Source organism: Dermochelys coriacea, chromosome 2, assembly GCF_009764565.3.
Source record: "Dermochelys coriacea isolate rDerCor1 chromosome 2, rDerCor1.pri.v4, whole genome shotgun sequence".
In the NCBI taxonomy this organism is placed as follows: Eukaryota; Metazoa; Chordata; order Testudines; family Dermochelyidae; genus Dermochelys; species Dermochelys coriacea.
The window spans coordinates 78451085-78523173 of NC_050069.1; the positions used below are offsets into that span (position 1 = coordinate 78451085).

The following is a 72089-nucleotide window of genomic DNA, read 5'->3' on the forward strand; positions in this document are numbered from 1 at the left end:
TGTTGATGGGTTTCAGAATGATTTGGTGATTGGTGGATTTCAGCTTTATTCCACATTCCTCATGCTAGCAGTAGTTGGGAGCTTCATGTGGCTGATTCTGCATTCCAGAAACAGGGATTTAGATCAGAGAAACAGTACATTGAGGAGGAAGAAAATAGCACTCTGAAAAGAGCCTTAACTCTTATTGTGTAGAATGAGAATACCATGATGCTACAGAAGCCTTTAAGGGTATTGGAGGGGGGGGGGTCAGTGTGCCCTATGTAGCAGAACTTATTCTTAGTTGAATTGGATTAAATACAATAACAAATAAATCCTTTTAAGGATACATAAGGGAAAACCTAAATCACTCTGTATAGGGCCTGAAATCCATTATGTCTGATTCATCTACAGTTTATCTCACCAAAAAGGCCCAGTTGTTGAGAAGGAAAACTGGTGAGACGCTCAACAGCAACTGTATGGTTTGGAGATGCCATGCATTGGGGAAAAAGAGCCGTGCCCCATAAATAATCAACATTGCTACAGATTACAACATTATGCAACAAAATTTTGTTTTATTATGTAATGCATGACAGGAAAGCGAGAGGCCTGTCACACCCAGGCATTTTGCTGAATCTGTTGACGGTGATGCAATCCTTCGTGAATAGAATGCCTAATGAAGTCAAGGGGACTTTCAAGCTTGAAGGATTTACTGGGTCTTTACCATGATACTGCTAATCTGGTGGTATGGCATAGCCTGTGTCATAACACAGCTGAAAAGCATTTGTGTATAGAAGACTATATGCCATAAAATGCTCCAACCCCCATCTCGCACTGAGCCTGCTATTTTTGGTTAACATGGCTTTATCAAACTAGTAAAAAAACCCCTCATCCCAATTACTCTTCTCAGAGGTATGATATTTTAAAAGTTGATGCCAAATTAATTGTATGTATGTGTATAAATTCATATGTATACTTAGAAGTGTCATTTCCTTTTGAAATGTCACGTTACTGTACTGATGAAAATGGTTAGTTTTCTTTTACATACCATGAACAGTTTGAAGCAAGATAGTATCTGTCACAAGATGACAGTTCTGCCAGATATAACATGCCATGTATTTTTATGCTAGATTCCCTGTGTGGAATGATTACAGGATACATACTCTCACAATCTATTTATTGGTTTATGTAAATGCACAATAAATTCTGGTTTAAATGGCAATATAAAGAAAATAACACAACCCAAAACCAATAAACCGAAACGGCTCCCACTCTGTTCCCACTGAAGTTAGTGGCAAAGCTTTCAGTGCCTTCAGTGGGAACAGGATCAGAACCATGGACCATAGTCACTAGACTCTCAGAATTTCACAGCTTTGTATGCTGTAAAGTGCAAGCTATTCTGGTTAATATCAGTGATAACATCTACTTTGTTGCATATTTGTTATTTTATGATGTTTAAATATTTTGACAGTTTAGGTCCATAACTTCACTGGGAATTTTACCTAATTAAAGATGTTGGGGCTGGACTTTTTGTTCATATTTCAAGTTTCAATAAGTCATATTAGCAATGATAGTAACACACGTGGAATAATATATTAAATGAGTAAATAAATGTACTAAAATATATACCCCAAATAATGATATTGGCAGAACATTAATATCCAGTAATTTTTGGCACCATTATTTATCAATTAGTTCTGATTTTGCTTCATATAAATACTGAGGGTTCTTTTGTCTTACATCAGAACTGTAGTATTGGTAATGTTAACTGAACAATGTGAGGCAAACTTTCAACTCGACAGAAATAATTTAGAAGCTAGCTCAGTACTGTATTTCTGAGCTTGAAGTAGTGGAACTATCAAATACAAATTGAATGCAACAGAATTATTACAAAATGTGCTAGCAGCCCTCAACTTCTACTGGTTTTAATGGGTGCTGAAGGTAGAGTCTCAGCATTGAAGGTTGCAGCAGGTGTTCAGTAGCCTACAGTATCAGATGGTGAGAGATACATGGTTGGAAAATCTATCTAGGTACTTATACGATGCCCAGCACCATAGTACCTGAATACCATACAAACATTAATGCATTTATCCTCACAACACCTTAAGGGTATGTCTATACTGCAAAGAAAATCCATAGTGCTGAGTCTCAGAGCCCAGGTCAATTGACTCAGGCTTTCGGGGCTCAGGCTGCTGGACTATAAATAGCAATATAGACATTTGGGCTTGGGCTTCAGCCCAGGCTTTGAGACCTTCCCCTCTTGCTGGGCTTCAGCCTGAGCCCAAATGTCTACACTGCTATTTTTTAGCCTTGCAGCATGAGCACCACAAGCCTGAGTCAAGTGCCCTGGGCTCTGAGACTCAGTGTCACAGGTCTTTTACTGCAGTGTAGACATAACCTAAGATAATTAATTATCATCCCCATTTTACAGACAAGGTACTGAGAGATCTGAGAAATTAAGTGATTTGCCAAGGTCCCACAAGAAGTCTAATGCATAGCCAAGTCTCTTGAGTCCCAGTCCAGGGTCACAAGACGACCCTTTCTTCCTAAAGCACTGATCCGGCCATGAACTCCATGCAGACAGATCCATGCACCTGTGCAGAACTCCACTGAAACCAAGAGGGCTCCATACACATGGACTCATTATGGGATTGTGAACTATGGGAGTAAAATTACCATCTGTTACACCCAGAGTTTGAATGACTTTAAATAAACCTTTAATGAACAAGCTGAAAAGAACTCTGCAACAAAAACAGTGTGTATTTAATATCACTTTATTAGGGCTTTTGAGAAACTACAAAACTATAGCCAATCAATACACAATACATATAAAATCAGCTAAACAAACTTACTTGCAAATAAATCTGCTAATGCATAATCAATATCAAAAGTCAGTCTACGTGGTAAATGTCAGTTAAACAGCTTCTGAGTACTTATTTAGCTTTTTAGATAAAATATTTCATTTTATACTTTATTTAACTGCATCTTGAATTACATGTTCCTTTCCAAAGAATACCTCTGATGGCCTTTTAAATATCAACGGCAAGAAGAAAGTGACTTTTTTATGGTCAGATGATTGTTTTTTGAAAATATCACAAGTATATTTTTGTCATTGTTTCCTTTAACATAAATTTTCAGTGCAATTGGAATATGGTGTTATTATTTAGGGCCATAGACTATCTATAACTCCCATAGATTTCCATGGGGGTTGCTTGTGCAGAAAAGGGGCATAGCTGATCCTTTATTATGCCTTTGTTTTGCTTCCACACTGAAAAGTAATGGGAACTTCTCAGTACACTGAAAATGAAGGGGAAATGTTGCCAGTTCCAGTACTTCTCTTTGTATTATATTGCAGTTTTCCCAGGCAAGTCACTATATTATCAATATATATTTGAAAATGATCAGTGACTAATAAAAGATAGAACTTGATGCCCAGATATTTAAATAAATTGTTTGCAATGTTGTATAAAATACTCAAGGAAAGAATGTCAAGATTTAACAGCAAAATATAGTGATAAGTTAGATTTTTAAAAATTAAAATATGTACTTTTCTAAAAAAAAAAATTACCATACTACTTTCAAATAGAACATTTTAAAAGTAGTGCTAGTTGAAATTCAGAATTTGTGTCCCATGGGAAATTCCAATGTTTCAAAATTTGTTTTTGTCACAACTTGAGTAGAAAAGTTGAAATATAAACATTTTTCATAGAATGGAAATTTCAGAAAATGATTGATTCAGAAATGTCAGAATGTTTTGTTTCCATTTGTTGAACTGTTTTATTTTATTTTGACTTGATTCAACACTAAACTGTGTCTTTCTGAGTTGCTGCAGTGTCTCATGGGAGTTGTAGTGTAGGTGCCTCATGCCCCTATTCTTTTGTATGGGCTGGCCTACATGGCTGGCCTATATCTCCCAAGATGCACTCCAATGGTTCAGCTAGAAGGGAGACTGTGGGGCATCATAGAAAATATCATCCTGAAAGGGAGCTTGGCTCATAAAATCAAATGAGGGCATGTGAGGTACTGTATCAACACAGACATACACAGATTGATTGTTGAACTGACACAAACCAAAATGTTTTGATTCAGGCTGATCTGACTGCAAATAAAATATGTCATTTCAATTTTTCTGACTGAAAATCCAAACATTTTGGCATAATTGAAATTTTCTTGCAGAAAATTTTGCAGATACTGTGTTTTTTGTCAAAAGACATTTTGGCCAAAAATTCCTGACCAGCACTTCTTAAAAAAGCATGACATATTGTAAATAGATATTTGTCTCTATCTTATTATTTCTGTGCCATTAACTGACTATTACAAGTAAAATTTAGTTTAAACATATAAGAGAAATTATGCTGTTTGGGAATTCATTAGCAGAAAGTATTTCAAGAATATGGTTATACTATCTCAGACGAAACAGGAAGACTCTCTAATGATATGCTTCATTTTTAAACTGTAAACATGAGTCTTCTTGAGTTACAAATAATCGGCCTGATCCTATTCCCAATTTTAAAAATTCTATTTATTCCAAAAGAAGCAGGAATGAGACCAAAGAGTTAAATCCTGCAGTTCCAAGGCAGGTAGTGCTCCAATCGAAGTAACCAGGCCAGATCCTCTGCTGGTGTAAATTTGCATAGCTCCAGTGACTTTAATGGCATAACATTGTTTATACCAGTTGAGCGCATCCTGTGTAAAATTGCAGGATCAGGCTCAAATATAAAAGCTGTGGACCTGCTTCTCCAAGCCCTTCACACTTTAGTGGGAATACTTTGTGGGAAAGGCTTCCAGCAGGATTGAAATCTATAAATTTGCATTCAGTTTTGCCCTTCTAACTTGAACACTCCTTTTGTTGCATTATAAAACAACATTATTAAACAACTGAGGCTGAAACCACACTTTTATACAATAATTGAAGGAAAGCAAAATTAAACTAAGTATCTCTTAATGAGGATTAAACTATATGCTATTTCCAGCAATAATAAGTCTAGCAAAAGTGTTTGTACAGAATTTTTAATAAACTGAATAATTTCTTACATTTCCAAATACATTTTTGTTCAACAATTTGTAGTAAGCTAAAAATTTCCATATCTTACTAACAAAACTTTTTTTAAAAGCTGAAATTACACAGCAAGAGAAATTAATATTCAGAAATGCATTGGTAGTGCAGTTTGAAAGAGAAAAATGTTGTTGCTGCTTGATCCATGGGAAATCAAGTGTTAAAAAACTACACTAGCATGTTCTTTCATGACACTTCACTAAACATCAAACTACTGTTCTTTAAAAAGAGTTAACAGAAATTATTACTAACAAAGAAAGGCAACTACTGTATAATCAAACAGATCCAGGTTTTTTAACATTTTTTCCTTTTTTTAAAACCATTTCTATTCCTAGACATGCAAGAGACTATAGCTAGTTCAAACACTGATACATCATACAACATTCCTGTTCAACAGGGTAAAGAAAGAATACAGCAAGTGTTTCTGAAGCCTAATTTTACAACTAGTGAATATCATGGGGGAAAGAATATTTTTGATTTGCCTAAGATGATTAGAGAAATACTTACACAACACTGCTATTCTGGAAAAAATCCTTTTTTACATCAAAGTCATTTTTGTTAATAATAGCTTTTTGGTTAGTGAAAAAGGCAACATTTGATTTTTGTACTGAACTTTATAGTTTGCAATACTCAGTCATGAAACCATAAGCCTGTGTACAGTAGCAACCTGTTTTCCTTCTTCAATGAACAATCCTGCAATCCTTACTCACACTACATAGGACTTACTGTGGGGAGAAAATTTTCATTTAAGTCAATAAAACCTAAGTGATACCCAACTTGAGTGAGGACTGCAGAATCCTGTCATAAGAGACTTACACCAGCATTAATGTTGGTGTAGAATATGTAACACAACAAGTGGCTTTATAAGAGGATTGAAGCTGGATACAATACCATGGGAGAACCCTTTTGTGAGGCAGCCTTGGGCTTTATGATAAACTTCAGGAAGCCATTGGTATCCGTGGCTGTAATGTCACTGCAAAAGGCACTTCACGCTGTCTTTGACAGTGGGCCAATTTGCATTTCAGCAAGCATAATTTAGAAAAGCCTTTAAACGACATCAGGCTCAGAAACTCTTTGTCCAGATCTTATGAGATAAATCAATCTAGGTAGGTGACTAAGTCTCCTTCTCCCTTTTAACCCATGGGAAGTGATGTCAGAGATCAAGTGATTATCCTAATACAACTTTGGTAAACTCTTCAATAACTTACCCATCAGCATTGAAGGAGAAAATCAAGAGGGAAAAGAAATACAGATTTTATAGTTTAGTGACAAAACAAGCCCCATGAATAATTTTATTGTATTTACACTAAAGTATTGTTGTGTACACTAGTTACTATACATATGGTACAGAATTGACACAAGGTAGCTACTATATTTCAGTATTTTGTTCATTCAGCTTCATGTATTCTACGATGTATATATGCAATTAGTAAGCTATCCACAAGGCACTAAGGAATGGATAAAAGATTTCCAACTTTTTGTTAGTATCAGCTGAAATCTGAGGCCAAATTTTTACTGTTTGTATTTATTTAGTATCAAGCAAATTGAGATTTTGGCTGAGCTGGTGTCTTGTGGAAAAATAGGAACTAAACACCCAATTTAATTTAGATGATAAAACCCATAAGGATTTCCTGTAGTTTTCCCATTTAACACATTCAAATTCACTTTCGAAATACAATGCAAAGTACAGACATGATATGAAATATCTAGTCTCTGTACTGTGCGTTAGCAAAGCTATGTTTTCTCAAGTAATTTTTTCTTCTCCTGAAAGACTTCTACTGCCAAAATCAGAATTATAACACTTTGACTAAACTGCAGTTGTACCCACAGAACACGAAGCTAAGATGATATTTCCTTGTGATTTGTTAATGCAGAGAACTAATAAGATATAATATAATACTCAGAATATACCCAGAAACTGGAGACTATCTTCCGGTTAGTAGATGGCAACAAGCCTGACTAAGAACCTCTGAGTCACTGAGATAGCAGTCATGGCTGATTAGACTATGGTAGTAAGTTTAGTGGAGACACAGACATGACTAATAGTTTCATACCCTTACCAGATCAGATGGACTAGTTGTGGTGTGTTTTGAGTCAAACTCTTCAGGATGGAAGTCTTGATATTTACTGAGAGGAGTGGTGAGTAATGAGAATATACTGTATTTATATGCTTGTAACTATTTCTATACATTATATTATGTTAGTGGCAAGGGAATAACTTAGGATAAGTAACTTTTTGTAAAACGTATAGTGACAACATGCAATTTAAATCCAATGCAAATGAAAGTGATTAGTTACACATTGTGTTGACAAGTCACAACGATGACCCTTTCCCGACACAGCACTGCACTACTGCCACACCACATTTGGGAGCGGGAGGGGGCAATTAATCAGTCACAGGCCATTAATTCCAATTTAAACAAAGGCCAAAGATATCACGACAGGCCATAATATGATAAAATATCTCAGCATGGGCACGATATGAAATTCATGCATGTTAGTACTATACACATACAGTGATTCCTTCTCACTGACACATTCTGACACTAAGCACTTTCTCCTTGACCAATTTTAAGCTCATTTTACCTTAGCTGAGTAAGTATTGGAAATGGATATCCAATATGAAATTTTTGCTCTGGATAGATTCTGCATAAATCAGTTACTCCTGAACCAAATTAACTGTTCAAATTAGTCCTAAATATTTCAACACAGCTCCAGTGCTGTTCCATTTTCATATTGCCTGAGAAATATACTGGGGAAATAGAGAGCAAGCTGACTAATGTATATTAGGAGGGTGATTTTTAAATGAATGATATTCTCATTCTTAACACTGACAATATGCAAAAGCCATGCTATGGAAGAGGAAACACCATCTGTTTTTAGCACTGCATTTGTAATAATAAAAGAAAATATTGAAAGTTGCTTACCTGAACTTTCCCCCATTGACAATATTTCTGTGTTTCATTTTGAAACTGGATAGCTTTACGAGATTCTTACTGAGACAAGAATCACAGGAATTTTAGTACTATTTGCTAGTTATAAATAATAAAAATATACTTAGGTATATTTAGTAAGAGTTAAAAATTTCAATGTAAATTATGATCTCTGCAGAAAAATATACTAATAGAAGCCTTACTGATTAGCATACTGTACCGTGCTGTATTTTGTTACCCTTCTTCGAGATGTACCAGGGGAAACGGATCCAACTGTCTGGCTAAGATGAGTGTCAGCGCTAAGCATTTGACCAGTCGTGCTGCTCATGCCCCCCATTCCACTCAAGCCCACCATACCGCTCACGCCCCCCCATGCCACCCATGCCAGGGCCAGACACTACTCTCTCTGTAACAACCACATTATGTGCATTTGATAGCTCAGAAGGAATAGCTAAACTGCCTGGCAGACCAGACGCAGGTCTAATCACCCGTTCTGTCACCACTACATTTGATGCATCTGCTAGATCAGGGATACTCAAAGAAGGGGGTAACCTTGAGCCAGGTGCAATTACCCTTTCTGTGACTACAACATTTGCCCCATCTGTTAGATCAGGAATATCTAGAATGCCGCGCAAATCAGAGGTGGAGGCAGGAGCAAGCACCCTTTCTGTTACAACAACATTTGATGCACGGACAGGATCGACACTAAGTGTGGATGGTTGAAAAGTTGAGCCGGATGTGTAGGTCTCAGTCACCATTACATTACCGTGGAGTGAAGGATCAGGTATAGGCCTTGCAGGCTGTAGCGTAGAACCAGATGTGTAAGTGTTTTCGGTAACAATTGTACTACCGACTGTGGGAGGCATAGATGAAGATTCATTAACGATGATCGTAGTTCCAGGTGGTGGCAGCTTTAGATCACTTTCAATATTGGGAAAGGTAACACTAATACCTGGAATGGGTTCGATGACTTTGCCTAAACAGATTTCTGCCAAGGTCTTAAATTTTGGTCCTAATGTATCTAAATAGGTGTCATCGATATCTTCTCCAATAAAACTGCAGCAGCCAATGGAACCAACAGGAGTACCTATTCCTTCATGATCATATATTAGTAGACAATCATTTGCTGGTCGGCCTTCATCTTCATCTGCATAGGCAAATGCTTTCTAAAGGAGAAAAGAGGAAAACGGAATTAGACTGACTTTTTTCTTTAGATCAAATGAGATCAAATATTAGCAATCTTTATACTGGTGACTTTCACAAGGAATTGAATGACTTAGGGCTTGTCTACACTGCCAATTGAATGACAAAACTTTTGTCGTTCACAGCCCCCCCCCCCCCGAAAGACAAATGTTTTGCAATGGCAAGTAGCAGTGTAAATGGCTCGTTAGCAGGAGCACTCTCCTGTCAACAACGTGAACTCCGTTGGTAGGGGGTAGAAGTATTTGTCTGCAAAAGTGCCGACAAACAGCGTTTAAACAGCCCGACTTTTAGCATCATGGCCATGTGGACATGGCCACGTTGCTAAAAGCTGTGTAGTGTAGACAAAGGCTTAGTGTCAAAAACAGGAGGAAGAGATGTTGAATATCTGAGGCATAATGGAAGGGATCATTGCGATTTGCCTGTTATCAAGTAGGCCCCTGAACCTTTGTTCATGGTGCATTATCTTCCAGATATTGTGCCTCTTGCAGAAGAGCTGCAGAGCTATGCCTCTGTTATGTTTCAAGTGGGACCAGAACTGAGGCAGCTGATTTGTACCCAGTAGGTCATCTACAATTGTAGATTTCTGGCATGCATAAACTTCCAGGCAGAATGTGACCTACTGTAATAATACCGCAGAACACAGGTGACTACAACTACAAGTGGATAAAAGCAATGAGAAAATTTAGCCATTAATATTTGTGTGAATTTTTAATAAAATGTCTACTTCTCAGTATTTGTCACCCTTTTATGCTTGCTTTCTGAGAACATTTAACCTCTCAAGCTTTTGCTAGGGCAAGTACTTATGAATAATGAAATTTGAGTTCAAATATCCACCAGAAATGAATTTTGATAGCATATTTAGTTATAACATTTGAGACGCAAGGGTCATGTTGTTAGCTAACAACATAGTCCCATGATATTGTTTCTGTTCCATATTTAAATGACTCGTGTAACTAATCAACATTGTGCAAACTGAATTTTACATTTGAATACACAATTTGCATTTCACACCATGTTGGTTAGTTACCTTAGTCATCCATTCTGGGAACAGAGACAATAAGAAAAGAACAAGCCAGTGGAAGTGATAATATTCACAGTTAATGAACTATGCCCTAACCAAGCACTATTTGATGAAGAAATTCATGAGCAATTTTGAATAAAAAATATTTTCAAGAATTTCATGATCTATTCATAGATAATTCACAAACAGAAAAAAGATGACATTCATCAAACACATGAGTTGCTACAAGTTATTTGCCAGCTCTAATCCTAACCAAGGCAATGATAAATCATATTAATAACCAGTTTGACAATTAATGAAAAGTTCACTGTATCCCTCAACTGGGGATGGTATTGAGCATTCAGATGTACTATATCAACAACACATAAAGCAATTTCATTTATCATTACCTTTTTTTCTTATCAATGTACACAATGGGCTTGATTGTCCTTTCAGTTACATCATTTATACTATGTAACTCTTTTGATTTCATTGAAGTTACTTGTCAGGTACACAAGTGTAAATCCAATTAGAATCTGACATTATCTAGACAAATATATTAAAAATCAGGTAGATAAATTACCTCCGAAAAGTAGCTGTCTAAGAAAGCCATATTCACTCCTCCTTCTCTATACTCTCTTAATGTCCCTCCAATTGACTCTTTTTTCCCCATTGTTCCATAGGCGGTTGCTGCCCCATAGCTGTTAGTTGTTCCATAAGCTACAGCTGTTCCGAGCCCTGTAGTTTCTTCAAGTCCTGAAGTTACCGCTGCTCCTCCTCCATATGTATTTGTATAAATGTCTGAAAATAGAAAACAATATTATCCTAGAATACATTGTGAGGAAAACTTTCACTGAAATTACTTGCTCACCATTTGATTACTACAAACATTAAAAAAAACCTAGTAAGCCATCAATTAAGGGCAGTTTGGGCTAGTGTCAATTACAGATTCTGACAGGCATGTGCTATAGTGCTAAATAGTGGAATTGCAATAAAAATTAAATGCATGCAAATATACACTTACAATCTTCCTGATTTTCTGTAAGATTCTGGGCCTATATTTGCATACACAATACACAATGTTCTTGAAAAAATCCTTAATTTGCATATGCACATGATAGGTCCTATGTAGTCATGTGTGTGCATACATCAGGGACTTGCATGAGTATGTCTGATATTGTACTTTAAAATACGGAATACATAAGTGTGTACCTATAATCTTACTGAAAATCATTCCCTATGTTTACTGGATGTTAAGAACAGAAAGACCCGTCTGCCTTTGCTGTGCATAATTGTTCACAAGTAGTGTTTCTGGGGGGAAAATAAAAGGCAATAGCTAAAGTATGTAAATATAGTATTCCTAATGCAGAATGAAAAATTCCTTTTTTAAAGTTCTGTATGTTGTGTGGAATTTTCTTTTCTCCAGAAGTCTTTATATGAGATCAATCAATGAATTGGTCTCAAATGTCAACTTGTACTAAAACAATTAGTTGCTCAGTCACTATTGTCTTGACTATGACGGTGGTAAGTTACCCATAAACCAAATTTTACTCTCATTTATACCCAGTCACCTTTGTTGATTTTAACTGATGCTAGAGTTTGGCTCATAGGCTCTTGCAAGAGGACTGAAGAGAAGGATGGGAATGAAGTTGCAAATATCTTAATCCTGTAGTCATTATTCCGGCAAAGCTCCCCATGACATCAATGAATAAAAGTTCCCATTCTCAGAACCATAAGATTTCATCTTTTTATTTATCTCGAGGGTAACACATTTTTTGTCTATAAATGTCCATCATAGAATATGATTTGTGGAAGGGAATTCCTTGCTGGCATCAACCTAATGGAGGTGGCTGCTGTGTCCGCCATCCTCACCTCATGCTTTGGCATAGGGAGCGTATTGGAGGAAGGAAGAGCCATGGTTAAACTGATTCTCCACTGGCATAAGATCTCTAAGGGACCTTATAGCAGTGGTATAAATTAGAGCATCACAAAGGCTGCTCTAGCGGATGTTGTGTCTGGGCTGACAAAGGATCAGGGAGCAGAAACTAGCTCCCTGGTAGTCCCCGCCCTCCTCAATGTCAACCTTTGCTTAAAGTCAGGGAAGAACTGAACTCTTTAGCTATTTCTGAGAATTACATTATTCCAACACTGAAAATGATTTTTGCTTATATTTCTTACATTGTACCTGAAATAGTTAATTTTGATAAGGAAAAAATAATTTGCTAACCGGAATGTTAAAGCAAGATGTATTTTGGCTTGAAAGCACTGGCAAATATTTCAAAACAATTATTTCTTAAACACATAGCTAAGGCCCAAATCTACCGGTATCTAAGGCTCAAACCTTACTCACATGAGTAGCCCTTTACTCACATGACAAATCCCACTGACTTCAATGAGACTATTTGTATGAGTAAATGTTGTGGGATTGGGCCCTCGCTTGGAAAATGAAACCTTTTAAATCAGATAATGGCCTTTTATATAAAAAGGACATTCCATATTGAAAGATGACTCTCTGCTTTACAAAATTTAGAGAAATTCAGTGTCTACTTACCAGAGGAGTCAACAAAGTCACCTGCAGTGGCAACTGCTTTTGATGCACTGATACCTTTGATATCCTGGAAAATAATATTTCAGCTGTTTAAATATGCACTAAGATCACCATTTGGTTACCTGGCTCTTTTTTTAAAATTTGTGATTTACATAGAAGGAAAGGTCAGCTGTAACACTTTACAAAGTCTGGGCCTGATCCTGCACCTTTACTCAGGTTAAGGCCTATGTAAATCAATGAATAAACTTGCATGCGTAATAGTTTGCACTATCAATTCCTTTATTTAAAAAAAGATGCAGCACCGTAATCAGTGTCCCTATTCTAGGCATTCTGATAGAATTAATTCTACGTACAAATAACTGTGTTTTTACAAACTATGAACTGACCCTGTCTTCAGGATGTGCTCCTTCAATTCCCCATGAATGAATTGCTCCTTCTGTGCATTCAGGTACAGGCTCAAATCCAGCCCCAACGCCACCTACAGGTCTAGCTCCATAACCACAACAGTCACTCATTGCCATCAAAATTGGAAACACTAATGGAGAAAGAAACACAAAAGTAAATCAATTCTATTTTTAAAACGTATTGCCATCTCTGAGTATATATCTACATCGAGATCTAGTTCTTCAGATTTCTTTTTCCTCAGAGAGTTGGTGATCGGCACTTTCTGAAAATCTGACTCGCTTAAGATGGTTCAAGTTGGGAACTCAAAAACTGGGACACTGAGAATCACTAGTGACTTTTTGAAAATGCACATATTATTTTGTCATCAGGAGAACTTCTGCTTCCACTTGCAATGGAGTAAATCTGGAGCAGAGTGGAGTTACTAATCCAGATTTACTCCAGTATAACTGGGAACAGATTTTGGTCCATTCAGCTATATCAGTAACACTTTAAAACCAAACAGACTCAGGTTCAGGGAAACCTGAATCTACATATATGAGCAGACATTTTTCTCAGAAGTCATTGTCAGAGTCTAAGCAAAAAGAAATTAATGTTGCCCTGGCAATGTTAATTCAGCCCTCTTATGTATATGCATTATGAGACAATCTTTAATTACATGATCACATGCTATAGTTTCCAAAGGACCATGCCTCATTCACAGAACGGGCAGTTATCCAACATTTGTTTTTATCCTTCTCTTTCAATATGTGGTCCAAAGCCTTATTTGCTGTACACATGCAAACCCTGTACCAAATAATTAATTTTCTCATGTGCGCTTCTATGGTGCTCTTACTATATATCTGAATACACCACAAAGATTATGGAGAGGTGAAGCGGAAGTATTATCACTACTTTACAACTGGAAATACTAAGGCAGAGAGAATAAGGTCAAAATGTCCACTGCTTTTGGGTGCTCAACTTGAAGACCCCTCACGCCTGATTTTTTTAAGAGTACTTAAAAATTGTATATGTTCAAAGAATAGCTCCAATTGATCAGGATATAATCCACTTCTCCAGGGCAGCATTCAGCCATGAGGCCCTCTTTTCTCTTCTTGCAAGCTCCTGTGTCCTTCACTATATACCTTCCAACTTCTACAATGCACGAGGCAAGAGTTCTACAGATAAGAGACTCATTCATGACAGAACCTGACAATTCTGTGCACTGAATAAGGCAGAAGTCCTGTTGATAAAATAGTATGTGATCACGTAATTAAAGATTGTATCATAATGCATATGAACAAGAGGGCCAAATTAAATGTTCACAGGCAAACTTACTTCTGGCATTTCCTAAAGTCTGAGTTTGACTTTGCAACCTTAACGTTCTTTTAATGCAGTTTTTAAAATGTTATTGCCTAGGTTTTTAAAAAAGCAAACTGAAAAATTCCATCATCCATCCATCATATGGATCCCCACATGTGATACCAATAGGGTAGAGACCTCTACCACTTTAGACCACAGCACATACCTCTACCACTTGAGATAACAAAGTCAGTGGTTGCAGTGGTAGATTATCCTCTATGTGGACCAGCCACTAGAAGGGAATGACATACATACTTGCCAGTGGGTTTCACAGCTACTTGCTAGACACCATCTCGAGATTCAGGAATAATGGGTTCAGTTCCAGGTTCTGGAGGGGAGTGTGCTCTAGTAGTTATAAACCCTTCTGCCCCTGTGGCTCCAACTGTCCTGTCCAACCCTCTTGCTCCAATTCACTTGGCACGTGTCTCTGTCAATCTCTGCTCCTATATACTCCTGTCTCTCTCCTACTCTGTTCCTCTCCAGCTCCCTGGCTCCAGCCCCCTCCCTCTCTGTTCATCCCTACCTCCACGCCTCCCTCCATCAGCCCCTTCTGAACCTATCCATCTCCCCCCCTCAGCTCCTACCCCCATCTACTCCAGCTCCTTCCCCTCCCACTTTTCTCTTTCCCACTGCTCCTATTCTTCTTTTCTCCCCTCCATTGCATCTCACCCCTTCTACATTCCAGTCAGGTTGGTTCCTCCTTTTTCTCTTTGTTGCCTGAGCACTAGCATGGGATCACTGAGAGCAAAGGAGAATTCCTGTGAAGCTGAACATAGCGGACTTCAGCTACCAAGAAGTGCAACTGCAGGAAAAGTTCTGCTACAGCCTCTGCAGTCCTGGACTGAAACATGCCCAGCAGAGATGGAATCTGAAGAATTTAGCCACCAAACTCTTACAAGTCTCTACTGAGCATGTGAGAACTGTGATTTGGTCTGATTTTCATGGGGACAACAAAGCATGGAAATGCTAGAGCTTCTCAATCAAATAGTTATAAGAATATTTTAATATCTGCACAACAGTGTATTTCCCTTAACCTAATTCTCAGAAACAACTGAATTGTTTTAGCTGAAACTTTCAACGACAACAAAAATAAATCAGCCTAAGGCAGAAACCTGGCATGGAAAATTTCAGCCTGAACAGATTAAGTTTGGCAAAATTATAAGCATGGTCTTAAAATGGAAAGTGTCAGATTACCTTAACTATAGGTATTTCTATGGTGGTTCTTATAATTATAAATATCCTCTTCTGTGATTTGTATGTGAAATTTAGGCATTTGGGAACACACATGAAAATCTCAAAAGCTGGGGACCAAGATACATAAGACGTACTACTCTATTTGGACCCACATTTATGACCTTCTCTTCCATTTTTGGTTTCCATTGATTTCTCCTGTTGGCCTGATGTTTGAATAGGATAGTTTTCCACATGTTTTTATTGTGCTTTACTGAATTACTGTACCCCAAGAATCTTGGTGAGAGAACATTTTATAAATAAATTGATTATACTGAAAACCACAAAAAGGAAAATACATTTCCTGGTTGGGAAATTGAATGTTTAGAGCAAAGGAACAGACAAGTTAGGGATGAGGGATTTCTTTGGACATGATCTACAAATAAATAACCTGTCATTTCTGCTGACTTTAAGAGGAGTAGTAAAATGCAAGGGAGTGGGCTGTGGATTATACAAAGTGCCTTACAACAATGGGCCAATGCAGCAAGGTGATGCATGCAGATCTGCCCACACATATCACATTACAGGATTAAGGCCATGGTTTACCCTAGCAGCTATTGATTATAGAGATGGTTTCCAAAAGGCAAAAATGGGGCAGCTAGGTGCATAACTTTCACTGAAAGTCAATGGGTGCCTAACAATTACTTGTATCTTTGAAAATCTTTACCTATTTTTATTTGCCCAATTGTAATCAAAGATTTAAAAATAAAGTACTCAAATGGGAAACAAATTAGATTCCTACAGAAGATGTAACCAATATTTGTGAATCAGAACATTTCAAAATGTTGTTAGAAGGACATTCAGAATACTAGAGAGTTTTTAATGTGGTGAGAATAATTTCTTACACTAAAACAAAGAGTTTTTTTATGGTTAAAGCTCTTCATTTCTGACCAGCATGTTAAGAGGGGTCATACTGAAAATTGAAAAATTGTCACCATTTGTGATTCTGGCATTATGGGAGGTCATTTCTAAAGTTCATATACCACTTTTACTGCTGAAACATAACAGTGTGGATGGATTCATTCTTTTCCTCCCCAGACCACAACTTCCATTGTTTTAAAAATGAGGACATATTTAAATAAGTGATGTATTATAGTTGTTCTCACAGAAAATATTAATTTTCTTCAACATAATGATCACCAGCTCAGAAATTGACTTCAGCATTAGGGCCTTGATCTTGCTACCATTGAAGTTCATGACATTTTTTGTTCTGTCTTTACTGAAACCAGGATTGGGTTCGTATTTATTATTTTTTGGTTTATTTTCAGTTTAGCATGGACCACTCTTTTTAGAAATGTTTTGACATAAGGAGGCTCATTTATGTTACTGAGATAAATGCAAGTTGTGGTAAAGTTTTAGAGCCTACTTTTGCCCAGATTTTACTGACTCTTGATCCTAACCTCTACACTTCTTTCTGATCCCGCCTAAATTCCCATTGACTTCAGCGGGAGCAGCATAAGACGCTTATTATGATAAGGGTAGTGATCTAGGAAAAAGCGATATACAAAAGGAGAGAAATAATAATTTCTGAATAAACTACATGCAAAAATTCATATAATTTACAGGATGCTTCTTTTTTTCCCACAGAGATACTCTGTGCCTCTAAGTATTAATAAAAAAATAAAAAATGATTTTGGAAGAGTAAAACAGTACTCTTTGCATAGAGATATCATTAAATAGCATACCTTATTGAATACTTACACACAAATATTAAGCCTCCAAGAAACATCAGAGCAATAGCAGCACCACCAAGTGTAGTCATTCCAGGTGCGAAAGGCTGGACTGGTATACCAGGATTAGTATATACAATAATATCAGTATATCCGAAACTAGTATCAGGTGTAACAATACTACCACCAATAGTGACCTGGCTACTACCAATCGTCACAACATCCGTAGCTTTTTCGATAATTCTTTGTGTAGCACCACTAGTACACATCAGGCGGCTATCACAAAGACAGGCTTGCAAAGGAATTCTCTGTGGTCGTTCACATCTTCTGCCTTGGTTGTCTATCATATGGACATAGATGTCATAAATGAAAAACTCGATATTTTGAGTTCTCAGTTCTGCAGAGTAATCTTTTGAAAAAAAAAAGAATAATTTAAATTAAGAATTCTGCTTTAAATTTTCTCTTTTCTAGACCTTTTGTGGCAATTCATTATTATGGTGTTTACAGTACAGAATATAAAGATTGAGAATAAGATGATACTCTCATGCTGAACCTGCCTGGGTTTCTGCCCTGGCTCTGCTGCTGATCTGCTCTGTGATATTGGGCAAGTCACTTCACTTGTCTGAGTTTAAATAGACAAGACAGACAAAGGATAGAAGCGAAAGTAGACTAAGTTCTTTGGGATAATGATTACTCTTACTATGTATTTGTGTAATTCCTATTACATTGAACCAGTTGGGGTTCTGGGTGCTATTATAATATAAATAAAATAATGTATATTCAATTCAAAATTTACACTGTGTTGTTTGGTGTAACATGGTTCTCCTATGGACCCACCTTCTTGGCAGGTTTTGACTCTTTGGAAGATGCTTAGTGAACCTTCCCGACTATGTTGCGAGTGTGGTTTATTAACTCCACCCTGGAGATAAAGAAGATGGAGTTAATAACTCCACTGAATGAGAAATCTAGGGAGTTGGGCTGAGACATTCTATGAGAAGAAAAGCCAAGCCTGGAAAGTAAGCTTGGTGTGGAGATTATTTTGAAGTGACTTGTTTATAACCCCCCCATCCCAAAAGGGGGTGATTTGACCCTCTACAAAATATGTGGACTTGTATTTACAGCATGGTACAGCATGGTGTGTGAACACCACTTGCTCTCAGTCACTCTTTAAGTCAAGTGATATTGTTTCCAATCCCTGGTTGGATGTCTTATATAGCTAACTGAAAGAGTAATCTGTGACTATTACAATTTAAAATAGAATCTGAAAACCACACTATAATTTATGTAACTAATGTATTAAACTAATGTAGGGGACACTGCTTCCATTAAAGTCAGTGGCAAAAAACTTCAGTGAGTTCAGGATTGTAGATTGTAATACAAATTGTATTTGCAATTCTAATATACTCATTTCATAAATCAAGTATTCTGTTGAGCAAGAAATTCATGGATAACATCATATAATTAATACATTTGGGATTTTCAAAACAAAAGAATTACTAGATTAGCTTTAGACCCTCTTCAGCTATACATCCTATACACCATAATTAAAGTGCAGCAAAATAAAATCAAAAGCTTAGCTGTCCCATGGAATCTTCATATAGGTTTATATTTTAAAGCTAATACTTTTAAATAAAATGCTAATAATGAGCCTCTTTCTCATCTTACACAGTTGAAAATCAGGAGCAACTCCAGTTAGTCAATGAACTATACCAATATAAAAACTATTCAAGTGAGTTCAGAACGAGGCCCAATAACTGTATTGTTCATCTTAATTTCTGTTAGATGCTTGATTATCATTGTCATCAATCTTACAAATAAACAAGCAAGCAAAAAAACCTTAAATGAGTTTTTATTTCTATGACTTATTATGTTATAAAAATTTAACTTTACTCACCATCTATTGGGCTAATACTCCATGAACTTCTTGAAGGCTGATTAACTATGATATATGTAAAGGGAGGACTATATAGACCACCATTCAGATCTTTTGTTGTGATAACAACTGTTGGAGAACTCATACATACTTTTCTCATTTCAGTACTAAGAGTTGGACAGTTATAGTTGGAATCGTCAACTGTAAGCACAATGGTACCAGTGGAAGTTTTTGCAGGAACATCTGTCAACAATAATTGGTGTTAAAGAAGTATTCAAGGGGTTGTAAATTTTCTTAAAATTTCTTACAGTTACAATTCAAGAATCAAATTTCTAACTTAACCCAAGCCTAACTTTATTTGTTCACACATTGATGGTGTGCTAATTAAAGTGAAGGGGTCCAAATTTGCTCTCAGTTACTCAGGTATAAATCCAGAGTAACACCATTGACTTCAACTGATTTAGCACCCATTAAAGTCTCTATGAAATCAATGGGGCTAGTTGCACGAATAAGTAAAGATTTGAAGGAATGGACGTCACTTTGGACTTCCATGGATGTAAGTGAAAACAGAATTTGGCTTCACAACTAAAGATGGTTGAATAATAGAGAAAAAATTATGTGCATTTGTTTCTGATTATTTTTTTAATTATGGGAAATTTTCAAAATTTTTCCAACTCATTGTTCACAACTGAGAAACACAGGCCACATTAATATCCCAAATCAAACTTATTTTGCAACTATTTGCTCCAGAAGCTAGAGCTTTGGACTGTTCAGTAGTATATTTGGAAGACATATCCCCATTTTCGATGGCAATGCTTTGTAATTAGAATCCTTGCTGGTTCTAAATCTTAAAATGATGGTGATTATCATTTATTATTTCAGAGCTATCAAAACACTCAAATCCTCCATGTCTTCAAAGGTGGCAGCCATAAGAATAAATAGCACTCTAGTCTTTGGATGCAGTACTAGCTGAGTTTAGAAGGCCTGAGCTCAGGCCTACCTAAGGTTGATTGATGCATATGTGTTAGTCAAACCTGATCTTAACTAACACTGGAGGGAAGGAAACTAGTTACATAATTTTTAGAACATCCTACACCTGCTAATCTTACTCATGTGTGATCCCCTTGAAGATACTCTAGTGAATAATGGTTTGCAGAATCAGACCTATATTAGGGCTAGTCAAAAATTTTCCATCTAAACTGATTTTCAGTGGCTAATTGGGTTTTCAGCTAAAGAGTGGCTGTGCACAAATCTCAATTTTTCATTAAATATTTCAGCCAAAAACTGAAAACTTTTGGCTGAAAATGAGAATTGCAGTGCCTTCGGGTTTGTAGTTTGCTCCTCATGCCCCATTCTTCTCTATGGGAAGGAATACCCAGCTGGATGACATATCCCACAATACATCAGAGCCAGAGACTCCATGATGGTCAGCTTCTTCTCATCAACAAGGAAAGTATGATGCATTTTGGGAAATGTAGTCCAGCTGGGGATCCCAGCCCATACAGAGGAATAAGGGACATAAGGAACAAACCTCTTTTCCCATCAAATACGAAACCTCCCATTTTTGGCTGAATTATTTTGGCTTTCCCGTTTCTGTTGAAAAATCAAAATTTTTTTTGAAAATTTTTGATGAAAATTACAGTTCTTTTCATTTTTTTTGTTGAAGATTTCCATGTGAAAACACTTGACTTTGGACCAGCTCTATCTTATACTTTTTGTTCAGAGAAATAGCCTTAATAGGATAGGAGACCAGTATTATAGGGCCAGGACAATTCTATAAATAAATACAAAACGACAAAGGGTAAATCTATTTTCTTACCTCTTGTAATAGCCAGCAACTCTGCTCTGTACAACCCGTTGACTATATAGGATGACTCCTTATCAATAATTTTCTTCAAAGTGATTTCACCAGTTCTGGAGTTGACGCTGAACCAGGCAGCTGGATCACGTCCCATTACATATCTGTTTTTGGTTTACAAAAACTGCTCAGGATTCTGTTTAATGTAAAGTACTACAAACATGAAAGTAACAGACACTCAGCTGGTATAAATCAGCGTAGTTTCATTGGCTTCAATGGACATACAGCAATTTCCATCAGCTGAGGATGTGGCCTCAAATTTTGTTTTTAATGCGAAAATTATTAATTTAACAGTTATATTGAAATAAAGTTTAATGTGTTGGAGAAATACAAATATACTAACAGGTTTTATAAACTATGACATTGCATAGGAGTACAATGTTCATTACAGCTTTAAAATATATCTTACAGCAGGCTTCACACTACCTTTCCTTTATCCAGTATAATTAGCATGATAGAAAATTGGCCATATAATACAAGGATAATTCTATTCAGGAGATCTGGTGATATTTTAAACCTTGCAAGCAGACCTCATACAATTTGTCACCAGAATCCACTAGTATAAACTCATTACACTGTAATATACTGCTACATATTTGTTAATTTTAAAATAATATTTGTCACTTTAAGATTCTTCCATGTACGCTAAAGTCCAAGTTCTATAGTCCTTAATTAGGCAAATATACCATTGGCTTCAAAAGGAGATTTGCCCGAATAATACCTGAGTATGGATTGAAGGATTTGGCCCTATATTTCCCCATATCTATGCTGTTGTTAACATGATATCCCAGTCTAATAGTAACATAGGGCCTAATTCTGCAAACCTTTCCTAACACCAGTTAGTACCACTGAAATCCCATTGAACAGGCCTCTAGTAGTATGATATCACATCATATAGTTATATGACTTTGTATGTTAGCATCTGTTCTATGGAAAATTTCCAAACTCTCTCTTTCTTCCTATATATGTAAGTTTGTATGTATTTTGGTAAATATATAGGCACTAGGAACTAATCCTGCTCCTATGGAAATCATCTGCAAATTATCCTGTTGACAATCTCTATGTATAGACAGACACAAAGTGAAATAAATTGCAAAATTACTACTGATTTCAACAGGAATAAATTATAGGTAGGGTGACCAGATGTCCCAATTTTAAACTGACAGTCCCGTTTTTGGGGACTTTTTCTTATATAGGCACCTATTATCCCCCACCCCCTGTCCCATTTTTTCACAGTTGCTATCTGGTAACCCTAATTATAGGATGAGCTGGTAGTGTCTTCTATATTTAAGCTACTATTATTTTCTATTATAAAAAATTATTGTGATTTAAAAAAATTTCTTCTTATTATTGAGAAACTAACACCTACATTGTTTGCAGCAGACCTTTCAAATTTGGCAGGGAGAAAACCCCCAGCCTAGATCAGAGACTTTCGTTGTCTAATTCATTTCTATTCAGGGTCAGCTCAGTTATAAACTGTTAGGCACGAGCATTTCCCCCCCTCTTGCATTTAAGTCTCAGGAAAATTTGGACAGCTTCGCAAAATAACATGCAACTAAACAGGAAGGTTCTAAAGAGCTGGGCCCTTGCTGCCACCAAAGCACTTCACTGAAAATGCCTGGCAGCCGCCAAAGAACAGGGAAGTAGGGAGAACACCTGGCATGGGCTCCCCTCTTCCAAATTCCCCACTTCATGCTCCAGACCCAGTACATGTCCTAGCAGCCCTTCTCGTGGCACAGAAAAGGGAAGGTGCCCCTCACTTCCCAGGAAGTGTGAGAAAAATTTGGGCTGGGCTCCCCATTACCACCTCTTGGACCCAGGGCATATAATCAATAGTACATTCTTGGGACAAGTTTTTTCCTTCTGTAGTTTAAGTAGTAGAATTCTGTGCTGCAGAGATAAAAATCCAAGGTTCACCTGCTGATGATACTTGAGGGGACGTGGATAGTTGCAATTGTTCACATAATATAATTTATTTTTATATTTTTCTAAAAAGGAAATTACAAAAAAGCCTCTTTTTTAAAAGAGAGTTATTTAGATTGCAAAATCAAGCACACAAAAGTTAGGAGATGCCAGATTCATGGTTGCCTGTGCAAACTTATTTTGACCCCATTTGTACATATGTGTTATGATATAGTTTTTAAATACATGATCTCATACTATTTTTCCCATAAGACTGTAGCCTCCTTCAGTGAATAGACTGGATGCACAAGGTACTAGAATTAAGGATTCTTGGGTGATCACGACACCTACATTTTCTAACTTTCGAGTACTTGACTTCGCAGAATGTATGTTTTTTAATGTAGTTTTTTGAATGTAATATATTATAAATCCTCAAAGGACAAACAATTGGATCAGACCAGATAATCTCATGTGACTAAAACTGATTTAGCACCATTGCTTTCCTAGCAGCTAATATTCATTAGGACCAGCCAGCTAGACATTGGCTGGGGAAGGTCCCATACTCATGAAACTATTTGAATTGTCTTTGGCAATACAGGGATGTGATGAATACAAAACTGCCTCTTTGGAATACACATTGCTGTTTTAGAAATGAAGAGACAATACTGTTGCTGACTTTCCTATATGCTTCGTTTAAAATGTATCTGTTACCATTTAGGATGAAACATTTTCAAATTATTTAAATGGTTATTTATTGCTTTATTTATTTAGTTTTTGAAATCTTTTTTGTTTTGAAATGTGCATCCGTCTCAGGCTCTGATTCTGTTCCAGAGTTGGAATAGAGGATTCCTTCCTCTCCCTGGGTATTCAGGTGCTCACATTATTATTCAGGCTGGATGCTGGGAGAGGATGTTGCTCACAGAGAGTAAAGACAGTCTTACCTGACATTTGATGCAATTTTTCCAGTTTCCTCATCAGTGGCTGTATATACTCCAACAACGTAATTAGACATGGCAGCTGTTGATAAGCTTCTTGGCAGAAAAAAGCTCATTGAAGATGGCCTAAAGCTTGGTGGTTCAATCACATTTTTTACATTTATTATTAGGCGTGTTCCACTAACTTGATACTGAGAAACAACTGAATGGTGGAATGCAGCTTTGTTTCTAACACCAAAACTCAGTGGATAACTTTGCAAGTATTCATAATTCAGTGGCTAAAAATGTTAGAAACAAAGAAATAGGAACTTAGTCAAATCCATAAACTCTCAGTTCATTCATTAATTTTAGATGAACGAACACCCCTCTATTCCCAGTGGATACTCTCTCTTACTGTCGTTAGAAAGGGATGTCCTTTGACTGGACAACAGGGAATGAGAGAAGTCCAAAACACATGCATGACAAGGATGGGGGCTGCCCCCACCTTTGGTTCTTTGCAAAGGTGGTTGGGGCCAGCTAATTCACTGCTGTGTGGCCCCTTTTGTCTATTGAAGCAAGCCCAGGATTTTTGAAAGCCACTTACTCTCCAGCTGGGAAGGTATTTTGAGTCAGGGCTGTCTGGGGGAGACCTGCAAAAGGGTCTACAGCTAGGAAGCCGTTAAAGTTAAAGCTGAGCAGGATCCCAGGACCAGATGCCTGTCCTGCTGAACTCAAACTACACCAGAACACAACTAGTAAAGCTTAGGAATCCAACAGGGTAGACACAATCCCAGCTGCAGCACTCCAAAGATGTCAACAGGAGCAGCCAGGCTGCTTGCCTCATTGCTAACAGCTTGCCCCAGCTCCACTACAGTAGAACTCTTACACTGTGAAGGAGGGAGTTGGAGTATACCTGTCCTGTAAAGCTCCTAAATGTTATGAGGGGTTCTGATCCAGCAGACTTAGCAGGAGCAGGAACTCCTCTTCAAGTCTTTTTCTGCAGCTGATATTTTTCTTTGGCCTCCTTGCTATTCTAGTTCTTTCTATATTACTCCTCCAAGCCTCTGTCGGGTCTTTTATGTGCCACAAAAAAGAGATTTATGTAGCTGCTTTACAAAAGGGGAGGATTATGTGAGTATTTGCATAGTCACATAATCACATAGTACATGGGGCTTTGCTCAGAAAACTATTATTCTATGTATAGTCTAAATTTAGTTTTCTAATTCTAAAAACAAAATATTTATGCTCCTATAGAGCATAGATAAGTCATATGCTTTAAGACAAAGCACGTATAACTATTAATAGGGGGAACCTAAAGAAAAAATCCATATTCAAAATACTATGCTTAATCAAAGTTATATTAAGCTGAAAAAAGCCAAGACATATAAAGTTAAAATTGACATCTCTTTTTTACTCTTTGTTTTTGCCACAGTGGCAGGAAGGAATGTTAGCCTTAACTTTTATTTTCTTTGCTCTTGCCAATGTTTATTGCTATATGAATAGCATATAGTGGCTATGTAAACCACAGATCTGGTAAGGAACATGAATAGGGGCATCAAAAGCAAACTACCTGCACAGCGTAAAGACAAGGAGAATACAGTCATTGGCACTATAGGGAGTGTCCTGATGAGAGGCTCTCTCATGGAGGCATAACATGCGCATCCCTTGCCAAGGGTTGCCAGTCAGTGTGAGATAGTTGTGGGACCATAGCCCCTTCCCCGGTTAGGCTCTTTGAGGAATATCTATCCAGCTCCACTCTCAGCATAGGATTCTCTTGTATCTTATACAAAAGGAGTGCATGATTTGGGGTTCCCTTGCATTTAAATACACCCCAGAATCTGGCCCTTAATGATATAGAAATGTCATTTTAAAATCTGTGAATTATAATACTTATACATCCTTACCTTAATAACCCTCAGAATACCTTCATTAGTTGCTGGATCTGTTACAAATTCAAAGCAGTTGTCTTCATTGCCAGATATAAAGAAAAATTCTGCCAACCAGTTGTCCGAATACTGTTCATCAGCATCTATAGCTTGTATCCGTAGCAGTTCTGAACTGAGTGAATTTTCCACAATATTTGCTGAATACTAGAATGACAAATGCACACTCTGTTAACAAGCACTGAAAAGATATTTTGTAATGAAGAAGCACTATAGAGAAGCATATGTTGGTTTTACATTTCTGAAATATGTTATCTTCACAATCAACACTAGTTGTGAAAATATCATGTGCCCCACATAGGGTGTGGTTCTGATTGCTGATTCAAATGTGTGTATTGCCTCAGATGTCTGTGAAATCATCCTGGGTGAAGTCAATGGGGGTTTTCCATGAGTAAGGACTGAAACAATCCTGCAGATGGACCTAATTTGTCCCCCACTTCATATGTATGAACAACCACTGTAGCTGGTTTCATGAGATGCAAAAGGAACCTGTGTATTTGTCATCAGAATTGTGTGTGTAGACCAGAGGCACTGACTTTTGCCAGTGGGTGTTTTTGAAGAGGTGTGTGTGTTTGGGGTGTGTGTGCAAATTTTGGGGGTGAGGCTATTTTCAGCATATTTATACACTTCTTTCATATTCTAGTTATTTAATGACAGGTTTCAGAGTAGCAGCCGTGTTAGTCTGTATTCGCAAAAAGAAAAGGAGTATTTGTGGCACCTTAGAGACTAACAAATTTATTTCAGCATAAGCTTTCGTGAGATACAGCTCACTTCATCGGATGCATTTAATTATTAGTTATTTAATGTGTCTATCATTGGTATCTTTACTATTTTAATAATGATTCAATTGTTATGAACTACATAATTACATTATCATGAATTACAGTGTATTAAGATCATTGCAATCATGTATAAGCTGTCTTCACTAACAGTTTAAAGACATTATGTCTCACTGTAGCTTTCTGGATGAAACTGTCAGCAGTCTTATTTACATCTAGGTTCCCTGATGTTATTTTGATACACGTTAAGGACAGCTACGTTATTCGGTTCCGTCTGTCCCATTGATGACTGGAGATAATTTTTAAGTCTTCTGAAGCAGGAGAATGAGTATTCCACAGTTCAGGATGATACAGGCACAGTGGGAAGGATTCTTATGAATTTGCAGTACCTGGAAACATATGGCTGCTACTCTGACACAAGTGCTTCCAGAGTACTGCAAATGACTCCAAGATGCTTATGCCCAAATAAATTTTTTAGTCTCTAAGGTGCCACAAGGACCTCATTAGTCCCCTGATACAGACAAATACGGCTACCACTCTGAAACCTTTCTTTATGGGTAACAGCTAAATTAGGCACCATCCTTTTGTATGTATAGTTGGGATTATATTTTGCCATGTGCATTACTTTGCATCTATCATTGAATTTCATTTGCCATTTTGTTGCCAAGTCACCCAGTTTTGTGAGATTCCTTTGTAACTCTTTTCAGTCTGTTTTGGACCTAACTATCTTGAATAATTTTGTATCATCTGCAAACTTTGCCACCTCACTGTTTACCCCTTTTTGAAGATCATTTATGAATATGTTGAACAGCAGTGATCCCAGACCAGTACAAGCCCCTGGGCGGGGGGGAGAGAGGGGAGGAGTACCTATATTTACTTCTCTCCAGTCTGAAAATGGACCATTTATTCCTACCCTTTGTTTCCTATCTTTTAACTGGAGTGCCTGGGAATGCTTTCAGGATCATCTAAAAAAAAGAAAAGCAGTACTTGTGGCACCTTAATTTAATTTAATGACAAGCCTTTTGTTATCTTAATCACCCTGCCTCTGTTTATAAACAAACTCTCTTGCTGCAAGGGCAGAAGTTGTTAGCAGCACAGAACTCATCACATTCTATACTCAAGCTCTGACTTCTGGGTGCTGAGCATCCACTATTTTTTCCCCCTGGGTGCTCGACCCAGGAGCACCCATGGAGTCGGTGCCTATGCTGTAGACCATGGGTCAGCATGTGGAATGCTTACCTATGTTGGTGAACACTTGGTCATGTGAATAGTACCTTTTTGATAGGACTATTCATAGGAGCAAGTTCTCCCCAGAATGAGTAAGGGCTTCACTGGTTATCTCTGTGATGTTAGGGCATAGAAATGTTAGTGATGTTACTTTTGATGGGAAAAAACTTACTGAACTCTGTGAAAGAGTTGGGAAATTATCATTGACATCAATAACTTTAATAGCACAAGTACAAAAGGAGGAGATTCCATCTGCAGCTCCATCACGGTCTGAGGCTTTCACAACAAGAGAGTAGCTGCTATGTTGCTAAATTGGAAAGAAAAATGAACACATTATTTACAAGTAAAAACATAATGAATTTCTTGCTGCTCTTTTCAAATATATCAATTTGTTATAGATACAAATATTTGCTATAATACAGTAAAAAACCCATAATGTATCTATGTATTATAAAAAATAAAGCCTTTTCAATCTTCTATTTCACTTTTGTAACACTAAATACATTTCTCTCTCTCTCTCTCTCTCACACACACACACACACACACACACACACACACACACACACACACTTTCTTTCAGACTGAATATTAACATAATGAAACTTTTACCTCTCTGTCAAGGAAATTTGCTATATGAACTTCTCCAGTATGTTTATTTAGAATAAACATTGATGCACCTGCAGGTTCCTGACTCTCTATCTTGTAGGCAATTTTGGAATTCAAGTGATTTGGTTCATCTGCATCTGTGGCAATTATTTTCATCACCAAAGTAGCTAGGAATTAAGACAATATCACTTAAATTGGCATAAGAGCCCTATTTTGTTAATTTAAACTACTCAGCAAGACAAGCAGGCATAAAAACAAGAATAAAAAAGGAATAAAAACAACATAAAAAAGAATTATATTACCTATAAGGAGCTATGTTTAGTTTCATTTACTAAGAAAATAATAGAAAGTACTTAATTTAGTAAAAGGGTGGCTGTACTTATTCCAAGTGAAATCTATAGTTTTGTGATTATTAACATTATTTATGCTCCATGGAAGTGGTTATCATAATGTGAAAGCAGGAGTTTGGAAACTTATATCATCAGTGAATCTTTAAAAAGCTAAAATCAGGATTGTAAACTATTTATGATTTTTCCCACATTAAGTGATTTTTATTTAAAGATGAAGAGATATGTTAGCAACCCTAGTATTTTGAAATGCCAGCAAATAATCTCACAATAAATTAAGTATTGTGTTGTTTGTTGCAGATGATATACTGCACATATAATCACACTATATTTTTAAAATTGCATTCTGATCTCACATATACATGTAGGCTGCATAAACATTGATGTTAGTTTAGAATAACATAGTAACAACAAATTCAAAGTTTGTTTTAATGAAATCATGAAAATCAGACTTCATTCACCCTGAGGTTTTTTGGAGAACATCTTCATATTCAGTAGTTTATGTTGATGCCTTCCTGGAATTTTGTATATGCATTTTACTTTGCAGTATTAATTACACCAAAATATGCTTCCATATTTGAATCTATCAAATGAGTTAATTTTATTCACAAGGCTTTAAACTGGACAGCTGGGTTTTAAGTTTCCTTAGGATAAAATTTTGCCTTTACTTTTAATGGTTAAAGTAGATGAACTTTGAAATTCTATGACCTGAGTTATGCAGGAAGTCAGACTAAATGATCACAATGGTTCATTCGGACCTTTAAAAAATTATGAATACATGACAGGAAGTAGGGGGAGTTCACTGATTTTGTGGCTGTATGTTATCATAGTTGTTGATATCATATGGTTAAACAAATTGCATCATTTTGTGTAATGGGACATGGTAGGAGGAAAAGAATGGGGGCATTTGAAAGAAATCCATGTCCCTAAGCAGGCTTATAGCACATAGTGTGGAGCTGTGAAGGGGAACAACCACTTTGCTCTCAACCATCCTCTCCACCCACTCAAGGATTGCCAGGAGGGGAAACGGAACTGACAAAGCCATTAGGTGTCCCCTAGTTTCCTGCTTGGTGCATGGTACAGATATGGCAATATGTCCCTTTTTCATAGGAGGGGAGAGAATGCCGGAAGAAGCAGACTCTCCCCCTTTCATTTATTGACTTCCAGGGCTTGACTTCACTGCCTTGTGTTAGAATATGACTTGTGAATAGTTGAGTAAGTAAATGATGTTTCCCATAACATTGGGATCAATATAGACATGGACAAGTTGTGGTCAACATTGTATCAGCTACTTATGGCTAAACCAGGTCACAGTAATCAATTACTTTTAAAAAAATGCTTTCTTAAAAAAGCATTACAAATTAAGACCACGTGAAATAACTTGCAGGATTAGGGCCTAACAGAAAAAAGGTTCTGAATTCTTCTAATATAAAAGTTGGATATATAATATAAGTGTCCATAATTTAAAAAGCAGTAAGTGGTTTTCATCAGATTGGTTTTAAGTCACAGCATGGGGCTATCACAAAGTCAGGGCTTTGAACTTTCAAATCTATAGTCATGTGAGTAATCTTTATAGTCCCATTCAGTTCAATGATACTAATGATGTGTGCAAAGATTATTCACATAAGTAAGGTCAGTAGGAATTCTCTTGGTCGTAAGCCCTTTGCTTAGTAGGAAGAGTTTGCTGTATTAGGACGTTACTTTGCATTTGCCAACATCAGCCACATTTTAGTTATACAAATACATTTTCAGATTAAGACGTAGAGGAAAAGGGTATTATATTTACCCTCAGAAACAAGTAATCAAACTTAAAAAGAAAAAAAAAGAACCCATTTCCCTAAAAATTTCTAAATGTGAAAAGAATTACTTTGAGAACATTATGAGCAGCTGAAAAAAAGCACGGTAATTGTCTTGCAGTTGCCACTATTGCTATGGCGACTTACAGTTGCTGTAATACATGCACAGAATAGTTACTTACTCTCCATAGAACTTTCTTCAATAGATCCCATATACGTAGCTTGTGAAAATATTGGAGAATTGTCATTTATATCCAGAACTCTGACTCGAAGTTCAAGAGGCGGTTCTAAATCTATACCAGTAAGTGCATGTTTAGCAAAGCAGCGAATCTGGATAAAGAGGGTTACAAATATATAATAATTGAAAAGAAGAAGAAACAAACTCAAATTTTGAAAATAATTATGAATTGAAACTTCCCTTCCCTCTCTGTCAGCATTCATCAAAAAAAGGCATGAAGTAAAAAAGAAAGGAGAATATACTGTGCTAATAAATGGATTGTACAACACTTACAACAAATACTGGGGTCAACTCTCGATCAACTATTGATGTTATATTAATTTCTCCAGTTCTTGAATTAACAACAAAGATCCCATAAGGTGGCTGATCAATCCCTATTCCAGAGATGCTGTATACAATTGGCTGATTTTCTTCACAATCTGATCGAATCTACAATAATAGACAAATGGAAAATATTATGTTTATTACAGTTTACTGAGAACACAAGTGATGGCTTCTTCCCTCAAAAAATCATACAGAATTCTCAGTTACTCTCATCTTACTTTCCTCCCATGCCCCACATATTGCATTATGCCAGAATTCTCTTTAACATGGTGGGCTGGATGTATCCCCTTAGAGCATTCTAGTGCTGCTCTTTCAGGATATGTCTACATTGCAATTAAACATCCATGGCTGGTCTGTGTCAGCTGACTCAGACTTGTGGGGCTTGGGCTGTGGGGCTATAAAAGTACAGTGTAAACATTTGGGCTTGGGCTGGAGCCTGGGCTCTGGGACCCTCCTGCTCTTCTGCCCCATTGCCTCCCTGCACACTAGTCAGACACCATCCCAATGCTTGCTCTCAGGGATTCCTCAAAGTGGGTGGGGAAAGAGAGTGCCATTATGAAGTGACAGTGTAGCTGGCATCAGACAGAATCTATGCTGCACTTCCAAAAAATGGAGCAGCATTCATGCTCCATTTGTGCTCTAGGAGGCCTCTGTACTGCCCCAAGAACACTCAGTACCACAATCTAACCCACAGCTTTCTGATCTTATGTGGGTATGGTTATCGCAGTAGAACCAGCAGCTCTAGAGCTCCTTCCCTCTCTTATTCTGCCTTTTTTCTTTTGGACAGTCTAGGCAAAATTTATATTTGAAGGTCTCCCCCAATTAGCTCAGTTAGGTCTCTAGCTTTATCAGTTTTTCTTTGCAACATACTTTCTAATCAATAAACAACACTTACTTTGGCAATTGGATTCCTCCTTGAATTATCTTCTCCTTCCCTACAAGCTGCAGCAAATTTAACCCATTCCCGTTTTTGTCTTCTGAAGGTTTTCCATCGTGCCACACCATTTTCATTCCATTCTTTCACCTTAGATAGAAAGAGTTCCAGTGTCACTATGACAAGCAGTCTGAATACACTTATAATAAATATAGACTGGTAGAATTTTAACAGTGTAAGGTACGGAAGACAGTAGATAGTAAACAGTATGAACATTAATCTAGACTAATGGTCTGTTTATAAAGCTTCTAGTCCCAGAGCCTAAGCCTGCACATCTTTACTCTTGCAAGTTCTTGCTCATGTGAGTAGTCCGCTGACTTCAATAAGACTAGGAGTTTGCAGGACCAGATCTCTTTCCTTAGCAGGTCACAGTTAAGTATTTTTTTCAAGTTGTATGGTCCAAAAATATCTTAGCTTACAAAAATCTTTCAATTCTTTATTTCATTTTTAATGATAGTTACATTTTTCATTGTTCAGAAAATCTGCTCTTTAATAATAACTATTTTAATAAACATATTACCTCTACGTGAAATCCAGTGCTGAAATCCAAGAATACCTGCAAATACAGAAATACAATTAGTCCAATACAAAGGTTGGGTATCTTTCACTGACAAATCTAAGAAAAATGTACTGAGCCATATTCGGCACTCAATCTGTGTGTTCCACACAAGGAGTTCTGCATGTGAAACAAGTAGATATATCCTGAAAGGAGCTGCCCAGATGATGAAATTCTTCTTGTTGATAAAAAGTCTGAGTAATCTGGCATTAAGTGGGTAAAATGTGGGATTGAGAGAGCAAAACCCAGTCCCTACATGCCATTAGGGCACGGGGCTGCAGCAATACCCCCTCCCTCATGTGCTACCCTAGCACATCCATGACACTTTGTGAGGAGGCTGTAGAATTGCTATCAATGCTTGGGCATTCCCCTCACACGTGCCCCCTTTCTAGCCTGCTACCATCACTGCTTTCTGTGCCTCTTCTGTACAGCTTCAATGTGGGGCTTAAATGGTATGGAGGGCTTTGTGTTAGCCCTCACATCAATGTGACTTTACCTAGATTTCTTTTCTAGTTTGGATTAAAGGAGCAATTTCACAATAGATAACTTATGAGCATGTGTTAAATGGTTTGATCACAACTAGTAATAATTTCAGAATGTAAACACTCCAGTTAAGAACTGTGATGTAGCCACAGAAGCTATACAACCAATGGTGCAACACTGCTCCCATTTCAATCAACGGGAGATTTGCCATTTACTTCAGCTGGAACAGGCACTTCAGTGGGGCTATTTGCCTGGATAAGGTGAGCAGAATTTTGTCCTAATGCTACAAACAATGTTCTGGGCTTAGTTTTTTGTTGAAAAAAATAATCAAAGGAACACAAAGCAAAGAGGAACAAAGAAATTAAATTGATCAGAAGAAGGGGTGCTAGTGCCATCATTTTTTATCAGAGAATAATAAGAAAAAACAAAAGCTAGTTTATTCCATCCTTCGAGAGGGAACTCCTCAGCAAAGGCTCTTTCTGTAAAATTAAAAATTAAGAGCCAAGTATGTCTTATTTCTTGTATGGGAAATATGTCATTTCAATAAATCATGGTGATTTGAAGGGGAACAGGAGGAAGATAGTTCAATGCACTTTTTTCCCTTTACTAAGCAAGATATTCTGATAAAATCAAAAGCAAAGGTTAAGCATTTCACTGATTTACACCCTGTATAAAATCATTGACATCTCTGGGTTATATGGGGGTAAATCATTATGGGACTTGCCTGATGTATTAAGCCTCCCTCTTCCTGATGCATCAATTTGCATTCCCCAGCCTTAAATCCACCACACATATAAAACATATAACACAACGGTTAATCTTTTCCATTTCTTTACATCTTTATTTCAGTCCTCTACCTAACTTAATTACTCACCAATGTTTATATATTAAAATAATTTGGGGTTATATATGTTTATATATCAAAACAATGACTGTTCTGTCAAATACTAATCATGTCAAATATATAGCAAAATACTTTTTACACATTTTGTAGGTTAGATATAACATTTATTCTAGAAATAGGACAATATCAGCTTTTTAGTATCTAAAATAAGAAAAGTTTTCAACATTGTAATAACTGACTTATAAATAGGCACAAATGGAGCTGCCCATTTAGACTTGGTAAAATGGGCTACTAAGAAATATGATACATAAACTTTAGTTTACAATAAAAACAAGGAGCTGACAATCTTAATGTTCTCAATAATTCATCACATAACAGGGGCAGAGTGAACTATTTGTAAAAACCACAGGACTGAGTAATGGAGACCTGTATTCCAGTCCTGATATTATTATGGTCTTGTACGACTTTGAACAAGTTACTTACGACTCCATCTTGCATAGGTCGACATTAAGGTTGTGAGAAAGAGGTGCTGAGACATCATGAGAGCTGCTAAGGATAATGGCCTGATTGCTATTGAAGTTAGCTGGGCAAGTAGTATAGAACTGGGCTGTTAGGGCCAGATCCTACTTCCACTGAAGTCAAAGACATTCATTGATTTCACTGGAAGTGAAAGCTTAAAGTTTAAAGGCTGCCAACAATTTTATATTTAGAAAAAAATATGAAAATCTTTTCTTCCTCTACTTACCTTCTAAGACCCTGAGTCCAGGGATCAGTGTTTTCCTTGCAAGAACTGATCACAACACAAACATTTAAAACCGAGTATTGTGTTCTGCTTTAGCATTGCTGATGTCTTCAACTCCTGATGCTGTGGCACAGAATCCTAAGCTTTATCCTTGGCAGGTAAGTGAAGGATAAACTATTTTTCAAACATTTTTTTAGAAAATTAAATTTATATTTCATAATTGTCTGCTCATAATTTAGAATCCTAATGTATTTTTTAAATTAAAAAATTGAAACCTCTTCTTTAAATGTGCATAAACAAAATTAAATAAAAAATTATCTGGCCTGATCTGATTCTGTGAGAGTGGGTTTCTTAAAGAAAGAATTACAAGACAAGGTCCCAGATTTTTTTTTTAAGAGAGATTTATTGGTGTAAAGGCTGCAATTGTTCTTACTAGATTCATTCCAAAGTTCACACCTAGATCAATATACTGGCTTGGTTTAAGTATAGGCGGATAGACTCTGCATTACTCTTCATATGAGAAGTTCTTACTTATCTGGATGTTTCCTTTAAGTCAAAGAGATTAAGTTCTGGATGGAAAGCCCAGGGAAGTAAATGGAAAGATTCCCATGGAGTTTAGTGGGCTTTGGATCAAGCCCTAACTGAATAAGAAAATTACTCATGTCAGTAAAGATTGCAGGATCAGATCCAATGTGAAGTTGTCTTAAAATGAGAAAAAGCTCAGGTGGAAAGAGCCATTTTTTAAAATAAAATTTGAAATGCAACTTAGTTTAGTTAACTATACTCTTAAATATAGTATACAAGTGCAATTTGTACAATAAAATTATCAGTTCACAGTATCAGTTATGGATTTACGCCCTGATCCTTCATCTCTTTCATGAGAAAGGAATGCTAATGCGAGTGTTAGAGGATCAGGCCTGATTTCCATTTGGCATTGAAAAGGCACACCAATGTGAGTGGCTCAATGGGATTGTGGACTTTGTCTTTTCTCACCATCCTTGGCTATCTTTTATAGCCTTCTCTTCCCTGAAGCCCTGCTACCAAGCCCATTTCTCAGTGTACATATGTACTACTGTGCAGTAAGTCACCATAGTTTCATTTGCTCTGCATTTTAAACAAATTAATTTTATTCCAGGCGTTGTGGAAGATAAAAAATAGTAGTCACAGAAGTTACTATGTAGCCCATGGTAATTTTAACTCATGCATCCTTCCTGTAAACATTTTTCTTCGATGATTTACTGAATCAGTATATTGTCTCAAGCTGGTCACTTAATACCACTTGCTTTATTTATTTTTTAAAAAAAATCACTTATCTACAATGGCAATGAGGTTCACAAATGGCAGTTTTGTCCCCTGGGCTCTAATTAGCCATATTGGGAACTGTTTATGCACGTTGGTGACCAGTTCCAAAAGTAGAAGGACTGCAAGTAGACTGAAATCAGTGGGACTGCCTGTGTGACCGCATACCACTGAGTAAGGTTGTACAGTCTGGCCCCAATTTATTAGTGCAAGGTGAAGAGAATTGATTATGGGTCAGATTTTGCCACCTGAATTTAAGCTGAGTAGCACCTTGAAATCAAGGAGACTACTTACAGAATAAGGTACTATTCACTTTGAGGTGGGGGGTCAGAATTTGGACCTAAATAGGCAAGAAGAATATTCCTTCTGAAAGGATAACTATAAATGTGGATTGGCTCTTTAGAAAGAAAGAGCTGTGGGCATGTTGGGCTAGTAGCTTTAGCCTCGCTTTTAATCTAAAAATGTACATATAGGTGACAATTTAAACATTCAGCTATGAAATGGGATTTGAGTTCAGGCACAATTATTACCCACTTAGAGAGAGAAGGAGAGGATACTCTACCTACAAAGGGCTGCAGTCAGCTTGACAGGTACAAGCCTGCTTTGATGTCAGTGCAGAGCTGACCCAACTCAGGGGAGCATGAAGCAAATAACACCCCCCACTGGGAAGGGGGCAGGAAGAAAAATCCTGCCAAACATTACACTGATTCAGTGCTTTTTAGCATTTTCTTCCTTTGGCAGAGCTCCTGTACATCCTCTTTGGGAATTAAAATGGAACCCTAAGAGACAGTTCGGTAGCCTCACTGCTTCCCCTTTCTTAGGATGAAATCCGCTCTGGCATGCAAGCAACCTTTTTGGCCAAGGAACGTGTACAAGAGTTAGAGAATCTTGCCCAGTGTCTGTATTAATCAGTGTATATTATAAGACACAACATTGTAACTTATGTTCCATATGTTGACATACTCTAAGATATTCATTAGAATTCCTGTCTTGAAAATGTATAATCACAAAGTTGTGTTACGGATATCGTATTACCACTGCACAATAATTGTGCTAGTAAAGAACCCTTAAGTACTAATCTTTAAGGTTATGAATATTCATAAAATCTTTATTTTCAGCCTTGCCTGAGCTGGAGATAACACAGCTGGCAAGCCATGAGAGATACAAGTTTTACACTTGAGATTTTTCCTTTGCTCTTGGGCCCCCACTAGCTGGGAATGTTCTGAACGTGCACCTCAGAACTGTTGGGAGAAGAGAAGGATTTCACGCAACTACACTCCATATTTACTGTTTGTGAATGGGAAGATTAGCTTCACCATTGTCTTCTAGTAGCTGCTCTACAGAAAAAAAAAGCCCGGACACTACTTGTGGATAATGGAGAATCTTACTTAGGGGACACATTTGTTTTTCGAGTCAAGAGTCCTCATGCTACAAGTACACATTGAGCTGATGAATGTGAAGTCTGTATACAGTATAATAATAATGATGCTCTTTTAAATAGTGCTTTTCATTAGTAGATCTCAAAGTGCTTCACAGTCTTTAGTATATTAATACTCACAGTATATTTATCTTTTAGTATATTTATCCTGGGAGGTAGGGAAGTGCTATTATTACCATTTTACAGGTTTCAGAGTAGCAGCCGTGTTAATCTATATTCGCAAAAAAAGAAAAGGAGTACTTGTGGCACCTTAGAGACTAACAAATTTATTTGAGCATAAGCTTTCGTGAGCTACAGCTCACTTCATCGGATGCTGTAGCTCACGAAAGCTTATGCTCAAATAAATTTGTTAGTCTCTAAGGTGCCACAAGTACTCCTTTTCTTTTTTACCATTTTACAGATGGGGACCTCAGGCACAGAGAGGCTAAATGACTTGCTCAAGGTCACAGGGGAAGTCTGTGGTGATATATCAATATTAAGTATGTCTATTACATCAAACACCTACATAGTTAAGTGCTGTAGTATCTATGTAGCCATTGATTTGTTACATGTACAGCAATAGATGCCATTGAAAAGGTACAAGGTGTGGGGTACACTATTGGAATTTTGGGGCAGGTAGGAAGTTGATTAAAGGGGGAAACTTGATAGCTTTGCTGGAAGGTTCAGGGGTTGAGCCTTGGTTCTTTTCAGTGTGCCATCAAGATTTTTGTCCTTTCACAGATCATTAGCCTGTGTGAGGCTTCCTGCTGAAGGGAAGTCCATAGAAGAGCAAGTAGGCACTTGAGAGAGGTATTTGCTAGATTGGGGTGGGGGATGCGAGGCTGAAAAAAACATCTTTATTGGGACAATCTTAAACATTTTTATGTTTAGTCTGTCTCAAAGCTTTGCAATTCAGTTGAATAATATGAAAGACCTGTGCCACTGGCACTGGAGAAAAATCTGCAACAACACCATTAAAGTCACTGGAGCTACTCCAGATTTATACTAACGTAACTGGGAGCAGAATTTGGCCCTTATAATTTATATAGTGCTTTTCATCTTCAAAGCAATGTACAGACATTAACTAATCACTATCTGACTGCCAACCAATATTATAATATGCAATTATGGAATCCTCCCTGCTCCACCTACTCACATCCAAATGACTGAACATGCCCATAACTCCTTTTTTGCTCTGTTTCCCAACATCATTCCTAAAGGACCTGATGCCATTCTCTTTGAAGTCAAGGGGAGTATTTGTTGATCTCGCTGGGAGGAGTATTGGGCACTCACACTCAATATATTAATCATCCTTCTGCCAATGTGGTTATATTTGTGTCAGCACTTTAGGTCTTAGACTGCACTCCTTACTCAGCCAAAACTCTCACTGAGCCTCCCTTCTGACCTTAGTATCTATGAATCTATGAGTAAAGGCCTGTGAGAACAAACCCTTCCTTTCACGAACGTCTATTTCCAGAGTTCTGTAACTCAACCATAAAAAAACCCAAACCAAACCAAGCGACTGTATGCTAAATACTGAGCTATAAGGGTTGAAGCTTAAGGACTGAACTTTCCCCCTACATATTTAAACAACCCACATAGTATCTTCTAAATCAAACCCGAAAAGCATATTTCTTATTGCTGTTAGCTTACTTTAATTAACAAATAGTTTCATTTAGGGGAAACTTTGTACGATGACTTTTCTGGTTGTTGTTGTAGATGATAACTTTAAAATGGCCAGATGCTTTCTGTGATATATTGGAACTGAAGGCGACACTTATACATGCTATGTTTTCCCAGTCCTGCTCCCACTGGTCTAATGGAAGTTACATTCCCCATGGTAATGAGAGCAGAATAAGGCCCAAAGATTCATTCACTTTTAAATATTTGTATTCATGGAACTAAACACCTTAACAAATTTGTCATCAGGATTTGTTCTCCTCTATCTGATAAATAATACAGGCCAAATCCTGTAGAAATTCTGTGGGGTTCCATTTCTTAATTGACATTAACAGTCTGAAAAATGAATGGAGAACTAACCCGAGTAAAGACTCTAAGGACAATTTTTTTTTCAAACTTGTATTTCATAAATTAGGTACTTAAATCCATATTTAGGCTCCTAAATAAAAATTTCCAGATTTCCAGTGGTGCTTACAACCCACAGTTTCCATTCAGCATCTTTGAAAATCAGTCCACTTTTATTTAGGAGACTTAATATAGATTTAGTACTTAATTTTAGACACTTTGAAAACTGGTCTAAGTTCCTAAAGCCAAAGTCTTCCCTTAGATACATGTTGCAACTTCCATTGGCTTCAGTGGGTATTCTACATGCATATCCAAAGGGAGGGTTTGACCCCCCGCAGCATACTGTAATTATCCAACCAAATTATGAGTGGACAATGCAGCCCATATGTTTGCAATTAGAAGAGAAAGTGAAGAAAATATATGGAAAAAAAGTGGCCAGGCAAGAGAGGTGGTGAATTTAAGATTGTTATAAACTAACCATCACATGGTAGCTGGAAGGAGAACAGTCATACTGAATCAAACATACAATTTCCACAAAACATGTCTGTGCAAATACAACAAACAAAATCCAGTTTTACACCCTCTACTCATGCAACTCATGCCTTTGAAGTCATATGAGTAAGGGTTGCAGAATCAGGTACACGAATGGGGCAATGTGTACTAAAAATTTAATAGTTGCAGAGCACAGTCTGTTTCTGGTAAATTAAGGTTTTTATTTCAGAACGCATTAAGAATACTACAGGGTGTATATTTCTATAGCAATTTTATGTACCTTAATTTGTTAATAATATGTTAACCCATCATCAAATATACCACTCACATAGGTGTCTTTCATTAAAAAAGGAAAAAAGATGAAAAAACCTAACCTCTAAATCAATGTGAGTTTGGAGTGAGTTGGGAGTACAAGGTTAGGCCTTGTGTCATCTTTTAAAACTGAATTATTTAATAATTTATTTAATCTCTCTACTTCTATATGTACAAAAAAGCCTCTTTTTCTTATCCATTTGGACTGAGACTGAATTAAAATAAGATCCCTGTAAATTCCAGCTATGAACATTTGACCAGTCCTTCTGTGACAAGAGAAAGACATATTCCAATGGCAGTACTTGATATCGCTGCATAATGACCATCCATACAGCCAAAATGTGGTTAGTGTTTACATAAGCTTTCACTTCTCCTGGTTGAAACTGAAACCCTGACTCAGTCACAAAACTATGGTAATTTTTTTTTTAAATTAAACTGCTGCAGTGTTGAAAGAGATTATTTTTCTACAGTAAAATGTGCACTCGAATGGATGGTAATTTATAGTACAGTTATAGTTTATTTTCACTGAAGTTCCAAACATGAAGAATACCTATTACCATGTGATTTAATAATCCTCATCTTACCTAATGCTGATAATGTTGAATAAAAGGCTAAAATTGTTATTATGACACATAGTATTTTAGACCTGGAAGAGACCTGTATGTTGCATTAAACAAGCAGAAAATAATCTGAATCATAACCTTGTCTGTTTTTTGCCAAGCCTTAAAATTATTTACTTGGCCGCTGCCCATGTTGATTAGTTCTACTTTACTGAATGCAAATCTAATAATTAAGATTTGCTTAATCTTTCCAAAATAAGCCATAGTATTTTTTATTCTATGTCAATAATCCTTTGGATAATTTTAGTAGTATTATTAAAAAAGGTTAATATATGTGTACCCTTCGCTGTATAGATTGTGTGAAACAAACTCCACAAAACAAACCATTGTAAAGGGAATCTACTCTTGTTAGTTTTTAGGGCCTTATAATTGTCCTTAATTCTAGAAAAGCAAGATAAACTATGAAAAACAAATCCAAAACTTTAACAGAATATGATGCCAGAACAGAGCATCACATCTGTAATCCTCTTTTATATCTCTCTGGTTTTAGTTAATTTCAGCTTCCTGATGCCTACACCTTACACAACTATTCTGCCTTAATACAGGCACCACTTTCTTTTTTTTGCAATAATATAAACAAACACAAACACCCCCAATGTAAGGATTTCTTTATTCTCTACTTTTAGACACTAATGTTACTATGTTAATGTACCAAGCAGTGATAGTTTCTTGCAATATTAACTAATGGGCCAAATCCTGCAATTGTTACTCAGTCAAAACTTCCACTGAATTTAATGAAATGGGAGGTGGGGAAGGGTTGCCTGAATAAAGACTATAGGGTTTGATCTATTGTGAAGTAGTCCTAGCCATTATGTTTTAAAGAATGCTGGATTGTTTCCCCTTGATAAACTGGACAAATGAAGACAAACATACAACCAAATAATAATAATAATTCATAAATTAATAAAGAAAGCAGCTTGTTAAGACTTATTATTATAAATATGTCATACATTAATAATCAGAATGGTACAATGTTTAGAGTTATAGTCAAAAAAAATAATTCTGATAACATTAAAATTAAAGACGTGCTGTTTTTGCGGAAGCTTTTTAAAAGATTCCACTGAAAATGAGCAATGGTTAGTTTCTAAGGCACAATGTTTAAAATTGCCTTATTAATATGAGTTTCAATGTAGTTAAAAGTGGAGGCAGCAGTAAATGTAATCATCTGCAGAAAAAGACTTTGACAGACTTTAAAAGAGAGCTTACAAATATTGTTTTAAAATTCTACTTACCATTAAAATGAATAGAACAACAGTTGTTCTGAAGGGGAGCCAATCCATTGCATCTGATTACTCTTAGATACAAGTCCAAGTGAGTTGTGGTTACCCTGCTGTTCCCTTTCCCCCCTCACTTTGGTGTCAATGTAAAAAGACACTCACTCGATGTTCTTACACCCTAGCTCTGGAGGCGTTCTGCTTCCCTCTGAAGGAAGCACTGAAGATGGTGTATAACAGTGTCTGTTTCCCCACCCAAAAATCCTGGGCTGGTCTCAACTGAAACGCTTGACAACATCATTATTGCTCCCAGGTGAAAGCTCATAGACACACCTTAATTCTTATTGCAACAAAACCCTTTGCTGGATACTAAAGAGACCATTTTAAAGAGAGAAGACAAGCTTTATGGGGAAGATACCAAGTGCATTATAAGTTACAGCACAATAAATAAAATGTTAACTGATCACCTTCAAATGCAGTTAGGAGACTTCTCCTTACTGCCAGTAGACTAAAGGCATATAATGAAATTTAGGAATATTATTGTAAAGAGTGAACTTTAACAAATGACTAGTTCATCTGAAAATACATATCCATTTCCTAGAGAAGAGTAAAACCAGTATCTGTCTTCTGGGCCAGACGTAGCCCAGGCCCATCTACACTGTATGTGCAGTTAGGAAGAATAAACTAACTTGTCGCAAGAAAGATCATACAATATTTTGATAAAAAAAGCTTTATTTATTGGGTTATAAGAACATCAAAAGTATCTAGGATAAGAAACCAGGACTGTATGATCCTATTAACTGCTGTGCTTTGACACGAGCTTTTTTCCTGCCATCGGTCAACTCCTCCCTGGTGCTACCAACTGGAAGCAGAGATGCTGCAGAGTACATCCTCTGAAGCAGGAATCCTGCTGGCCATGATTAGAGCTCTCATGGCAGGCCAAGGAGATGTTTTGTGGAACTCAGTTGGGGCAAAATTCTCAATGGTCCTTGAACAAGTGTATGAGAGAAGAAGGCCTCAAGGAGCTTTCCTCTCTTTACAACCAACTTAGGGGTGGGCCAAAATTGCACTTGAGAATACAGAGAATGAAGAGACATCACCCCTAGGTTCACAAGCCACCCCAAAATGGACAGGAAGAAGGTGGGGTAATAGCCCCACCTTCTCCCCAAACCAGCCAGTTTCCTAAAGGGTGGTGCAATGGATGTGTCCCTGTGCACTTGGGGAATTCTGGGAGCAGTCTGCCTCCCTGAGGCACAATGGGCTTGGTTTGCAATGTGCTAAGAATCTCTTGAGATGAGTTCAATGGGACCTGAGAGTGCTCAGCACTTAGGAATTGCTCAGCACCAGTAGAAATCATTCTCAGTGCCACTGAATGGTTTTGATTGTAGCCCATAGGGCTAGCTTGCCTTTATTATATTCACTGTCTTACCTTCATTATATTCTGCCTTTATTATATTCAGCAGTAATGCAAGGAACCTACAGGCCTGTATCCTATAAGACATTACCTTCAGCAGCCAGCATAAGGCTTGAAGCCTGTGAACTTTGACACAGATAAACAGCCCAACAGAAACTTCCATGTTTTGGGGAACTGAGAATAGACGGTATAAGGGGGATTTTTGTTGGAATTTACCATAACGACAGCAGCCAACCCCAGGAACATGAACTATATCTGCAGATATCTGACTACAAGAGTGTTATGGCAATGAATGGATGTATATGATGTATATGTATATGATAATATATGATATATGATAATAAGTTGAGAATTCATATACTAATTCATATCAGAAAAAGACACCCCAACATTAGTAGGGTGAGGAAGTACAAATAAGGAAAGGGAAGAGGAGAATATGCATTAGACATAGCAGCATCAGTGTAACATTATAAAAGTTGTATCCCAGCCTGGCTGTGAGAGTAGAGAGATGTAGCCCCTGGCAGTTGCCAGAATGACAGACAGTGGTGATGAGGAAGAAGGTGATGGTGATGAGGAAGACAGTGGCCAACATTTCAGGTTGTTCTGCAAGGGATGGTGTGAGTATATAGATATTCAGAAGTACATTCTGTATTATCTCTATCTACCTCACTGAGTTAAAGTGTTTGTGACTTTGCTAAATGTATTAATAAACTATTGTAATATAGAAGGGTTCCTATAGTGTGAGTGTTGCAACTGTGCAAGTGTGAGTGTTGCAACTGTGCACATAATAGTGGGCCTAATCTTGGGACAAGAACCTATCAACACTCAAAGTGATAACTGGGAATTCGTAAGTAATCAATATAATTACTACATAATCTATAGCGGGGCAGACAAACTTTTTGGCCTGAGGGCCGCATCGGGTTTCCAAAATTGTATGGAGGGTCAGTTAGGGGAGACTGTACCTCCCCAAACAGCCAGGCATGGCCTGGCCCCTGCTCCCCCATCCGATCCCCCCCGCTTCTCGTTCTCTGATGGCCCCCCTAGAACTCCTGCCCCATCCAACCCCCCCTGTTCCCTGATGGCCCCCGGGGACCTCTGCCCCATCCACCCCCCCCCCCGTTCTCTGTCCTCTGACTCCCAGCTGCCCCCGCCTCCCCATCCAACCCCTGCTCTCATTCCTGACTGCCTCCCAGGACCCCTACCCCATCCACCCCTCCTGCTCCCTGTCCCCTGACTGCTCCTGGAACCCCGCCCCTGACTGCCCCCCGCTGCCCCATCCAACTCCTCCTCTCCTCTCCTCTCCTCTCCTCTCCTCTCCTTCCTGACTGCCCCCCCAGGACCTCTGCCCCCATTCAACCCCCCGTTCCTTGCCCTCTGACTGCCCCAACCCCTATCCACACCCCCGGCCCCTGACCACCACCCCAAACTCCCCTGCCCTCTATCCAACCCCCCCGCCCCCTTACCGCGCTGCCTGGAGCACCGGTGGCTGTGGTGCGGCTGCACTAGGACAGGCAGCTGCGCAGCACAGAGCACCGGGTCAGGCCAGACTCTGCAGCTGCACTGCCCAGGAGCTCACAGCCCTGCTGCTCCTACTTGCTGTCAACCAGCATTTGCTATTGACTGCAGCATAGCTGCTAGCCACTCAGAGATGGGGCTGGGATAGACATACCCTTAATTCACTGCCCACTACTCCCCTGGGGACACGTTGCACAGGCTGATATACTTAGGCTCATCGCTTAGTGCTTTTGTTTATGCAGCCTGCAGGCCGCTTCCCGCAGTTCCCATTGGCCGGAAACGGTAAGCCTAGGCCACTGGGAGCTGCGGGCAGCCATGTCTGTGGATGGTCAATGTAAACACTGTCTCACAGCCCGCCAGCAGATTACCCTGACGGGCCGTGTGCAGCCTGCAGGCCCCAGATTGTCCACCACTGCTATAGAGGGATTTAATCCTGTTCAATGCATAGGGAATAAAGGCTTCATATGCTTTCTGCCTCAGTCCTTTGTGCACCAGCACAGAAATGGCCCCAATATAATGCTATACAAATACTTTTGTATAAACTAACTTGCTGTTTAAAAAAAAAAAGTCCTTCCTTTCTCTTTGTGGAGTGTTTTCACTGAAGACAAACCTGAATGGGGTTCCTTGTTGGGTATCTTTCTAATTGAAGAAAACAGTAGTCAATCCATTGTTTTACTAGCCATATATATTTTTATACCAATAGCAACTCAGAATATTTGCTGATGAGTGAATTATATCCATTGGTTCAAATTTTAATAGTATCTTAGAAGCCTAAGTCTCATTTTTAAAAGTGACTTAGGGCCAGATTTATAAAGATATTCAGGTGTCTAAAGATGCAGATAGGCACTTAGTGAGCTTTACAAGGAAGTACTGAAGAAAGGGATCTGGGGGTCATAGTGGATCACAAACTAAATATGAGTCAACAGTGTAATACTGCAAAAAAAAGCAAACATCATTCTGGGATGTATTAGCAGGAGTGTTGTAAGCAAGACATGAGCAGTAATTCTTTCACTGTACTCCACACTGATTAGGCCTCAGCTGGAGTATTGTATCCAGTTCTGGACACCACATTTCAGGAAAGATGTGGACAAATTGGAGAAAGTCCAGAGAAGAACAACAAAAATGATTAAAGGCTGAGAAAACATGACCTCTGATAATAGAATAAGAAGCAATAGACTTAAATTGCAGCAAGGGCAGTTTAGGTTGGACATTAGGAAAAACTTCCTAACTGTCGGGTTGGTTAAGCAGTAGAATAAATTGCCTAAGGAGGCTGTGGAATCTGCATCATTGGAGATTTTAAAGAACAGATTAGACAAACACCTGTCAGGGATGGTCTAGATAATACTTATTCCTGCCATGAGTTCAGGGAACTGGCCTAGACAATCTTTCGAGGTCCCTTCCAGTCCTACGATTCTAAGTCCTATTGATTTGCAGCCTAAGTCCTATTGATTTCAAGGAGAGTTTGATGCCTAACCTGCTCAGGTGCTTTTTAAAGTCCCAATAGGCATCTAGCTGTCTTTTTAGGTGCCTTAATCTGGTCTAAATCACTTTTGAAAATGAAATTTCGTGTCCTCAGCCACTTAGATGCTTTTGAAAATTGTACCTATTATACTCACTTTAAAGATAACAACTGATTTCATACAGCAAGAAGTTGGGAGAAGTACCAAATGTCATGAACAACTAACTTATCTCTAGTAGTGGCTAGTTTTCACATTTCAGCAATCTTTTTTTTTTTTTTAAAGGATTTGTTCCAACTAAGAGCCAATTTAGTGCTTACTAAAAAATTTTCGGCATTCAAAGTAAAAGAGCCGGTTCTGTAGACGGAAGAGGAAATTAACTCATAGATTTTCTTTCAAATCCAAACATGATTTATTATAATACTTAAAGAGATAGAAGAATATATTCTTTTTCAGATCTTTATGGTATATACTAGTGTATAGTATCATACTTGTAGGACAACAAAGTGCTACAAAGGGACCCAAAATGCTAGAAATATGAGCAAGGAATATCAAAATTAGATTATATTCAACATGGAAAAGTTAGTGAATACATTTCAATATTGGGGAAAATATTGAAACATTGGGTCAAGACAGCCCTGGTCTAAGGAGGTACAACTCTACTGGAGCAGAATCTATGGAACAGAAATGCAATGACAGGAAGACACTTGGAAAGCATTAATGTTGAAAAACACATATGGCTGTTAATAACAATACTATAATAAAACATTGTACGTATATGGCTCTTTTCAACCCATGTTCTAAAAGCATTTTATAGGTGGGTAAGTGTAATTGTCCACATCTCACATGGAAGGGAAAAGGAGATGCAGATTAAGGGGCCAGTTGTGGGTAAGGACTGGTCTTCCTATCTGTGGCATCCCCAAAATTTGTGCCTGCATATTTGTGGCAGCATATTGCAGGCAGAAATCTGAGTGCTTGACCTTCTCACTACCCGATTTATACCATCAATCATGTAATTAGAGGCACAGATACTTAGATTTGCATCTTCATGGCAATAGCAGTTGCAAAACTTCAGGCAAAATTTTGTGGCCTATTGCACCTGCAAAACGGAGGTTGGCCCTTTGAAAATGCAATCCTAAGCAAATTGACTCAAATCACAAGGGTACTTTGTGACAGAAATGTGATAAGCCCGTCCTTCTCCTTACAGATTGGACAACAAACTCAAAAATTACTCTGTAATGGGATATATTACTTAAAAAAAAGCAGAAGTGTGATTTTTGTTCAATCACACAGTGGCATCACAAAACAGACCAGGAAGACAGTCACTGTTTGGGGAGAGCTGACTGAATAGTATTAGACTATTGCCACTAGCAATCCTACCCTAGCATCCACTGTTGCACTTAGGGGGCTGATGAGTACAGGGAGGCCCCGCTGCTGCAAAAGGAATAAGCAGGTTACAAGGACTCCCTTAACCCAGGCTAATTGACTGGGCTGGGAAGAAACAGAAGGCCGAGTGAGAGCCAGGAGTAGAGGGCCAGGATGAGGTGGACGAAAGATGCTAAATTTCCATTTCAAAGCAGGAAACTCCTGCTTCTGCCAAGGAGTGAAGATAAGCAGATGGCAGCTCTTTTCAAGTCACACTTTCATCTGTCTGCCTGCTGAGCCCCGTGTCTCAGTAGCATCCAGATGTGAGAGGCATGGGGAGAAAGCCACTTGCTCAGCAAGGACAGTAGTGGGCAGCAGCTGCCTCGTTTTCCCACCACCATCTGATGCAGTAACTGGAGGACTCTGTAACGGTGTTTGTGCTTGTGGGTTTACCCAAATATTCTTGTGCCCTTAAATACAGTTGTGGTTAGACTTGTTTAAAAGGAGAAAATAAAGGAACTAAATATGAATAAATGATGAAGATGGGTCTGGGGTATGAAAACCATCTGCCAGGAGGTAGAGGAATTGTGTAAGGTGTTCCAAGAGGGACAGCATAACCAGAAATAATGGACTAAACTTAGGAACAGGAAGATACGTGCTGAATATCAGGAGACAATTCCTAATCATGAGGACTATTAAAAACTGCAGTGGGGCTCCAAGGGAGATTATGGAAGTCCCCCAACACCAGAGAAATTTAACACTAGACTGGAAAAAGCACTAGAGAAAAAATGTAGGGAAGCCCAGTTGAGGTTGGCAGACTGGGTAACCTGCCACTGTGGTTCAGTGAATCTCTATGTTTCTTTGTTTTGCAGAGCGTTTAATAAGGAAAGTCTGTACAGTTCTCAGGGAGCACCTCTCTTCCAAACCCCACCGTGGAATCTCAAAACATGTATTTCTGTTTATCACCAGAAAGGGCTATGCAGACCACTGATGGTTTATGGCCCACACTTTGAGAACCATGCTGTAGGTCTTTCCCATCATTAAGGTTAATGTTGCGATGTTCCTAGGTCATGTTGACTTCCAATAGGATTTTAAACTCTTAAATTTTTAGGTTTGGACTACATTTTAAAATTATATTGGCATAGCTACGTCAATCAAGGGTGTGAAAGAACCCATTCCTCAGATTGACATAGCCATGCCAAGCTCACCCCCCACTGCAGACTGAAGAGTACTTCTGCTGACATAGCTAGCACCAGTAAGGAAGGTGGTGTTCCTATCCTATTAGATTTCAGAGTAGCAGCCATGTTAGTCTGTATTCACAAAAAAAGAAAAGGAATACTTGTGGCACCTTAGAGACTAACAAATTTATTTGAGCATAAGCTTTCGTGAGCTACAGCTCACTTCATCGGATGCATTCGGTCGAAATCAGAGAAACTCCTTCTGTTGGTGTAGGCTGTGTCTACACTAGGGAGCTATGCCAGCATAGGCTCTGTAGTATAGACATAAAATTTTTGAAAGCACCAAAGGCTATCTGCTAGCACAATATAAATCAGCATTATATAATCTGTTTAATATAATTGGATTTTAGAATGAGATCTAATTCACAGCCTTCTAAAACTAAATATTCTGAACACTTGTACTTAAAGAGTCTTGATGTCCAGATTTGCAGCCTGGATTCAGCCTGGCACAATTTTGCACTCACAATTCTTTGCATCCACAATTTAGGCTCTTTAAACATCTAAATTCCAGATTTGTGGGTACAGTGAGGCACTTAGACATCTAAATGATCTAAATCACTCTGAAAATGTTAGGTAGGAAAAAATGAGTTCAGTGTTTGAAAAACTAGCCCAGTATATCACCATATCACTTTCAGGCTTTATTTTTGGTTAGTATTTTTTGTTGCTATCAGAGATAAATAAAGTTTCATCTTTAATTATTCTAATATTCTATAGATGTAGTGAACTTTGTGACTCCTTTCAGTGGTTGACTTATACCTCTGGCCAGCTGGACATACTATGAATTCTTCAGCCTTAGGGCTATCACCTTGCAAGAAATCTTCTGAGTGGGTATGATTAGAGCAGCAGACTTATTGTGACTGCAATGCAGAATCATGGTTTCTCCATGGGTTTCGGTCTCCAGATGGGCAATTCTGTAATCTGTGTAACAATCCAAATGCCCCCAATGTGTCTCTAGAAAGGGCATATGGGATGGATGAAGAAGGGCATCTGTAGCTCAACGCAAAATGAATACATTACAAGATCTCCAAATTTGTAAAAATAACTCCCAGGTCTTATTGAAAACAAATTCTTCACACTTTAGGTGCATTAACTGTTCTCAGAAAGCTCAGGGGATGTAGAAACACTAGGAAGTTGATTGGCCGTATCTACAGCCTGCTCATGTATTGTTCTATCATTGTAAAGGCAAACCAACAGTACTGATGAAGAATTTCAAACAGATTGTGGGTCCTCCCTGGAGGACATGTTTTATATGACACCATAAAATCAGGCTTTCCACTTGTGAAAGATGTATATCAGCTCACATGTCTCATTCTAGATAACAGGAAATGTCTCATACCAGCACTTAGGACCTGGTTCTCCTCTCACTCACTCAAGTCAATGGGAATGCTTAGTGGTGCAAGATCCCACTCTTAGAAATTCCTAAAGCATCACCTTTCAGCCGCGAGGTACCCAGAAACACAGATGAAAGTAACTTAATCACTGCTTGATGAGAGTACCTCAGAGGGAAGTGTCTGTTACCTATGGTGAATGCCATGTCTCAGGGAACCCTACATATGGTAAATGACAAACACCATAACTATATGACAGTTTAATAATAACAGTAATACCACCTTGCTCTTAGAAAGCACTTTTCATCAGTAGTCTCAAAGCACTTTACAAAGATCAGCATCTGTAACCCCACTTTGCAGATAGGGAAACTGAGGCACAGGGAGCTGACGTGACTTGCCTAAGAGCACCAAGAAAACCAGTGGCAGAGCTAGGGAATAGAACCCAGCCTCTTGAGTCCCAATCCCATGCTCTTAACTACTAGGCCATACCACCACGCCGTAGTTTTCTGTTGCATTTAAGGATATGGCAAGTATCACATCTGCCATTAAAGTGGCCTCTGGTACACATTCTTTTACATCTATGGAGTTAGAGGTCTCTTCAGCATTACTTAACCTTGATGGCATATGAAGTTTGCAGTGCTTGAGGTGCATGGTTCATGGTAAGTTTTGCCTTGTTGTTGTGAATCTCACTTTTGTTTCAATAAAGCAGCTGCTGTGCCCAATAATCTCTCTCTTGGATGAACACTTAGCCCAACTGACAATAGTTCAGGCTGTCAAGTGCCCATTTCGTTGTCAGTCTTTTCAACCATAGCACAATTTACTGCCCACCAAAACAGCTTCAAGCAAAGGAAGGTTTTTCTTCATATCCCCTGGGGTTAAAAACACCCTATAACCTACTATTGATGGAGTTCTTCAAGACTGGACCATCACACAGGCAGTTTTTCAATTTCTAGACATTCTTTACAAGTCTCATTCCATTTCAGCTGATTATTATTATTATTACTAATAATTTTTCAGCTCCTAAAGGTGTGTTAGGAGTTTCTGAGTAGACAATGAAAGGCATAGTCCCCGCCCCAAAGAGCTTGCAGAAATCAAACATGACATAATGTGTGAGAGATGATGAACAAAAGGGAGGGGGTGAGGCATTAGAAGGGTTACAGCAATATGATCGCACAGTTACTCAATTTAGGACGCATACTTCATTGTCAGATCTCTGAAGTAAGCTGTGATGGAGGAAAAATAAGTAAGATATGTTTGATATCAGCCCACAAGTCCCCAGGAAGCTATGGCCTGCTACTTCTTCCTCTGGGACAGTGTTTCCTGAATGTCCTTGACCTTTTCCACACACATTATAAATTTCCCTTTCCCTATTATATATAGTTAAGGTACTTTACCCTTTGGGGAAGCCTCACTTGCTAACTCAAGGCTTTACCATCTGGCCAGCTGTTTAGATTTTCTCCAGCGTAGGGTACAGATACATTAGATTCTCCTGCCATGACCCACTGTAGATAATGTCCAGGTGTGAAATCCTGGCCCTACTGAAGTCAATGACAAAGCTCTCATTAACTTCCATAGCTAGGACTTCTTCCATAGCCACAGCTATGGAACAGCTGCTGCTAACACATGTGGGGAAGCCCTTGGAACTCCCCCATGGTGGCAGCAGCAGGGGAGTGGCATCAGAGGGCAGATAAGTGCTGAAATGCTGAAAGAGCAGCAAGATCTGTAGGGGAGAGACAGCTGGAGCCCCGAATTCTAACAGCAGGTGAAGCTGGGATTTGAACCATGATCTCCATAATAGAAGATGGACATAGAAAGAGCGGTTGCATCCCCCTTAAATCCAGCGGCACAGGGTGCTTGAGACATACTCCCCAAAATAACTGTCAGGGGTTGGTCAGTTTATGAGAGGGGCGGGGGGGGACGACCTAGGCAGATTTGCAGGCACTGTCATTATCTATTAAACCAGGCATCTGAACTCAGATCTCCTCAATTCAGAATGGCCTGTCTGTTTCCACTCTGTCTGTCATAGGTGACATTCCTGACTCACATTCACTCATAAGAACTTGGAGTTTGGAAATCTTGATCCTGAGCATCCCCAGCTATCTGGGGGCTATAGGTATTTGTCTGCACTCCTCTTTAATACTATTGCTTTTGCAGCGGGTGAAAGAACTTTTGTCTTTAGCAAATGGACTGTCTCTTGTTAGGTTTCAGAGGGGTAGCCGTGTTAGTCTGTATCAGTAAAAACAACTAGGAGTCCTTGTGGCACCTTAGAGACTAACAAATTTATTTGGGCATAAGCTTTTGTGGGATATAACTCACTTCATCAGATGCATGGAGTGAAAAATACAGTAAGCCGGTATAAATATACAGCATATGAAAAGAGGGGAGTCGCCTTACCAAGTGTGGAGGGGAGGGGATCAGTGCTAATGAGGCCAGTTCAATCAGGGTGGATGTGGCCCATTCCCAACAGTTGACAAGAAGGTGTGAGTATCAACAGAGGGAAAATTATTTTTTGTAGTGACCCAGCCCCTCCCAGTCTTTATTCAGGCCTAATTTGATGGTGTCAAGTTTGCAAATTAATTCCAGTTCTGCAGTTTTTGAAGTTTTTTTGTCCACTTTTAAATCTGTTATTGAGTGTCCAGGGAGATTGAAGTGCTCTTCTACTGGATTTTGAATTTTACAATTCTTGATGTCTGATTTGTGTCCATTTATTCTTTTGCGTGGAGACTGTCCGGTTTGGCCGATGTATATGGCAGAGGAGCATTGCTGGCACATGATGTCATATATCACATTGGTAGATGTGCAGGTGAAGAGCCCCTGATGGTGTGGCGGATGTGGTTAGCTCCAATGATGATGTCCCTTGAATAGATATGTGGACAGAGTTGGCAACAGGGTTTGTTGCAGGGATTGGTTCCTGGGTTAGTTTTTCTGTTGTGTGAGAGTTGCTACAGTCCATTGGTGTTCTTCCAGAAAACACCATCCGAACCAGTATGGATAAAGTGTTTGCCGTGACATTATTGGGGATACTGTTCCTGATGGCTTGTAGTCCATCTTTGTGTGGAATGTTGGTATAGAGGGCTTCTACATCCATAGCTGGGGAATAGCTGGCAGAACTAGTATGCCGACTAGTGAGTGCAGAGCGAAGAAGTGGATGTGGGGCAGATGAGAGTTGGGCCAGTGGGAGGAGCTACAGAGGCAGGCAAAGAGAGCCAGCTTTGTGAAAACATGCCTTCTGAAATATGCCTTTGATCTCTAGAGTGGCTCTTTGCCTCTAAAAAGTTAACTATGTAAGAGTGGGACGCACACAAAATTTAGAGCACAAAGGAGTCTTGGGATGATTGGCCCTGGATACAACTTTAATTTCTAGCCCTAATGGATCCCAATACAAATTGGCCTTTACAATTGTTACTTGTCCAGGATTAAATATAGCAAAACCCAGAGCACAGTTACTGTTTCATTCCATGCTGTTACAGATCTAGACTGCTGCACATGAGAGGAAAATAACTGGTTTTTGTGGTTTTCCTTTCTATTAAAAAAGAGTAGCTGTTCTGATGGAATCTGAAAAACAGACATGTACATTTAGACTAGTGGCCAGAAGACATATGAGTGCAAAATAAAAGCAGGGTTTTTTTCATGGTTTTGCAGTGTATACCCTAGTTATTCAGATAATATATGTTAGCCAGCTACATCAATTCCAATATTATGCTGCAGGATCAAGACATTTGATAAACTGTCATAACTTACCTGACCGGTTCTGGGGTGTGGTGAGGTAGGTATGTTGTATTATCTCCACAGCAGCCTCTGTCAGTACTTTGTCCGGAACACTTACATAGGTGAGGTTTTTCGTAGGAGTGGGTGGGTGAGATTCTGTGGCCTGCGTTGTGCAGGAGGTCGGACTAGATGATCAGAATGGTCCCTTCTGACCTTAGTATCTATGAAATCTTCTGGATGTGATCCAGCCAGGGCTACTACTCTTACATATAGCTGGAGACAAAGGGCCAAATCAATCCCTGCCATATATGTAAGGGGACTGTTGCCCCTTACTAACATTCATTGGAGGTGTTTTAGTGGCTAACTCCCAGTACTAAAAGGGGAAGGGTCAATGGGAAATCAGGACCCTGAGACTGACAGTCCCCAGGAACAATGGGGAGAGGCCAATGCTCCAAGTCAGCCTGAATGACAGGGCAGGCAGGCTAATCAGGGAGTCAGGAGGCCAGGGAGGTCCCATCCTCCATGTGAGCTGGAATAGCCTGGGTCAGACAGAGTGGGGCCGAGCTAAGGAGAAAGCAGGGGCCTGTGCTGAGTTGGGGAGCAGAGCTGGGTCAGATCCAGAGAGAGCAGACCCTGTCCTGGGAGCAGAGCTGCAGCCTCAAAGCCAGAGGCACAGCCCAGAGAGAGCAGATTTGCCCTGGGAGCAGAGCTGCAGCAACCAGAGCCAGAGGGGCCAGAAAAGCAGCCCACGAAGCAGGTCAGTGCTGGGAGCAGAGTCACAAAAGCAGCCTGCAGAGCAGACCTGTCCTGAGCAGAGCTGCAGCAACCAGAGGCAGAAGGGCCAAAGAAGCAGCCCAGGGAGCTGGAGGCAGAGCAGCAGCAGCAGTGCAGAGACAGAGTGGTGCAGCTGGGGCAGAACGAGCAGTTTGGAGCTAGGTGCAGTGAGCAGCTGGGGAGAGCGAGGGGGACCCTGGGCAGCAGGCCCCGCACAGGGAGATGCCTCAGCCAAGAGGATCTGCAGGCCAGGCTTGGATTGTAAGCCCGACAGGGCGGGGGCGACACTGGGAAGAAGGGTCCTACCACTTAGAGCCTGAGAGTGTGGGGCCACCACCAGAGCAAGTGTCCCACCCACAGCATCCCTGCAGCACAGCCAGGACCTGAGAAGAAGGCCTGGGACTTACAAGGAACAGACTGTGAACTGACCAGACATACCAGAGACACTGTGATGTTCCCTGCCACAGAGCGGGTTGATGTGTTTCCTTTAACCTTTCCCATTTTTCCTTATTCTTTTTAAAATTAATTATTGATTAAATAACTTGCATTTGCTTTAACTTGTATGTGATGGTTAATGGGTCAGAGAAGTGCCCAGTGCAGAGAGAGTACCCTGGAGTGGCAACACCCTAGCCTCTGTCTTAGGTGACCACAGCAGGGTTGAGGGTCGAGCCCCCCAGGAATCTTGGGCCCAGCCTTGTTGGGGTTACGAGGACTCTGCCAGACAGGAGAGTGGAAGGGGAGTCCTCAAGGGCAGGGAGGCCACTGGGTAAAGAAAGTGGGAGCGAGGACTCAGATCCTTTCGCTAGCCCACCTCCCCGGGGTAGTGCAGAAGCCAGGGAAGTTCCCCACAATAGCGGGACTATTCCCTTGCTTACCCATAAACCCCTCAAAAGACAGAGTCATACTAGGGATGCAGTTGAGCCATTATATTGCATACTAGTGAGTACAGGGGACTGGACTAGATGATCTCTCAAGGTCCCTTCCAGTCCTATGATTCTATGATTATGTCCCAGGGATTTAATCCATATTTAGGAATTGTGTCTCATGAAGCCATAACTCCTTTCCTGCTACCCCACTGTTGCAGAGCGATAATATTTTACCAAGGCTTTTAAAAGTGATTTGACCTATCTCTAAAATGAAGTTCCTTCCATCTAGCACATAGAAGAAAAACACACACACAAGTATATTACGCTGTCTAGGCGGAACAATGTCCTAACACAGGAGACAATGGTGAATCCCTCTCCACGAGCAGGAACCCCAGCTATGCGCAAAGCTATCCAGCTATCCAGTTCCCTTCCATTTCTGGACCACTGCCTCCCTCAACTCACTCTCTAAGCTTTGCAAGGCTTTGTAGGCTTCTGGAAAGATGTTACAGCCTTTCTGTTTTCTTCAGACTTTTGTGGCAGCTGTAGAAGCTTTGGAGCTCTGTTTAAAATATAAATTTTTTAAAAAAAATTCAACAAAAAACCCAAAAGCTTCAAGCCTACAATGCTTAGTGCAACAACAGTAACCTCTGTGGACCAAAGAGTATACATTTTCCTTCCAACATCAATTATAACTTAAATTCACTATGCTGGTTCAAACCAAATTCTACCTCTTTCCATGGTGATGTATGTTTATCTTAAGGTTTTGCTACTTCACACACCCCTCTGGAGTTCTGCCACAATAGGCAGAGAACAAGCAGACATATATACTGCCCTAGGTCTATACATATAAGCAGCAAGATCTAGGGCAGGATCTGTCTTGCAGATCTGAACATTCACAACTTTATGAGAATAGCAGTATATTATTGGATTATTTCTTTTACATGGGAGCTCATAATAAATCTCAAATGTTTAACTTGCTGGACTTTCCACAGATCTTAAAGGTAAAATGTGGCCAGCGAATGCATGTCTAAACTCACAGAAGTTCAAGGGAACAACTTCACTGTATTTGCATGACTATAGATTTTTAATTGAAATGATTGCAGTGCCTAAATATGCAGGTGTGGTAGGTGATCACAATTGTTAGCCAGACTTATTAAATTCACCGCACAAATGTATATAAGCATTTGGAGCATGGGACACAAATCCCCATTTATTTTAAAACAATTTTCTGCTCCTTTTGAAAAGAGTGCAGTTAAAGGCCCTGAGAGAGCCAGTTAACCTGCAGTCTGTGAACAAGGATGGGTGAATGGGCAGGTGTTCAGTGCAGGAATGGTAATCAGCTGCATTTTCAGAAGGCACCTGATCTGAGAAGGGTTGCACCCTAGATGTGGCACTGATTCCAGGCAGCCAGGATGGCTGACTTACTCCATGCTTTGGATGATAGCTGAGGGAAGATGTCACCTCCCTTTATGTTCATAATTTAAAGAAGCAAGGCACTTTTGTGATTGGGTTCTGTTTAAATACGCTCTGCCCATTAGCACATATGTACTGTATCAGTAATAAATGTAAGTGTTACCATGGTACTTCATACATGTGCACTGAGCCATTTGTGAGATTACCAGTAAGTAATTAGCAAGGCTGGTTTCCATGATATGTCCCCCTCCTCCACCTGTCTGTACATCTGTTTTCTAGGAGACTACCTGCCCCTCCTCTGAGCCTGACTGGCTCTCTGGCCTCCCACCTTTCACTGCCTGTCTGGTGAAAGAGGGGCACACCTTCTTCCTAACTGTCTCTGTGGGATTGGGCAGAACTCTAACTACAGGTTTAGTTCAGAAGAGGACATGTCTCCACAAATGCCTCCTGAGTTGGTGGGAAAGATCACTAGTCCCCTAACTGCCTCTCTTGTTTTGGGGAGAAAGAAGGAAACACCCAGCTCATTCCATTTGAATCCACTGTACTCCTGTAATCCAATGTACTGCAGCACCAAGATGGCTCCTATGGCTCAATCTATGTCATTGCTTGGAGGGGTTAGTATTAGAGCACTGGCGCAACAGTTGTGTTAGTCTGTTATCCTCACTGAGGCTCAATGAGCACGAGTAGAGTATCATGGCAGCAGCAATGAGCCCTGATGTCCATGTACCACTGGGAATAAAATCCCTTCTTTTAAATATAGTGCCTACTAGGTAGTTGGACAGCAACCGAGGCATTGCATGCAGTTTCTTGCCTAATCTGGTGGTGCTCGCTCAGTAACTGTTGTGTGAATTGTTGGACTAAAACCACAAAAATATTCTAAGTTTTTACAAAAGGCCTCTCCCAATCTAATATATTTTGTGTCATCAAACTGAAGCCACAAAGAAAGAGTGTGAAAGTAGTTTCAAAGCACTACATATTTTGCCATCTTCAGACAGACTCTTCCCATCTCTCTCTCTCTCTCACACACACACACCCCTTTTCATTTCTCTATGATATTTAGCACTCTTTATATATCAAACCCACCCATCAGGTAGTAGGTGGGTGACAGGGACTCCGTTTTGCTTTAAGTTCCCAATAGATTAATATGACATATTATAGGCTAATCCTCCAGGGATGCCCCCCCCAACCCCCACATCTGGAGAATAGTCAAGGACAGGTTTCCTGTGCTATGCATCTACAAGAGAAGAAGAATAAATGCTTTTGTCTGTTTCTGTCTTTTTTAAATTAAGAGTATGCTGTTTAAATGCAGCTATAACCAGTATCTGTCTGTTGATCTGAGGATAAAAGCTGCTGCTTACATACTCCTAGGATTGAATAACCCACCCTTAGGAAGTATAAGGAGACAGGCCAGGATAACTGGCATTCAGAGAACCAAAGTCAGTAGAAACATACTCAAGAGGAGCTGCATTCTCTATCCAGAAGGATGAGCTGTCATAAAGTGAACCCTCCAAACTCGGGGATGCCAAGGAACAGTTACCACACCTGCTGCAGGGGCAAGTGAAACAACCCATGCTAAACAGAAAAGTTAGGAGTAGACACCAAGATAAGACCCCAGAAGCTACTGCAAACTAACACTTATGCTTTGGAGGATTAGCAAAACCCTGCCCACAAGTTCTCAGATGACCAGTCTGATTACCTGCTGGCAGAAATGTTATTGTAATGAAAAGTTTCTAAAACCAGAGAGCTCAAAAATCTTTTCATTTATATTTTTATTTACTTTCCTATTGCTGGCCAATTAGTTGAGCTTGTCTAACACTTGTTCTGTCAGTGATAGATATGTTATGTCACTCAATTGGATAGTCAATACTCATATTTCAATTTACATGTGTATTATTTGACCAGGTAAAATGAATAGTCAGAGACTAAAATGAAGCAGAATATTTTACATATATGAAGTCTGACAAAGCACAATTGTCTCTTCTATAATGCAGGTTGCTGAAGATCACATTGGCCTCCCACAGAATGGTGGTGTCTCCTCACTGACTTACACAGCAAGATGGAGCAGCTGCCTTGTATGGATGGCTACTGTGCATCTCTTTTGTCCAAGACTCCACCTTCCTCTGGAAGGACAGTTCCATGATGGATAAATATGGAGTACTACTAGAGGCAGAGATTACTGCTGCTTCATAGGATATCTGACCTTCTTCCATTCCTTCTGGGTCCAGTTGGCTTTCCTCCATTCCCTTGGGTATGAGTACTTTTTCTAGTCTATCCTCCTAGGCTTTCTCAGATCTACCTGAACATCCTGCCAGCATCCCAGAAGGAGTCATCCTCTCAGAGACTTCTAGACTCCCTGATGCAGCTGAAGTTCTTTTCACTGAATAATTGACTGTGGGGATTTCTCACACTCCTAAATGTACCAGGCCAATATTGGTCATTTATCTACTGGCTGGACTAGTTACAGGGTTACAGTGGTCTTTTGGAATGATGCACCCTGTCCTCCCTCCTGCAGAAGGACCCCTTGTGGGCCAGTGTGAAGATGAGATGAGGCTAAAGCCTCACCTCTTCCTTGTTCTACTCCATTCCATTTGGTGCATGGTGCACTGTTGCGGTGCCCTGAGGAAGCAGACTGTAAGTTCCCAGGTGTGCATGAACTGCAAATGTGACAGGTTCTTGCATTGCTCACAAAGAGGAGGAGGCTCACCATGTGTTACCCCAGTGCACCTGTGTAAGCATCTGCCACAGTCTCGCCCAGAGACATCAGAGACAAGCTCTTGGAGAATACTTAGATTGGGTTGGGTGCTTATTTCAAGCCTATTTAGTAGGAAGCAATTACTGGGACTACATATGGAAACCAAGAATTTGTGCAAGCAAATGGCCATTTTAGGTATTTAATTACACTTCTACAAACATACAATTTGTACTTACAATTGTTCACACATCAGTATGCACATAATTGTGGTCACATTATTTATGTATGATCATAACCTTTTGAAAATCAGGCCATTTGTGTTTGGGTCTTTGTACTTTGAATTTTCAAGATTCTAATAATCTTCTAATTACACTTGATTGTGATGGAGAGAAACTTATCTTCTCCCTACAAAGTTTCTATTTCTATTACTATTCATTTTATTTAAAGCTTCTTCTGACATCTGTCTTAAAATCTTTGTTCCTTGTGGTATATATTAAAATATATTTATATTTTATAGGGACTTAAGTCCTTTTCATCATTACATCTGGATCAAAGTTGGTTGGACATTTTCAAAGCTCTTGAGCTAAGACCTTTTTTATAGTCAAGAGACCTGTGAACTTTTTGGAATAAAGACCTTAGTGACATTACCTCATGTCAATTTACAAAGACTGTTGATTATTTACAAAACAATTGTCACTATTCCTTTTGAATAAAATATTTGATATTTAATTATTATATAATTTATTGCTAATTTATTAATTAATTGAAAAATAACCTCTCCTTAAAATAAAAGATAACCATATGTATTCTCTCTTGCCACTTCTTTTCTATCCCAGGAGTTGAATAAATTTACTAGTATAGTGGAGACACTTCAACATAACAGTTTGATTAATAAGTCTTTTTCTGTTATGGGTTGTCCTATGTAACACTGAATCACAGAAGAAAGATAGAGATAGAAAAGACACATTGTGGCATCTAGGCCATTCCCTACCAGAAAAGGCTGGTTCTAAATGCTATGGCAAGATCCTCAGCAAGTGTAAAATGTCATAGCTCTACAGAAGTCAATGGAACTACAAAAATATATGCCAGATGAGTGGCTTGTCCTGTGTATTTTAATCAAGAAGAAATGTTCTAAAAACAGTGTACTGCATTTAATGTACATTATAGATTATAGTATTTCTGTAATTTATTTGCATGACATATGACAAGTATAAAATCTAAAGTAATTTTCACTTTATTCAAAGTATATATTATTCCATTTATTATGCTCTCACTTATTGTTTTTGTTCTTGATGTATTTTAACTAAGGAAACTGCCTTTGGGAAAACGCTTACTTAAACCACTAGTCTCTCATTATTTTCTTTATGTTTGTATGATATTTTGGACAAAATAGCTTCACTCCTCAGCAGAAGAAAGCTAAAAATGAGCCCTTTCCTGTCACCTTTGTGCCTTTAATATACTGGACAAAGTAGGGGCAACACAGAGTGAGAAGGTGCTAGCAGAAGCTTAGGAAGGCACAATCCCTCCCCAGTTGCCTTCCACATGTCTCCCCTCTCATATGGTGCAATGTGTGTATCACAAATCCACACTCTCACCACCTATTGTTGTGTCTGGAGGCTAGACACTAAGACTTAGACAACTAGCACTAGTTACCCACACTTGACTGAATTTACATTATATTTGGGCTTGGCAGAATTTAATTTTTTTTAATAATTTTGACAGATTATATCAATGTTTATTTTTAAGCTTTTTTCTATTTTTATCTATTAAAATTGTCATAGTTATGGGAAATTATGAGGGGATTAGACAATAATAATTTAATGACAGACATTGAGATTCAAAAACTTAAAGCTTTATAACCATTAAGGTACAAAATGTTAACATCAAAAGTCAAAAATATACAAATTAAATATCCCAAAATCCAACTTTAAAGTTATCAAGCAGCCATTTTTAAAAAACATTGCCTATCTATAAATTTCAATTATTATTGATGGAAATATTTTAGTCTGTTTGTGTTTATATGGTGAAACCAACATTTACCAATAAAAATCTAATCCTTCCCAGCCTAATTATATTCATCTCCCTCTCTTTCTCATGCTTCCCAACTCCCATTGCTGACAAAAATTGAAATTGGGCTTTGAGAATGAGTTGGTTGCTTTTCTGCTAATAATAAACAGAAAAAACTGGCACCGACCCAAATTTCCATCTTCCAATGTGTGTGAAACAAACCCAAACATTTTGAAAGGTCAAGATAAGTTCAGACAGAGATGGGGATAAATGCCCAAATTTTATTATCAGAATTTATTGGTAATTTAGAAAATCCTCACCTAGACTCCCTTTGACTCAGTGACTATAATATACACAATGAAGCTGTATAAAAACAAAGACTAGAAAACAGAAAACGTACTTTTTATTGTTAAATATAAATGGATGAATCAAGAGAAAGAACTGTCACTTAGTTAGTTACCAGCTGCCAATTTCTCAAGGATATGATAGCGTGCATACAATTATTCTGCAAACAGCATAAAAGAATGAAAGCAATGAGAACTCAGAGGTGCAGCTTTACAGTACACTGAGTATTGAGTCACGCCCAAGAAAACATGCAGCCACCTAAGAAACCGATAAACAATTTCTATACTTCACACACACAAAGTGATAAGCAGAAACCCAGGGTAGCCGCGAGGACGCTTCTCTGACTATTGCAGTAGCATGCGTGGAAACAGAAAATCTGACAAAGTGATTTCAAAATTACCTTGTACAAACCATAAGAACATTTCTGTCAAGCACTGAGATTCTTTTGGTAGTTCAGTAAAATTACACATCTAGTTAGGAACCCATCCCCATTGGTCCTCCATGCAGTCCCCCATGAATAAGAATACACAGATCAATAATCGCTTTACCCTAACCCCTTTGAACTGTGGTTCTGTGTGTAATATTGTGCTTATCTTTCATTAGTCAGAGAAAAGCTGTTTGGGCAGAGAACCTCTCATTATATAAGCTTCATAGATTTATAGATTCTAAGGCCAGAAGGGACCATTGTGATCATCTACTCTGACCTCTTGCATAATACAGGCCATAGAACTTCCGTCACCTAATCCCTCCTTGACATTCTTGATAAACATCTCATTTTGATTTAAAAATTGCCAGTGAAAGAGAATCCTGTCTTTGATGCTGACATTTCCTAGGGGATAGCATTCACTTGGTACCAGCTGACTGCACAGAACATAGATTGTAAAGCACTGTGTAAAGAATAACGACGAACAACATATAATAAAACTTTCAGGGGAAGCATTACTAAAGGGTATCCCAGAAGAGAATACATCTGTTTTCTTCAAGTGAGACACTTTTCGGCCATAAAATTAATGCAGGTGCAACTGGCAAAAATAGAGGTTGAATTGTTCTGATGGTCAAGAAGTGTTCAAGGAAAAAATAAAGAAGATGTTCAATATAGTTGGGGTCAAGCCTGGGAATTAGGGTGTTTTGAAATAAGATTAAAAGACAGATGTGAACTACCATTGCTGGTAATATTATTGGTTCTTGTGTAGAACAGAAGTTCTCAAACTTGGGGGCATGGAATGTCTTCTGGGGGAGAGCATGAGAAGCAGCTGCCCAGCTCTGAAGGCAGAGTGGCAACTACTGGCCAGGTGCCCAGCTCTAAAGGCAGTGCTGTCACCATCACCCGCGTAGAAGTAAGGGTGACATGGTATGATATAGCCACCCTTATTTCTGTGCTGCTGGTGGTGCTGCTTTCAGAATTGGGCACTTAGCCAGCAGCTGCTGTTCTCCAACCACTCAGCTCTGAAGGCAAAGTGGTATACATATCAGTATATGTACTTGGATGGCAGAGTGAGAGGGAGTTTAAACTACTTCATATTCAAAGAAGGGAGGTGTGATCAAATCAGTTTGAGAACCACTGATAGAGAAAACATACAGTTTATAAAATAATCAAATCTCCCTTTTCTAAACAGCTGCCAGAAAGGCTAAAAGAAAGCTAGTGTCTCAAACTGACACTACTGGTATAACAGGATTTAGGAAACAGCCGAGGGAGAAAGTGACATATCTATATGGTAGTAGTTAGCATGATTCTTCTCCCTGTATGGAGAGAGTTAGGAAAGCAAAAGGAAGCCAGTCAACTTTTCAAATGCCTACATTTGCAATCATATTTCTCTCAGCTGTATTAAGCATATTCCAAACACACGGATTTACAGTTGAAGTAGCTCTTTTATTTGTCCTCATCAGCTGGGAAGATGGCTATATCATGCACAAAGGATCAGTTTCCTTTTTTAAAAAAGCACCCGAAAAAGGAAACCATTTCCATCCCATCCCACTGAATACATAGGGGCAGGGATGGAGGGCTCCTGACCTAGTCTTTAGAAATGATGGAGGAGCATCTGACCCTCATAAAATGTATATAGAGCATGTGCACAGCAAGTGTTTGTAAGGCCATTTTGAAAGCTTTCCGCAGTTTGGAAGGGGAGGAGGAAAGAGTTTTGGGCAGAGGAACAAGAAGAACTAAAAACCATCCAAACAACCAAAAAACGAAAAGAAAATCATCATCAGCAACGAGGAGATGGATAGCTGCACAGCAGCAACAATGATGTGTCCAGCCACCACCATGAGTGGTTCCTGAAGTATGGTATGTGCTTGGTCATTCAGCTGTGTGCTTGGAACTCCACCAGGCAGCGAGAAGGGGAATGAATGATCAGTTCAAGCAGATGCATACTGCTATTCAAAGGGCAGGTGGCACCCAAAGGTATACACTGTTAAAGAGAGGGCATCTTGGATCACCAGAGAATGGCAAAACAAAGTGAAGGGGGGCAAGCAGTAATTGTGGCAACAGAGGAGGACTGAGGGGGTCACAGTAGAAGGTAGATGGAGTGGATGAGGATCTATATCCTGCCTTTGATGCCAACATCTCCCATGTGACAGCAGTCACTTGGCACTAATAGATTGCTCAGATCATAAGGGAGCAGGAATTTGAGCACAGAGAGAAGGTAACTGAGGAGGACATATGGGTGTTGGTGTAGAAACAAATGCTGGAGGTAGGCCATAATGTGCTGTGACAGCATTGGGACACCATGCAGGAGGACGCTGCAGTGGCTGTGGTGAGGATATGTTGATCCTGCAACCTTCTTCAGTACTTGTTGCTTTGCTGGATCCTACTGGTATCTATGAATCTATGAATCTTACCTCAGCACATGCATATCAGGTAAGTTACACAAGGTTGATCAGTGGTGCTCCTGAAAAATTCTCTCAAACCCATGATTTCATTCTCGCCTTCTATTTACCACATGCTGTACCCTGGTCTTCCACTGCTCGTGGTTGTTTGCATGCAACAGTACAGGCAGCAATATGGATATGTCCAGTATTCATATTAGTCACTGCAACATTTTATTAATCTAATAGTATCAACTTCTTCCCCTCAATCCGCTTTTCTTTGCGATGCTCTGGGAGTCTGATGTCAGCAGCTTACTACGGTAAACTCCTCTTCTCTGCTCACTACTACCACTGCACTAGGTTGCTGTACAGGATTCATAGATTTTAAAGCCACAAAGGACCATTATAATCATCTAGTCTGACCTCCTGCATAAAACAGGCCATAGTTTCTGTTTCAGCTACCGTTATCTTTTAGAAAGACATCCAGTCTTGATGTAAAAGACTTCAAGTGATGGAGATTCCAACACATCCTCTGGTAAGTTGTTTAATATTAATTACCCTCCCTGTTAAAAATTTGCATAATGTTTCCCATTTGAATTTGTCTAGCTTCCTCTTCCAATCATTGCTTCTTGTTATGTCTTCATCTGCGAGATTAAAGAACCTGTAGTATCAAATACTTCCTATTCGTGTGTCATAAATATAAAGGGAAGGGTAAACACCTTTAAAATCCCTCCAGGCCAGAGGAAAAACCCTTTCACCTGTAAAGGGTTAAGAAGCTAGGATAACCTCGCTGGCACCTGACCAAAATGACCAATGAGGAGACAAGATACTTTCAAAGCTGGAGGGGGTAGAGAAACAAAGGTTCTCTCTGTCGGTGTGATGCTTTTGCCGGGAACAGAAAAGGAATGGAGTCTTAGAACTTAGTAAGTAATCTAGTTAGATATGTCTTAGATTCTGTTTTGTTTAAATGGCTGATAAAATAAGTTGTGCTGAATGGAATGTATATTCCTATTTTTGTGTCTTTTTGTAATTTAAGGTTTTGCCTAGAGGGATTCTCTATGTTTTTAATCTGATTACTCTGTAAGGTATTTACCATCCTGATTTTACAGCGGTGATTCTTTTACTTTTTCTTCAATTAAAATTCTTCTTTTAAGAACCTGATTGTTTTTTCATTGTTCTTAAGATCCAAGGGTTTGGGTCTGTGTTCATCTGTGCAAATTGGTGAGGATTTTTATCAAGCCTTCCCCAAAAAAGGGGGTGTAGGGTTTGGGAGGATTTTGAGGGGAAAGACATTTCCAAGTGGGCTCTTTCCCTGTTATATATATTTTTAGACGCTTGGTGGTGGCAGCAATAAAGTCCAGGGGAAAAAGGTAAAATCGTTTGTAGCTTGGGGAAGTTTTAACCTCAGCTGGTAAAAATAAGCTTAGGGTTTTTTTTCATGCAGGTCCCCACATCTGTACCCTAGAGTTCAGAGTGGGGAAGGAATCTTGACATCGTGTAACTTACAGACTATGAAAAATACTTAGGCTCTCCTACTCTTCAGGAACAATTGTCACCAGAGCAACACCATCACTAATCAATCATCAAGATTTCTCTCAGAAGAAGAAAACCCCCAGCCACAAATCCTCTGCAAATGAATCCTTTTTTGCTACCAATGACCTTCATAGTCTAGTGAACAAACAAGAGCGGTCACTGTCCCTCATAATCAAAAGAGCCCTCGCTAAGTAACAATGTTTTTTCTTTTCACATAAACTGAGTGCTAGACTGAAATTTCTGCATAGCTGATCACTATGTATGCATAGCAGGAGTGAAAGACTGGGTAATGATTAACTGTGCTGGTGGCACTCATGTTAGAAGTGTTCTCCTAGCATCAGCTGGAGCCTAAGCATGACTTGCTGGTAGGCGCTAACCTCTATAAAGCTCCACTTCCTGTGACTACGTTGGCTATTCACTATGTGTGCTGCTGATACTCATCAGATCAGAGTGATTAATGTTGGCACAACAGGGGGATCTGTTAATCCAACAGCATTAATCAAAGAGGAGACAAAGATAGGTGCCCACAAGTACATGCAACTACAACTACTTTTTGTGACTGTGACATGAAAAAGGGAGGACCAGATTGTGAGAGGTCCTAAGAGGACAGGAGGGGGGCCAGAAGCCATGCAAAATGCCCTTATCCCCACAAAAGTAGTTGTTGGGAGTGCTCACTCTTATTCCCCTTAGAAGGAAGCAACCAAAAAGGGAGCAAGGACAGGTGGGGAGGAGGTAGGACCATGACCCCACCACCCCTCTGTTCTAGTGCATGGAGTGGGGCTGGCACCCTGGGAAGAGCAATCTGTTCTGACTATCTATGCACTGAGCAGAATGAGGAGAGATACCACCTACTGAGGCATAATCTGTCTGGTGTTTCTCATGGGGCAGTGTGGTTGTGCACCAGCCCCTACGAAGGGCAGATAAAAAATCTGGTGTGAAATCCGGGCCTTGTTGAAATGAATAGCAAAACTCCCATTGACTTCAATGGGACCAAGATTTCATCCCTAGTTCATAGCTTTCTCTCTTCCTCTGATTCAGGAAGCAACTCAGGTATTTTAAATACAGGTCCCTACACACAACCCAATACAACCTACTTTCTAGTGGAAAAGAAGAAAATATTCTAAAATTTCCTCAACATAGTTATCACTTGAGGAACCTTCAGCCCTGAATTGCTCCCCACCATCTCCCTGAGGGAATCAAAGTTTCAATGATTTTTTTTTAGCTGTGCTTCCCGTTTATAAAAGTTAGGTTATCTAATCGGAGACCAGAAACAATGCCCTGTGACTCAGGCCCAAAGGCCACAGCACTCCAAAACTGCTTGAATGAGTCCGCAAGCAATCCATAGGCGGAAATCTATTCCCAGGGAATGTCTGTCAAACAGTTATGCATAGTGAAGAAAACCCTGAATCATAGCTCCTGAATAATCTGTGAACATCAACAAGTTTTAAATTCATCAAAACAAAATGATTCATTGCAAATTGCTCACTCAGGTCTCCTTTCCCAGCCATTTTAAAACATAGCTAAAGCTGATTCCTAAACTGAGAGGAAGAATGGTCTGGTGGCTTGAGGAGGGCGGCATTCAATTGCCTACTCTGAAACTGACTTACTGTGTGATGTCGGGGACACCCAGATCCTCAAACTCCCATTGGGTGTGTGGCACCTAAATACCATTGAGGGTCTGGGTCTTAGTCTCTGAATCAGTTATTCATCTGTAAAATGGGGATATTAGTACTTCCCTACCTCAAATGGACACTGTGAACGTAAATACATTAAAGAATGTAAGGTGCTCAGATATTATGGTAGTAGGGACCATTTCAGTATGGAAGATACACAGGACAAATTGTTCATGAAGTCACCCTCACTGTGAATATTGTCTCTACTGAATTATTGCTAAGGCCAGTGAGAACTCAGTTTATCTGGTACATTTATAAATTCACATACATTAATTATTTGCAAAGGCTCTTAGGCCCAGATCCACAAAGTATTTAGGTTCCTTACTCCTTTTCTGCTTCTTTCATCCTCATGCTGGACTCCACTGTAACATGCATGTGTCAAAAAGCACATATAAATTTTCAGATGTCTGAATACCACACATGCCATCAGGACCTTCTTACACAATATTTTCAGTGAGATGAAAATGGCATTTTTTGAGACTTGACATCCTGGTGGAGAAAAATCCTCAAACCGAAACCTATATTTATATATGCTACCAGCCCATCCTTATGCAGCTTGTAAAACCAGCTAAGGCGCGTGTGCTTCCACCGATTTTATGAGAAAACTCATGCAGAGATATGACATGGCAAAGCAAAGAGCAGGATCTAGTCTATCATTTGTAGATTATGAATTCAGCCAAGCAAGAGACATTCCTGCTTATCAAACTTGGAAATTAATTGCACAACTCCACCACCCCCACCACCATCCTCACCCTGTTTTAATCTGTGTTAGCACAGACATGCCTTTCAAGCATATCTGCTTCTTCTGATAAAATTCATTGGTTTTGTACATACATGGAGAAAAAGGGGAGCTATGGGTGAATTAGTCATGGAAGTTTGCATTGGGAGGCTAAAATTACACCTACCTATGCCAGTAAAGGGCTCCACATCCACAAGGGGAAGACAGCTTTATGTTTTATCAAGCCAGGAGAGGTTCTGGGGGACATCCCCAGCCACCATGGTAATGCCATTTTTGGGGGTTGGGCTGATTGTCTGCAGATAACTGGTGGAGGAGAGTGTTGTAGGCATTGTATGCCACTGCAGTCCTCCTCTAGGCTAGAGTGACCAGATATCCCAATATTCAGGTTTTATATAGGCACCTATTACCCCTCTCCCCCCCCCCTGCAGATTTTTCACCCTTTCTATCTGGTCACCCTACTCTAGGCAGAATTACCATTGCTGGCGACCAGCAGACACAGTGAAATTACTGCATCTATCTTGTATTTTAGTCCTTTATTTGGTTTTCAAGAGTTCAGAACAAGTTCCTCTGCAAGACTAAATCTTGTTCATCCTTCTCACCAGAGCAGCCCCATTGAATTCAAGGAAGATGAGGGGCTGCAGATTAAGTTGTAGCCAAACTGTGGACTCAATTCTACCCTTTGTTACATCAGTGTGAAACTGGAGTAACTCCTTGACTTTAATGGATATTCCAGATTTACACAGGTGTATGTGTGAACATGATTTGTCTCTATGCCTTTTTTTATTCATTTAAAAATATAGACAGTACTGTATTCTTCTATTATACCTGCACATGGTGAAGAGAAATATTATTTATTTTGTAACCATTCATCCTTGCTTGAAACCAAGCAAGTACGCACAGATAGGAATTTCGGGCCACACCTCTATATGAATATATGGATTATTCTCACACTGAGCTACAGCGATGACTAATTCTAAAACTTTCTGTTCACAAGCCTGAGGAAGCCTACAAAGTTTTTCCTTTATTGATGGTTATGCTCCAGGAGTATTTTATAGAAAGCAGCAGAAATTGTATCTCCAAGAGAGAGATGCTGCACATTCCAATGCAAAGAAATACAAAAGAACACACACAAGATATATCAATGTGGAACAGAAATACACGGTGAACATATCTGTTCTCTCTGAGGGAAAAACAGAGCAAAGTGTTTTAGAATAATTTCTGAAATAAATATTTATGAAAATATTTAATAGACATGTACATAAAAATAGCCATTTTAGATAGAAGAGAGTTGCATATTTAAAAGTAATAGTACTTGCAGAAATTTAGCTTTTAATAAAATCATGCTTTGCCCTACCATAATTTCTAAGTATCTGGAAGAGCTTGTTATCTTCCACAAAGACAAAACAAAGCTAAAATTGCTAACGCAATGACTTTGTTCAGCAAGTGACTAATACCTGTTCTAACTGGGTGTGGAGGTGTAATTGCTCCTTAGCTCTCTCTACACTTGGACAGCAGCCAAAGTGAACTCCCATCTCAAGTCAACCATCATTTAAAAAACATTTATTCAAAACTCTTGGTTCCCATGAACGAGCTTCCACTGATTAAGCACTTTGAAACTCAGATGGAATTGAGCATTAATTAAAATATAGAAGTGCGTGGGATTTTCAGGAGTGAAATCCACAGAAAGAAAGAAAGAAAAATCAAAAGTGTTCTAGAATCTGTGAGTCCTTAAGCAACATGGATTATTTTTCTGATGATGATTAACTAAATGTTTAAAAGTTGGAGTTGTAAAGACACAATGTGTTGTAATCACAAGCACAGACATGCTGTGCATTAAAAGGATTTTCAATTAAAAAAAGCTACATTATAGCTCTTATTTTCTTTTAGATTGCAAGAAGATATCACTGGAAGTGGTCTTCTTGTGCAAGACTTGATTATATATTTAAGTGGAGAAAATCCCTGAGTTATGAATTTCAGCTGTTTTCATGTTACGGAATCTGACAAAGGTTATGAATATTTTTAGAAGTTCACCAACCAGGCATTTGAGCAAACATTTCTCCATAGCTAACAACTCTTGGGTTTTGTTTTGTTTTGTTTTAAACACCACCACCTTGGACATCTCTAGCCTACAAAACTTTGGGAATGTTCCAAAGATTTCAACATGCAGTTGCCTTTAATGTGCATTGACTTCTTGTTCTTCGGATTTCAGAGTAGCAGCCGTGTTAGTCTGTATTCGCAAAAAGAAAAGGAGTACTTGTGGCACCTTAGAGACTAACAAATTTATTAGAGCATAAGCTTTCGTGAGCTACAGCTCACTTCATCGGATGCATCCGATGAAGTGAGCTGTAGCTCACGAAAGCTTATGCTCTAATAAATTTGTTAGTCTCTAAGGTGCCACAAGTACTCCTTTTCTTCTTGTTCTTCGGAGTAACAGATCCATTCCCAACTATCATTATAGTTAAGCATACTTCCAATCAGGCATGTAAAAAAGGTACCACACAAGAACTGCAACCTAAGCTGTTCAATACATGAATTCAGTCACTGGGAAAACTTTCAGTGCAGCATGCAGAGGAATAAGGTGAACAACTCCTATGATTGAGCTAGATTATAGTTGGATCTAGCATAGCAGGGGAGTAAGGTCCATTTGCACACCAGTGCATGGACATATTAAACTGGCCTGGCCTGAAGGTGAAAATGGTGAGAAGAGGATTTGCATGTTACTCCCCCTTGTGAGCAAGGGGGCAGGGAGTGGGCAGGGAAGGGCAAAGAGCCTTGACATCACCCTCTCCATGTGTTGGCCCCCAGAGATGATTGAATATAACAGGTGAGGAGGGAGGCGCACCAAAGAAAATGTACTTCAGAGGGGTGTCTCTGAAGCACAGTGCCTCATGCCTGGAATGGTCTAGTTTATACCCTCTCCCTGACTCAGGGATGGCCCAAGGGCACAATCTAGCCAATAGCAGTTGTGGTCACAAGCCTAATTCCCCACCCACGGTGCTGAAAGGCTAACACCAGTATGTCTATTACATTTTTCCTTTTCTGTCATTTTGATTGCTTTTTTTCTTGATTTTTTCTGATGGACATAATTTTGATTGCTTGTGACTAAGTTTTAA

At 39.0% G+C, this 72089-nt stretch overlaps 1 protein-coding gene across 1 annotated transcript; it reads right to left on the minus strand.

The window, feature by feature from the left end:
* Positions 1–2743: 2743 nt before the first annotated feature.
* LOC119850633 (desmoglein-1-alpha-like) lies at positions 2744–42294 on the minus strand. Its single transcript, XM_038389061.2, is given in 17 exon segments — positions 2744–8333; positions 8335–9131; positions 10752–10969; positions 12720–12783; positions 13103–13251; positions 17391–17768; positions 19254–19475; positions 21052–21194; positions 23934–24205; positions 25811–25996; positions 28028–28162; positions 28465–28628; positions 30787–30934; positions 31116–31271; positions 32062–32190; positions 32621–32656; positions 42123–42294. Coding segments are annotated over 17 exon segments (3414 nt in total). The 5' UTR covers positions 42171–42294; the 3' UTR covers positions 2744–8164.
* Between the last annotated feature and the right edge of the window lie 29795 nt (positions 42295–72089).